The 72089-nt window shown below is 43.4% G+C and overlaps 1 protein-coding gene across 1 annotated transcript; it reads right to left on the bottom strand.

The window, feature by feature from the left end:
• Nucleotides 1-16589: 16589 nt before the first annotated feature.
• On the bottom strand, nucleotides 16590-46557 carry LOC126082723 (putative serine protease 47). Its single transcript, XM_049895583.1, has 6 exons — nucleotides 46353-46557; nucleotides 46029-46052; nucleotides 44673-44742; nucleotides 43004-43281; nucleotides 40276-40442; nucleotides 16590-17173 (listed from the first exon to the last, which is right to left on the bottom strand). Exons 1-6 carry the CDS (start codon nucleotides 46537-46539, stop codon nucleotides 16856-16858), a joined length of 1044 nt encoding a protein of 347 aa, XP_049751540.1. The 5' UTR covers nucleotides 46540-46557; the 3' UTR covers nucleotides 16590-16855.
• Between the last annotated feature and the right edge of the window lie 25532 nt (nucleotides 46558-72089).

Below are 72089 nucleotides of genomic sequence, written 5' to 3'. Positions count from 1 at the left end.
TTTTTCACCATTTTTGTCTGCTGTGTTGCTTCTACTCTTGGATAACTCTGAATATTAGAGATTTTAATTCCCTATCAGGTAGTTCTAGTTCCACTGGGAAGTCATCTGGTGTTTTATTTTGGACGCTACTGAAAACATCCTGTCCTTTTTTGCTTGTTTTGATATTGTCTGCTGTCTTCAGGACATTCAGTAGTTATTTTCTTTCTTTATTTATTGTAGATTTGTTTGTTTTTTCCTGTTTTTGGGTTATGTCTGAGCAGGCAGACTGTGCGTTCTTTGTTCTTTGTTCATCTGTGGGCACGATACTTTTCACCTCCTTGTCCAGTGGGCAGGATCAGTCACTAGGATGTGGTGCAGCAGGGCAGGTCCAGCTGAAGGGGACGGGCTAGGATGGGTTGTTTGTGGCACATACTAGAGCCAACAAGGTGGTTGGAGAATCAGTGCAGGGCAGGTTCCGGTGGTCTGTGCCTGTGCTGCTTGGGGGTGTGATTTTCAGTGCATGGTGCAGGGGGTAAGTTGTAATGTGTGGAGCTAAGATGGGTATGGGAAAGAAGAGAGAGAGGACAGAGAAATAGGAACCAAAAAAAAAGAAACGAACAAAAAGTGCTGCTAAGGGAACTTGCCATTGGAGTGGAGAGACGAGAAACCGAGAAATGGAGAAAAAGAAAAACAGAAAAGGAAAAAATAGTGAAATAAATAAAAATAAGAATAGAACAGCCCCCAGGAATCCCACCAGTGTTGCTACAAAGACTAGGGAGTGGCTCCCAGACCATGCAGTACAGCCTGGCTAGAAGAGGCTCCCAAGCCATGAAAAGAAAAAGAGGACAAACAAAACAAAACAAATCAAATACAACAACAACAAAAAAAACGGACCCTACTCTTTCCAGCTGGTTGAGTGACCTCAACCAGCTACTAAGTGGCAGAGGCCAAGCAGCAAGGGAGAGAAGGATGAGGGCTTGGAAAGCATATATCACTTGTTATCGGGTGCTCTGTCTCCTGCTGAGGGCTCCATGAAGCTGCTTTACTCCCTGTCAGCTGATCTTCAACAGGAGTCCAAGATGGCAAATCTGTGCTCTGTTAGCTGATAGGGGACCTCTGAATGAATATCTCCTTGCTCTCTGTTCTCTGTCAGTTTCTTATTTCATTCAGTGCTTGGCTGAGTTCCTTTTCTCTTCATTTGATGCTTGTCTCTGTTTTACTTAGTTTTTCAGCTCTGTGCTCTGGAGGGATGGCATGTTGCTTGTCTATAGCACCATGTTGGCTCTGCCTCTACTACTACTGTTGGCTGTCTAATTTTTAAAGTCCTCTACAAACAACCATTATCGTGAAGATGAAATAAAGCTAACTACCTCATTTTCTGAGCATGTGAAATTCTGACCTAGAGTGTTTTGTAAGCCTTTGCTACTTATGGGTTTTATAGCTATGCAGAGGAAAAAAAATTTCTTCCAAATATAAATAATTCATTCAAGCAGTGTAATTTAAAAGGAAAAATATATTGAAAGGGATAAGAAAAACCCCGGATATGTTGTTTAATACTAAAATCTCTCCCTCAGCTCACATAGTAGTGATGGTTCTCAGCAGTACAATTAAGAGATGCTGCACAACTGACTCGATGGCAGTGGGTTTGTTTTTTATTTGGGTGGCACAACTGACACAGAGAGAGAGACAATAGATGTTGCATGGGAATACCTTGCCTACTGATGTTTTCAAGTAAGTGGAAAACAGGTACCTGTCATGCTCCCCCAGTGCCTTGAACCTATCCACATCAATGAATCCCATCTGCAAAGCCTTTCCCTGGGTATGCTGAATTCCTGTGGCTACAGTCAGAAGTGGCCATGGAGTGTCATAGGTCCAAATGAAGTGCCCTGTGGCATCAACCATGTGGCCAGATCTCTCCTTTCGACTCAGTACGTATGACCTGGTCCATCAGAATCTCCTTAGCCCCACCGACCTTGCCTTCACCTGGCCTACTGACCCTCACCCAGACCTCTGTGTTGATACAGAATAATGTCCACCAGGGCTCACTTGTCACTATCTGGGATGAAGCATTGGGGCTATTGCCTGGGGCATAAGACAGCCAAGGTCAGCTTAAGCCTCGATATATAGAGACCTATGACACTGCTATCAGTGCTAAATGGTGACATCCACACTTAGATTGCCGCTGGAGGCAGAATCAGAATGACGGCAGGAGAAATGTAGCTAGAGCGCACATACTTACACAGCCACAGGCCAAAGGCCAGTGATGGTACCAGATGTAATGGATTCCAGCAGTTAGCCAGTTGAGGGCCCAAGGCTCCCTCCCGTATATGAGAAATAGGTAATCCATATCCCCACATCCACAAACCACTGGCCTCCCAGAGCCCTTAATTCCAGGATTTGGGCCTTGGCCTCTGAGACCTGACACATATGCAGTGTGTCACCAGAGGCCTGGAACAGCAGATGGCAAAAATCTGAAAATGGCTGCTTCACTTGACTTTGCCGGCACTGTCTGTGGCTGAGTGGCATGCTGTGGTTCCTAGTTGGATAAGTCGTTCATGGAGAAAGTTAGATTTTACATGTGCAGGCAAGGTGTGTGCTGACAAGATGACATGGTGGAGACCAGATTGGGATCTGCAGACCCAGGAGAGGCCTCTTGCCAGTATGTGTGAATGTTTTGTGCCCAGTCAACCTGGTGGGATTTTTTGATACAATCTGTCAGTGGAAGTAGTCACTGGAGGGGCTTGCCTCTGCCCATGAGCTCCACCTGGCCAGGGTACACAGCTGGTGTAGCTCCCTCATCAATCACCAGTCTCCAAGAACATCCAGATGGACTACTTGCTATTCTCTGCCCACGGGCAACCAATACAGCCAGAGGCTTTTCCTCTTTCATCTCTAATCTCTCCCTCCAGCTCTCGTAGTAGTGAGGGTACTTGGGACTACAAATAAGAGATCCCCTAACAGCGATGCATACAGAGTGAGACAGTAGTTGTTGAGTTGGGATATCTTGCCTACTGATGTATTCAAGTAAGTGGGAAACTTGCTCTACCAGTGCCTTGAACCTGTCCACATCAGGGACTCCCATATGCAAAGCCTTTCCTGGGTGTGCTGAATTCGGGTGGCCACAGCCAGAAGTGACCACAGAGTGTCATAGGCCAAAATTAAGGATCCTGTGGAATTGGCCAGGTGGGCCAGATCTCCCCTATTGTCTCTTTAATTATGACCCTGCTCATCAGGATCTCCACCCACTGCTTCCGGAGGCTGTCTCCTTGGTAACAGTAAAGAAGCCTTAGCCCCACCTACTTGAGATTCGCTTGGCCTACTGGGCCTGCTGACCCTCACCCAGACCTCTGTGTTGATAGAGAATAATGTATGCCAGGGACCAAGTGTCATCACCTGGGATGAAGCATTGGGACCCTTGCCTGGGGCAGAAGACAGCCAATCGGTCAGCTTAAGCCTGGATATATAGAGACCTGTGACACTGCTGTCAGTGCTAAATGGTGACCTCTACACACAGAGCACCACTGGAAGCGGAATAAGAGTGATGGAAGGAGAAATGTAGCTAGAGTGCGCACACTCAGGGAGCTATGGACAATGACAGCGGAGGGTGGAGGACATTGTGTAGTCCAAGAGCAAGCCAATCTAAGGACCATTGCTTTCTCCTGTACTTGACGAAGAGGTAATCCATATCCCCACGTCCGTAAACAATTGCCCTCCCGAGGCCCTTGATTCCAGGATTTCGGCTTTGTCTCCTGACACCTGACGCAAATGCAATGTGCAGCCGGAGGCTGTGGAAGAGCAGAAGGCAAAAAGATGAGAATGCATGTTATAGTGATTTTGCCTCTACTTCCTTTGGCTGAGTGGCGTGCTGTGTTTCCTTGTAGGATAAGACATTCACGGAGAAAGGCAGATTTTATATGTGCAGGCAAAGTATACGCTAAGATGACATGATGGAGACCAGATTGGGATCTCCAGACCCAGGAGAGGCCTCTGTAGGTATGTGTGAATGTTTTCTACCCCGTCAACTTGGCTAGGTTTTTCAGTACAATGTATCAGCAAAAGAAGGAGTTGCCCAAGGGGCTTCCAACTGCCGACAAGCTCAACCTGGTGGTGGTCTGCCCATGGTGTAACTCCCCCATTAACCACCAGTCTCTGAGGCCATCCAGATAGACTCCTGCTGTTCTCAGCCCATGGGCAACCAATACAGCCAGAGGCCTTCCCCCTTACATCTTTAGGCTCTGGCTCCCACTCTGGTAGCTGTGATGTCTCTCAGGGGCACAATTAAGAAATTTCACGGTTGGGACGCATACAGACAGAGACAGAGTCAATGGATACTGAGTGGGGATGCCTTACCTACAGATAGCCTCAAGTAACTGGGAAACAGGTACTTGGCCCGCTCAACCAGTGCATTCAACGTGTCCACATCAGGACCTCCCAGGTTTGAAGAGTTTCCCTCAGTGTGCTCAATTCCTGTGGCCACCTCCAGAAGAGGCCGCTGAGTGTCACAGGTTAAAATGAATGGCTCTGTAGAATGGGCCAGGTGGGCGAGACCTCCTATTGGCTTGGTATTTGTGACCTGACCCTTCAGAATCTCCACCCACTGCTTCCAGAGGCTGTGGCCACAGTGATGGTAAACAAGCCTTAGCCCCGGGAACCTAGCCTACCTGGTCTGGTGACCCTCAACCAGACTTCTGTTTTCATAAGAATGATGTCCACCGGAGCCCAAGTGTCATCATTTCAGATGAAGAATAGGGGCCCTTGCCTGGGGCAGTAGACACAGCCAAGGTCAGCCTGACTAGATACCTAGTGACTTGTGACACTGCTGCCAGGGATAGATGGTGACTTCCACACTCACATAGCTGTTGGAGGCAGATTCAGAGTGACCGGAGGAGAAATGTAGCTAGAGAGCACACATTCAGGGAGGCAGGGGCCAAAGACCACGGATGGTACCAGACAACGTGGAGCCCAAGAGCCACCCAGACTAGGGCACAAGGCTCCCTCCTGTACCTGGAAAACAGTTGCCCACATCCGCAAACCACTGGACTCCTGGAGACCTGGCTTCTAGGATCTCAGCCTTGTCTAGGATCTCAGCCTTGTCTTCTGAGACCTGATACATATGCAGTGTGCAGCGGAGACTGTGGAACAACAGATGGCAAAAAGATGATAATGGATGTTTCAGTGACTTTGCCTCTACTGCCTTTGGCTGAGTGGCATGCTGTGTTTCCTTGTAGAAAAAGGAATTCATGGAGAAAGGCAGATTTTATGTGCACAGGCAAGGTATGTAGTGATGAGATAACAAGACGGAGACCAGATTTGGATGTCCGGACCCAGGAGCGGCCTCAGGCAGGTATGTGTGTGTTTTCTGCCCAGTCCACTTGGCGGGGTTTCTTGAAACAATGTATAAGCGGAAGAAGTAGTACAGAGGAGCTTCCATCTGGCGACAAGCTCAACGTGACCAGGGTCTGCCCGTGGTGTAGCTCCACCATTAACCCCAGTGTCTAAGGCCATCCAGATAGACTACCTCCCATTCTCCACCCATGGGCAACCAGTACAGCCAGAGGCCTTCCCCCTTACATCTCTAGGCTGTCTCTCCAACTCTGGTATCTGTGATGTTTCTCAGGCACACAATTAAGAATTTTACAGTAGAGGTGCATACAGAGAGAGATGGGCAGAGTCAATGGATGCTGAGTAGGGATGCCATGCCTACTGATGTCCTCAAGTAACTGGAAAACAGATACCTGGTCTGCTCACCCAGTGCCTTCAACCTGTCTACATCAGGGGTCCCCATCAGACATGATTCTCCATTGGTGTGCTCATTACTGTAGACACCTCCAGAAGAGGCCGCTGAGTGTCATAGGTAAAAATAAAAAGCTCTGTAGAATGCGAAAGTTGGGCCAGACCTCCTATTGGGTGAGTATTTCTGAACTGACCCCTCAGAATCTCTACCTACTGCTTCTAGAGCCTGTCACCATAGTGATGGTAAACAACCCTTAGCTCCACCCACCTGACATTCATCTGGCCTACCTGGTCTGAACCTTGCCAAGACCTCTGAGTTGATAAGCAATAATGTCCGCCAGGGTCCACGTGTCCTCGTCAGGGACTCAAAGCCTCAGGGCCATCAAGGGTCCCCTTCTATGAAGCCTGTCCCTGAGTGTGCTGAAGTCCTGTGGCCACAGCCAGAAGTGGCCCCTGAGTCTCATAGGTCACAAAGAAGGGCCCCTGGTCATTGGCCAGCTGGGCTTGATCTCTCCTATTGGCTCAGTACTTGTGACCTGGCCCCATCAGAAGCTCCACCCACTGCCTCCACTGCTGTCTCCAAGGTGGTGGTAAACAACCCTCAGCCCCACCCACCGGACATTCACCTGGCCTACCTGGTCTGCTGACCCTCACCCAGACCTCTGAGTTGATAAGGGATAATGTCTGCCGGGATCCACATGTCCTTGTTTGGGACTCGAAGCCTCAGGGCCTTTGCATGGGGCAGATGATGGCCATGGCCTGCCTGAGCCTTGGAATCTAGAGACCTGTGAAACCGCAGTCAGGTCTGAAACGACATAGCCAATGGAGGCAGAATCAGAGTGACAGAAGGAGAACACTAGCTGGAGTGCGCAAATTCATGGAGGCACGGGCCGAAGGCCAGGGTCCGGTCAGGCGTCAGGAAGCCCCAGGGACAGCCAGACTGGGGCCCAAGGCTCCCTCTGGCCAAAGGGACACTGGTCACCAGTGTCTTCATATCCACACTCCACAGGCCTCCCAGGCCCGTGGTTGCCAGGATTTCTGGCCCGGAGTCCAGGACCCCCTTTAAGAGCAATGTGCCATGGGAGGCTGTTGACCAGCAGTTGGAACAAATAGGCAAATAGATGGGGGTTTCACTTGATTAAGCCAGTCCCGTCTCTGGCTGAGTGGCACACTTTGCTTCCCAGTTGGATGCGGCGTTCATGCAGAAAGGCAGAGTGTATGGGTGCGGGCCAGTTGCCCGATGAGGAGATGAAATGGTGGAGGCCAGGCTGGATCTCTAGAACCATTAGAGGCCTCCGGCAGGTATCTGTGAATGTTTTCTGCCATCGGGAGGGTTTTCTGGATACAAAGTGTCAGCTGAAGGAGCAGTCAGTGGATGGCCTTCCCGTCCATACCCAAGCTCAGGCTGGCAAGGGTCCGGCCTTGTTAAGCTCCTTCATCAGGTGCCAGACGACAAAGACCCTGTGGATGGGCTATCTGCCACCCTCTGTCCTTGGGAAAAGAGCACCACCGGAGGCCTGCCCTCTTCCTTCTGTCCTGATACCTTAGTTGGGATGTTTCTCATTAGCACAATTAAGAGATGTCATACACCAACGTAGACAGAGACCGAGTGTGAGAATAGGTGCTGAGTGGGAATCCTTTGCCTGCTGATGTCCTCCAGTAAGTGGAAAAGAAGTACCGGCCTCCTCAGCCTTTTCCCTAAACCTCTGCCCATCATGGGTCCCCCTCTGGGAAGTCTTTCCTTGAGTATGCTGAAATCCTGTGTCCACACCCAGAAGTGGCCCCTGAGTCTCATAGGTCACAATGATGGGCCCCTAGTCATCCGCCAGCTGGGCCTGATCTTTCCTATTGGCTCAGTACTTGTGATCCAGCCCCATCAAAATCCCCACCCCCTACCTCCAGTACTGTCTCCAAGGTGATGGTAAACAACCCTTAACCCCACCTACCCTACATTCACCTCACCTACCTGGGTGGCTGACCCTCCCCCAGACCTCTGAGTTGATAAGGAATAATGTCCGCCACTGTCCGCCTGTTCTTGTTGGGGACTCGAAGCCTCAGGGCATTTGCATGGGGCAGAAGACATCAAAGGCCACCATGAGCCTGGGAATCTAGAGACCTGTGACACATGTCCACAATAACGTAGCCGATAGAGGCAAAATCGGAATGATGAGAGGCAAACCCTAGCTGAAGTAAATGTTGGGTGGGCAGGGTTAAGGATTGTTTATCATTACCATGGAGACAGCCTCCTGAGGCAGTGGATGTAGCCTTTGATGGGGCCAGACCACAAGTACCAAGCCATTGGGATAGATCTGGCCCAGCTGGCTGATGACCTGGGGGCCCTTCATTGTGACCTAGGTGACTCAGGGGCCACTTCTGGGTGCGGCCACAGGAATTCAGCACACCCAGGGAAAGGCTTGAGATACAGAGTTTCAAGGCACTTACTTGAGGACATCAGGATGCAAGTTATGCCCATTCAGCCCCTATTGTCTCTCTTGGTCTCTGTCAGCTGTGCAACATCTTTGAATTGTGCCAATGAGAAACATCAAAACTAAGGCATCAAGAGAGAGAGCCTGTTGAAGGAGGAGTGTAGGCCTTGGGGAATATTGGTTTCCCAAGGGCAGAGAATGGAAGGTAGCCCATCCACAGGGTCTTCAGCATCTGGCACCTGATGAGGAAGCTTTACACGTCCAGAACCTGGGCAGGTTGAGCTTCTGTGTTGATGGGAGACCATCCACTGACTGATCCTTCACGTGACACTTTGTATCCTGAAAACCTACCCAATGGACTAGGCAGAAGCCATTCATGCATACCTGCTAGAGGCTTCTCTTGGGTCTAGAGATTCAACCTGGTCTCCACCATTTCATCTTCTCAGTGCACCCACACGCTCTGCCTCTCTGCATGAATGCCACATCCAACTGGGACATGAAGGGTGCCACTCGGCCAAAGTTGGGACTGGCATAATCAAGTGAGAACCTGGCTTCTTTTCCTATTTTTGCCGTCCGCTGGTCCTTAACCTCCCCCGGCACACTGCTTTTGCATGGGGTCCTGGACACCAGGGCCGGATATCCTGGCAGCCAGGGCCCCTGGAGGCCTACGGAATGTGGATGTGAGTTCACTGGTGACCAGTGTTCCTGGTGCTGGAGGGAGGCTTGGTCCCCAGTCTGGCAGGCCCTGGGGCTTCACGACGCCTGTCCCCGACCCTGGCCATTGGCCCGCTCCTCTGTGAATGTGTGCACTCTCTGACTACGTTTCTCCTCCCATTTCTCTGATTCCGCCTCCATTGGTTTTGTGACTGCTTCTTCAGCTGAAACTTTTTATCCAGAAAACCCTCCCAAGGGACTAGGCAGAAAACTTTCACACATACCTGTCAGAGGCTCCTCCTTTGCCTGGTCTCCAACATTTCATCTTCTCAGCGTGCACATCGCTCGCACCCACACGCTCTGCCTTTCTACATGAATGCCACATCCAACTAGGTGGCAAAGCATGCCCTCATCCAAAGAGGGTAAGGGCATAATAGAGTGAAACCCTCATTTATTTGCCTGTAATTTTGCCATCTGATGGTCCACAGCCTCCTGTGGCACACTGCTTTAGCGTGGGGTTCTGGACCCCGGGGCTGGAAATCCTGCCAGCCAGGGCCCCTGGAGTCTTGTGGAATCTGGATGTGAGGACACTTGTGACCAGTTTTGAAGATAGAGGAGGGGACCTTGGTCCCAAATCTGGCTGGCCTTGGGGCTTCACGATGCCTGTCCCTGACATGGGGTATTGCCCTATGCCTCCATGAATGTGTGTACTCCAGTTATGTTTCTCCTACCACCACTCTGGTTCCACCTCCATGGGCTGTGTGAGTGTGGAACTGATAGCCATGTCACAGGTCTCTAGATTTCCAGGCTCAGGCTGTCCTTGGCTGTCTTCTGCCCCAGTCAGTGGCCCTGAAGATTCAAGTCTCTGGTGAGGACATGTGGACCCTAGTAGACTTTATTCCTCCTCAACTCAGAGGTCTGGGAGAGGGAAAGCAGTCCTGGTAAAAAAAAAAAAAAAAAATTTTTTTTTTTTTTAGTAGGCAAAAGATTTTCGTGTAGGTGGGGCTAAGGGTTGCTTACCATCACCATGGAGACAGCCTCTAGAGGCAGGGGGCGGAACTTCTGATGGTGCCAAATCACAAGTAGTAAGCCAATAGGAGAGATCTGGCCCACCTGGCAGATGACCTGGTTCCCTTCATTTTGACTCATGAGACTCAGTAGCCACTGCTGGCTATGGCCACAGGAATTCAGCACACCCAGGGAGATGCTTTGCAGAGTGGGGTGCCTAATGGGCCAAGGTTCAAGGTACAAGGTGAGCAGGCCAGGTGCCTGTTGTCCACTTACTTGAGGACATCAGTAGGCAGGGTATCCCCACTCAGCACCTATTCTCTCTCTGGGACTCTGTGTCTGTGAAACATCTCTTAATTGTGTTACTGAGAAACATCACAACTAAGGCAACAGGACAGAGAGTCTAGAGACGGAAGAGGGTAGGCTTCTGGCTGTATTATTTGCCCAAGGGCAGAGGATGGCAGGTAGCCCATCCGCGGGGTCTTCAGTATCTGGTGCCTGGTGAGGGAGCTTACCATGCCTGGACCCTGGCCAGGTTGAGCCTGTGTACAGATGTTAGGCCGTCCACTGACTGCTCCTTCAGCTGATACTTTGCATCCTCAAAACCCTCTAAAGGAACTAGGCTGAAAACATTCACACTTCACTCCAAGAAGCCTCTCCTGGGTCTAGAGACCCAACCTGGACTCCACCATTTCATCTTCTCGGCAGGCACCTGGCCTGCACCCACAGACCCTGACTATCTACATGAATGCCACATCCAACTAGGACACAAAATGTTCCACTCAGCCAGAGACGGCAGCAGCATAATCAAGGGAAAGCCCCATTTTTCTGCCTATTTTTGCCATCTGCTGGTTACTGCCCTCCATGGCACACTACCTATGTGTCAGGTCTCAGAAAAAAAAAAAAAAAGCTAAGGCCAAAATCCTGGAAGCCAAGGCCCCAGGAGGCCAGTGGTTTGTGAATGTGGGGATATGGACTACCTATTTGTCGTATACAGAAGGGAGCCCTGACCCCTAGCCTGGCTGGCTCTTGAACTCCATGACGTCTGGAACCATCCCTGGCCTTTGCCACGTGGCTTCTTCAGTGTGTGCACTCTAGCTGTATTTCTCCTGCCATTACTCTGATTCCACCTCCAGTGGCTATCTGACTTGGAAGTCTCCATTTACCACTTATAGCAATATCACAGGTCTCTACATACCAAGGCTCAGGCTGACCTTGGCTGTCATCTGTGCCAGGCAATGGCCCCAATGGTTCATGCCAGATGATGACGCATGGGCCCCGGAGGACAATATTCTCTATCAACACAGAGGTCCGGGTAAGGGTCAGCAGGCCAGGTAGGCCAGATGAATGTCAGATGGGCAGGGTTAAGGCTTGTTTACTGTTACCGTGGAGATATACTCTGGAAATGGTGGGCGGAGATTCTGGTGGGCCGGGTTATAAGTACTGAGCCAATAGGAGAGATCTGGCCCACCTGGCAGATTCCACAGGGCCCTTCATTTTGACGCTCAGTGGCCGCTTCTGGCTACGACCACGCGAATTCAGCACATCCAGGGAAAGGTTTTGCAGATGGGGGTCCCTGATGTGGACAGGTTCAAGACGCTGGGAGAGAGGGTCAGTTACCAGTTTTCTACTTACTTGAAGACATCAGTAGGCAAGGTATCACCACTCAACAACTATTGTTTCTCTTTGTCTTTCTCTGTATGCGTCAGTTGTGCAGCGTCTCTTAAGTGTACTCCTGAGAAACGTCATAAGTACAGGAGCGGAAGGGACAGTCTAGACATGAAAGGGGGAAAGCCTCTTGCTGTATTGGTCGCTCATGGGCAGAGATTCCAAGTAGTCCATTTGGATGACCTTAGAGACTGGTGATTGATGGGGGGGGGGGTCTACACCAGGGGTAAACCCTGGCCAGATGGAGCTTGTGGGATGACAGGAGCCCCTCTGGTGAATACTACTTCTGCCAATAGATTGTATTGAAAAACTCAGCCAACTAGAATGGGCAGAAAACATTCACACATACCTGAGAGAGGCCTCTTCTTGATCTGGAGATCCCAAAATGTTCTCCACCAAGTCAACATGTCAGCACACAACTTACCTGCATACATAAAATCTGCCTTTCTCCATGAAGGCCTTATCCAACCAGAAACCACAGCTTGCCACTCAGCCAAAGGCGGTCCAAGCGAAGTCAAGTGAAACATCTGTTTTCACATTTTTACTGTCTGCTTGTCCGAGGCCTCTGGTTGCACACTGCATATGGGTCAGGCTTCAGAAGCCAAGGCTGAAATTCTGGAAGCCAGAGCTCTGGGTGCCCAGTGGATTGTGAATGTGAGGATATGGATTAGGGCTTAGGGCCTTTGCCTGGGGCAGAAGACAGCCGAGGTCAGCCTGAGCCTAGATACCTAGTGACCTGTGACACTACTGCCAGTGACAGATGTTGATTTCCACACTCATGTGTATGCTGATGGCAGATTCAGGGTGATTGGAGGAGAAATGTAGCTAGAGGGCACACATTCATGGGGGCATGGGTCAAAGGCCATCATGGAGCTCAAGTGGGAGCCAGCATAGGGCCCAGGGCTCCCTCCCGTATGTGGCAAACAGGTCATCCATATCCCCACACCCACAGACACTGAACTACTGGGGCCCTGGCTGCCAGGATTTCGACCTTGTCTTCGGAGACCTGATGCATATGCAATGTGGCACTGGAGGCTGTGGACCAGCAGAAGGCAGAATTTTGAAAATGGTAGTTTCAGTTGACTTTGCCTGTACTCTGCTTTGGCTGAGTGGCATGCTGTGTTTCTTAGCATGAGAACACATTCATGGAGAAAGGAGGATTTGATGTGTGCAGGCAAGATGTGTGCTGAGAAAATGACAAGTTGGAGACCAGGGTGGATCTTCAGACCCAGGATAGGCCTCTGGCAGGTATGTGTCAATGTTTTCTGCCCATTCCCCATGGCTGGGTTTTTCCATACAATGTATCAGGGGAATTAGGAGTCTCCCGAGAGGCTTCCATCTGCCCCACAAGTTTCACCTGGCCAGGGTCTGCCGGTGGTGTAGCTCCCCCATCAATCACTAATATCTAGACCTTCCAGATGGACTACCTGCTCTTCTCTGGCCATGGGCAACCAGTACAGCCAGAGGCCTTACCCCTTCCATCTCCAGGCTCTCTCTCAGGCACTCCGAGTTGTGATGTGAATCAGGGGTAAAATGAAGGGATTTCGCAAAATGAATACTTACAGAGAGAAAAAGAGACAAGAGCTGCTGATGTGGGAGGCTTTGCCACATCATGATGTGGGAAACAGGTACCTGGCCTGCCCTCCCAATGCCCGGAACCTGTCCACATCAGGGGTTCCCATCTGCCTGTGTAGCCTTTCCCAGGGTGTGCTGAAATCCTGTGGCCTCAGGCAGAGGTGGCCACTAAGTGTCATAGGTCACAATGGAGGGCCCTGTGTCATCTGCCAGGCAGGCCAGATCTCTCCCAATGGCTTAGTACTTGTGACCCGGCCCATCAGAAGCTCCGCCCAGTCTTGTGGTGGCTGTCTCCATGGTGATGGTAAACAAGCCTTAGCCCCGCCCACCCAGAGTTCACCTGGACTACCTGGCCTGCTGACCCTCACCCAGACCTCTGTGTTGATCAAAATGAATGTCCGCCAGGGCCCAGGTGTCACCATCTGGGATCAAGGATTCGGGCCCTTGCCTGGAGCAGAAGACAGCCAAGGTTAGCTTGTGCCAAGGTCTCTAGTGACTTGTCACACTGCTGCCAGTGATGGTGACTTCCACACTCACATATCCCCGGTGGCAGAATGATAGTGACGGGAGGAGAAATATCCCTAGAGAGCACACATTCATGGAGGCACCAGCCAAAGGCCAGTGACAGTACTGGACATCGTGGAGCCAAATGGTGAGCCAGTCTAGGGCCCAAGACTCCCTCCTGTGTGTAGCAAACAGGTCATCCATGTCCCCACATCCAGAAACCACTGGACTGCTGGGGCCCTGGCTGCCAGGATTTCAGCCTTGTCTTCGGAGGCCAGCCACATATGCAGTGGACCACTGGAGGCAGGGGACCTGTAGACAGCAAAACTTTGAAAATGGCAGTGTCACTTCATCTGGGCAGTACTGCCTTTGGCTTAGAGGCATACTTTTTTGCCTAGTAGGGTAAAGCATTCTCGGAGAAAGGCAGAATTATGTGTGCAGGCAAGGTGTGTGCTGAGAAGGTGACGAGGCTGAGACTGGCTTGGGATCTTTAGTCTCAGGGGAGGCCCCTGGCAGGTCTGGTTCAATGTTATCTGCCCATTCCACTTGGCGGGGTTTTTCTCCACACAGAGCATCAGCGGCATTAGTAATCGATGGAGAGGCTTGCATCTGCCCACAGGCTCCACCTGCCCAGGGTCTGCCCATGGTGTGTTTCCCATGTCAATCAATACTATCTAAGACCATCCAGATAGACTACATGCTATTCCAAGCCCATGGGGGAACTGGAATAGTCAGAAGCCTTCCCCCATTCATCTGTAGGCTCTCTCTCAGGCAGTCGTACTTGTGATATTTCTCAGGGTAGAATGAAGAGATGTCTCAGAATGAACACATTCAGAGAGGGACAACAGATAAGAGTAAGGATGCCTTGCCTACTGATATCCTCACGTAAGTGGAAAACAGGTACCTGGCCTGCTCTCCCAGTATCTGGAACCGTCCACATCAGGTGTTGCCACCTGTGAAGATATTCCCTGGGTGTGCTCAATTTCTGTGGCCAAAGCCAGAAGAGGCTGTTGAGTGTCAATGGACAAAATGGAGGACTCTGTGGAACTGGCCAGTTAGGCTGGACCTCTCCTATTGGGTCAGTGTTTGTGACTCGTTGCATCAGAAGTTCCACCCAGTCTTCCAGTCTTCTCACAAGATGGCTATGCTTTGTGCACCTGAACAAAAGACACACCACTGATAACAAGGTGGCAAATCCAGCTGCACCTGAACAAAGACCCCTTCGTACCCTCTTTCTCTTTCCCATGCAATCCAACACATATGGCCCTCTGATTTATACTACATAAATCTCAGGCCTGAGTCCTCCTTTGTTTCCTTGCTCATGATGGATTGAGTGGGGTGCATGGAGGCGACTAAATATTCCACCCTTGGACATGAACCTTTCGGGGGAAACTGGCTCAAGATAAACCCTAGTCTGTTTATCATCCTCTTGATTACTGTGTAAGTAATTAAAGGTCTGTGACCACATCAGTGAGTAGTATAATTATTTGTTCTTATTCACAGAGCCCTGCACTGCCTGATTTATTTCACTTGGTACATTACAGAATTCACTACACTGGCATAGCCAGCCTGAGCCTACCACAGTTTGGAGGAGAATAGTAGTTCTAGGGTCAGTGGAGTATCTAATACTCCAAACTGAACTGCCTGAGCCTCCCTGACCTTGTGGGAAACACATGTGAACCACATGCTTTCACTAACCAACTAACATCTCAGGGGCCTGAACAACCTGCTATAAAATGTCATAACAGAATTATTCCCATAGTCAGGGGAGGGAATGCTTCTTTTCTCCCTTGCAGAGACTGCCAAATTGTTACGGCCAGGTGCTAGTGGTGGACATGCAACTAGGCATAGCGAATCCTCCCTGGCAGAGACCCAGTCAGAGAGAAGGTCAGAAGCTGTGACTTCTAGAAATGTCATACAGGTGTAGACACATGTAAGGCACTACCTTGGGGCCTCACAAAATTATTTTTGGGAGTTCTTTCCCCAAAAGAAGGTTTTAGTCAGTGAGACTTTCGTGTTAATGTGCATGCTATTTCATTTGTGCCCACTTGCTGCTTAGAGTCCAGGACATTTGGGCAATATCAGGACTGGAATGAATTTGTATGAGCCCTTTGAATGACACCTAGTACATACTGGATGTTCAATAAATGGGAGCTCCCCATTTTATCATGAGACCTGGGTGGGTTTCAATTCTGAGACATTCCTGGAGTCTTACTACATAAGGACTGTAAGTCTGAGACAGATTTGCAGGAAGAGTGACCAAGAACACTGCTTAGAGAGTTATTGCTAGACCAATAAGTCTTAGGTCAGAAAAGCAGAAAAGCAACACCAAACTCAAACAGCTGGAGGTGTGTGGACAGCACAAGTCAGGCTTGGCTTGGGGCCTCAAGCAAGAAGAAACAAGTTCATGTGCGTTGGGGAAGGAGGCAAGGGTGGACAGTGGTCTGGCTTCTGCAGACTTGGGGAGAGTGGGTCCTGTGGGGGCAAGTGAAGAAGGTGCTGAGAGTCCACTTCAGGAGCAGTGCTCTGAGTACTCCTAGTCTAAACTTTGGGTTTCAGCCTTATATCAGGACCATGCTCTGTCTGCCTCCAACCCACTTTCCCCAGCCCCACCCATATCTGAGAGCCCTCTATGCATGCAGGCCTAGAACCCCCCACCTTCCTCATCCACTGGCCTGGTGTTTTGTTCCCCAATTCAGCAAATGTCCCAAGCTTCTGGAACTTCCCCTTCCTCCATCTCAACTGCTCAGTCATTCCTTGTCCAAACCTGACATGTTGGCTTCTCTGCTTTGGTGAAGCCCTTGCTCCCATGCACTGTAGATACCTGGGAAAATGTCTGTCTTCCTCTGAAAAGTCACGTGCTCCCTGCATCTGTGTCTGCAGACCTCTAGCTCTCTGTAGAGAGGAGATCAGGTAGGTCCAGCGGGCTAGCTCCCTCAGTGTCTCTTTAGTCTGCCTCTGCCTGCTCCATCCTAGAAGCCAAGTGGTTGAGAGTCTCCCTGTGATTCCCATTCCCTTACACAGGGAATCAGACAGCTGGTATCCAAGGGAAGAGGGAGAGTGCACAAAGGAGCAGAGGGACAATGTAGATTGGAAGAGGGCTGCAAAAAGGCACAGAAGGAGGAGTAGGATGGGCCTTTTATTTGCTTTTGTTTCATTTTTTTCAGGTTTGGTTTGGGGAGTGGCAGGTGAGGGACAAGAAAACCAAGGAGAAGGAACATTTAGAGAGACTATGTGGAAAGGCAATGGAAGGTTCTTGCATGGAGATTGGGGTCTGGAGTAGATAGAAGGCTTAAGGAGTAGAGGGGTTACCACAGAGTCTGCCACAGGACCTTGAAGATAAATAGCAACAAGAGCAAGTGCTGTAGAGGCACAAGGTCTCTGCAGGGCCTGGGCAAGCAGGCAGATGCTAGAAGCCAGTGTGGAATTTGGGTCTGAGTAGGAGCAGAAGTAGGATCAGGAAAAGGTGTGACCCTTTTGATTCCATCAATCCAGTTGGCAAAGTAGGTGACCCTGGTGAAGACGCTGGGGTAGATGGGATGCTGGCAGTCCAAACCCCAACTGGCCAATCCCACCAGAACCCAGGTACTGATGAGCTGACAGACGAGGGGTCCCCCGGAATCACCCTGAAGAAAAAGAAAGAAGTTAGCATTGGGGATGGAGCTAGGGGTGTTACATATGATGGTTCTGAGACTATCAGGTGGCAAAGTAAGGGAACACGTGTGTCTTCATCAGATTCACATGAGTGACACTTTTTAAAAGTCCACACACTGTGGTTCCACCTGGATACCTATTGAATTAAAATCTCATAGGTGGGGCTGGAAAAGAGTTTCCAAAAGCTCCTGAGCTGCTCCTCAAGGTTGGTAGTCACAGATATAGATATATACCTGAAAGATATAGCTGTAGATATATATCTCAAAGATACAGATATAGATCAAGGGGCCAAGATGGATGACTAGGTAGACGCTACCTCGAATCCCTCTTGCAACAAAGACTCGGAAAAACAAGTGAATCGATCACATACATGTCAATCTACGAACCCTGAACAACAAACACAGATTTAAAGAGATGACCTGAGTGACAGAGACGGGGAACGAACAACTACGGGGAAGCAGAGACTGTTTTTGGAGCCTGGAGCCAGCGTCCCAGTCAGGTAACCTTGGCGCCGGGCTTAGGACTGGAGGCAGGGGAGCTGAACACAACATCCTGTGATGGCGCAAACACGGGGCGCAGCCCTGCCCCCGTGAACTGACCTCAGGAGGGGGCCCAGCCGGTCAGCGCGGGCGGCGTGGCAACACGGCTGCTGGGAGAAGTCGCCGGGAGGCAGCGACTGGTTTTGGAGCCAGGAGTGCAGCGTCCCAGCCAGGGAACCTTGACGCTGGGCTTTGGACTGGGCACAGGGGAGCTGAGCTCAGCATCCTGTCACAGCGCAAACACGGGGCGCTGACCTGCCCCACTGAACTGACCCCGGGAGGGGGCCCAGCCGGTCTTCCTGGGCGGCCCGGCGACACGGCTGGCGGGAGGAGAAGTCCCCGGGAGGCAGCGACTGTTTTTGGAGATGGGAGTGCAGTGTCCCAGCTGGGAAAACTTGATGGTGGGCTTTGGACTGGCAGCTGAGGAACTGACCACGGCTTCTGCGGGCCTGATCCTCGGGGGCAATCTCTACCCAGCCAGCACACATAGGCGACACACCCCTCGGGAATCTCAGATGAAATAGTCATCCCAAGAAAGATAAGTAACTTTGTCTATATTCTGGGGTGCTATTCTCACCTGTTTTTCTGAACCCTCCCCTCCCCTTCCCAGGCGGCTTTATTAACATTGGAATTTCCTGAGCCAGAGGGAGAACTGCTCCCCGGTTTTCTTCTCCCTTTTTTTTTGGTCTTTTCCTAACCCATTCTTCCGGCCTGAGAGAAGCAACCACAAAAAACCCAGGGACCAAAAATCCTTCCCTAATTGGACTAAAAACACAGAACCAGCTCCAGCCAAGCATATGTGATCCATATCTCGGGCTTTCATTCCTACAGGGAACAAGGTGGCTATTATAATGCAAAGGCATCTCTGATAGGGATCTGACTGCATTTTTTTTTTAGCGGATTTACTGGAAAAACAAGTTTCCCAGGTCTGATATCTCTGCGTATTCAACAGAGCCCTCACTGACCCACAACAGGGAACTGAGGACTGAAGCTCCCCCAGACCACCGAGCCTCCTGCCTTAGGGGCCTAAGGAGGGTGACACCTACCAATCTGTAGAGGTACTTGCATTGGGGGCCTAAGGTACAGCTCCAGAGCCCGCCCACCAGGTGCTTTAGGAATAGAGACACACCTACCCCACTGACACTTGGGGGAAGCCTGTCAGCATCCTGCCCCCCCTGGAGTAAGAACCCCAGCTGCTACTAGAATCTGGTGCACGCAACTATCACCACTACTTCTCAAGGTGGATAGGTGTTAGGGTGCAGCACACACTTGATGACCCAAAATCAGATTCTACTCAAGAATAGTGAGTGGACTCAGGCATATATATCTGGTAACAGCCCAAACCAGCTGGTAATAGGTCATAAGTAAGTCAAGGGCTACAACAATCAAGACAGCACAATCTAGTAGCCCCTCCACGTATATTGAAAGAAAACAAAACAAGATAAGACTCAGTGAGCAAATATAGAATAAATCACTACAATATCTTAGTGATGGCTCAGAGACAGCAGTTGATATCAAACCACACAAAGAAACAGACCATGACAGCTTCTACAACCCCCCAAACAAAAGAATAAAAATCTTTCCCAAATGAAGATACAATCCTGGAATTATCAGGTGCAGAATATAAAAAACTAATTTACAGAATGCTTCAAGACATCAGGGATGACCTCAGAATGAAATAAGGCAAACTGCAGAAAAAGCCAAGGAACACACTGATAAAACTGTTGAAGAACTCAAAAAGATTATTCAAGAACATAGTGGAAAAATTAATAAGTTGCAAGAATCCATAGAGAGACAGCATTCAGAAATCCAAAAGATTAACAATAAAATTATAGAATTAGACAATGCAATAGGAAGTCAGAGGAGCAGACTTGAGCAATTAGAATGTGGACTGGGACATCTGGAGGACCAGGGAATCAACACCAACATAGCTGAAAAAAAATCAGATAAAAGAATTAAAAAAAATGAAGAAACCCTAAGAATCATGTGGGACTCTATCAAGAAGGATAACTTGCGTGTGATTGGAGTCCCAGAACAGGGAGAGAGGACAGAAAACACAGAGAGAATAGTTGAAGATCTGCTGACAGAAAACTTCCCTGACATCATGAAAGACGAAAGAATATCTATCCAAGATGCTCATCGAACCCCATTTAAGATTGAACCAAAAAGAAAAACACCAAGACATATTATCATCAAACTTGCCAAAACCAAAGATAAACAGAAAATTTTAAAAGCAGCCAGGGAGAAAAGAAAGGTCTCCTTCAAGGGAGAATCAATAAGAATAAGTTCAGACTACTCAGCAGAAACCATGCAGGCAAGAAGGCAATGGGATGACATATACAGAGCACTGAAGGAGAAAAACTGCCAGCCAAGGATCATATATCCAGCAAAACTCTCTCTGAAATATGAAGGTGAAATTAAGATATTTACAGATAAACACAAGCCTAGAGAATTTGCAAAAACCAAACCAAAGCTACAAGAAATACTAAAGGAAATTGTTTGGTCAGAAAACCAATAATATCAGATACCAGCACAACACAAGGTCACAGAACAGAACATACTGATATCAACTCAAATAGGGAAATCACAAAAACAAATTAAGATTAATTAAAAAATAAAAAAAAATGCTCAAAACAGGAAATCATTGAAGTCAATATGTAAAAGATCACAATAATCAAAAAGAGGGACTAAATACAGGTGGCATAGAACTGCCATATGGAGAGGGATACAAGGCGATATAAGACAATACAAGTTAGGTTTTTACTTAGAAAAATAGGGGTAAATATTAAGGTAACCACAAAGAGGTATAACAATTCCATAACTCAAAATAAAAACCAAGAAAAACATAATGACTCAGCAAACATAAAGTCAAATACTATGAAAATGAGGAACACACAATTTACAAAGAAAAACGTCTCAGCACAAAACAGTAAGTGGAAAAATGAAATTGTCAACAACACACATAAAAAGGCATCAAAATGACAACACTAAACACTTATCTATAATTACGCTGAATGTAAATGGACTAAATGCACCAATAAAGAGACAGAGAGTCTCAGACTGGATAAAGAAACATGATCCGTCTATATGCAGCCTACAAGAGACACACCTTAGACTTAGAGACACAAACAAACTAAAACTCAAAGGATGGAAAAAAATATATCAAGCAAACAAAAATCAAAAAAGAGCAGGAGTAGCAATATCAATTTCTGACAAAATAGACTTTAAACTTAAATCCACCACAAAGGATAAAGAAGGACACTACATAATGATAAAAGGGACAATTGACCAGGAAAATATAACCATATTAAATATTTATGCACCCAAGGACAGGGCTGCAAGATACATAAATCAATTTTTAACAGAACTGAAAAGTGAGATAGACACCTCCACAATTATAGTAGGAGACTTCAACACACCACTTTCGGAGAAGGACAGGACATCCAGTGAGAAGCTCAATAGAGACACGGAAGACCTAATTACAACAATCAACCAACTTGACCTCATTGATTTATACAGAACACTCCACCCAACTGCTGCAAAGTATACTTTTTTTTCTAGCGCACATGGAACATTCTCTAGAATAGACCACATATTAGGTCACAAAACAAACCTTTACAGAATCCAAAACATCGAAATATTACAAAGCATCTTCTCAGACCACAAGGCCATAAAAGTGGAAATCAATAACAGAAAGATTAGGGAAAAGAAATCAAATACTTGGAAACTCAACAATACCCTCCTGAAAAAAGACTGGGTTATAGAAGACATTAAGGAGGGAATAAGGAAATTCATAGAATGCAACGAGAATGAAAATACTTCCTATCAAAACCTCTGGGACAGAGCAAAAGCACTGCTCAGAGGCCAATTTATATTGATAAATGCACACATACAAAAAGAAGAAAGAGCCAAAATCAGAGAACTGTCCCTACAACTTGAACAAATAGAAAGTGAGCAACAAAAGAACCCATCAGGCACCAGAAGAAAACAAATAATAAAAATTAGAGCTGAACTAAATGAATTAGAGAGCAGAAAAAACAATTGAAAGAATTCACAAAGCCAAAAGCTGGTTCTTCGAAAAAATTAACAAAATTGATAAACCATCGGCCAGACTGACTAAAGAAATACAGGAAAGGAAACAAATAACCCAAATAAGAAAGGAGATGGGCCACATCACAACAGAACCAAATGAAATTAAAAGAATCATATCAGGTTATTACGAAAAATTGTACTCTAACAAATTTGCAAACCTAGAAGAAATGGATGAATTCCTGGAAAAACACTACCTACCTAAACTAACACAATCAGAAGTAGAACAACTAAATAGACCCATAACAAAAAAAGAGATTGAAACGGTAATCAAAAAACTCCCAACAAGAAAAAGCCTTGGCCCGGATGGCTTCACTGCAGAGTTCTACCAAACTTTCAGAGAAGAGTTAACACCACTACTACTAAAGGTATTTCAAAGCATAGAAAATGACGGAATACTACCTAACTCATTCTATGAAGCCACCATCTCCCTGATACCAAAACCACGTAAAGACGTCACAAAAAAAGAAAATTACAGACCTATATCCTTCATGAACATAGATGCAAAAATCCTCAACAAAATTCTAGCCCATAGAATTCAACAACATATCAAAAAATTAATCCATCATGACCAAGTGGGATTTATACCAGGTATGCAGGGCTGGTTTAATATTAGAAAAACCATTAATGTAATCCACCATATAAATAAAACAAAAGACAAAAACCACATGATCTTATCATTTGATGCAGAAAAGGCATTTGACAAAGTCCAACACTCATTTATGATAAAAACTCTCACCAAAATAGGAATTGAAGGAAAATTCCTCAACATAATAAAGGGCATCTATACAAAGCCAACGGCCAACATCACTCTAAATGGAGAGAGCCTGAAAGCATTTCCCTTGAGAACGGGAACCAGACAAGGATGCCCTTTATCACCGCTCTTATTCAACATTGTACTAGAGGTCCTAGCCAGAGCAATTAGGCTAGACAAAGAAATAAAGGGCATCCAGATTGGCAAGGAAGAAGTAAAATTATCTCTATTTGCAGATGACATGATCTTATACACATAAAACCCTAAGGAATCCTCCAGAAAACTACTGAAAGTAATAGAAGAGTTTGGCAGAGTCTCAGGTTATAAGATAAAAATCCCAAAATCAATTGGATTCCTCTACATCAACAAAAAGAACATCGAATAGGAAATAACCAAATCAATACCATTCACAATAGCCACCAAGAAGATAAAATACTTAGGAATAAATCTTACCAAAGATGTAAAAGACCTATACAAAGAAAACTACAAAGCAGTACTACAAGAAATTAAAAAGGACATACTTAAGTGGAAAAACATACCTTGCTCATAGATAGGAAGACTTAACATAGTAAAAATGTCTATTCTACCAAAAGCCATCTATACATACAAGGCCCTTCGGATCCAAATTCCAATGTCATTTTTTAAAGTGATAGAGAAAGAAATCACCAACTTCATATGGAAGGGAAAGAAGCCTCAGATAAGCAAAGCATTACTGAAAAAGAAGAAAGTGGGAGGCCTTACTCTACCTGATTTCAGAACCTATTATACAGCCCCAGTAGTCAAAACAGCCTGGTACTGGTACAACAACAGGCACATAGACCAATGGAACAGAATTGAGAACCCAGATATAAATCCATCCACATACGAGCAGCTGATATTTGACAAAGGACCAGTGTCAGTTAATTGGGGAAAAGATAGTCTTTTTAACAAATGGTGCTGGTATAACTGGATATCCATTTGCAAAAAAATGAAACAGGACCCATACCTCACACCATGCACAAAAACTAACTGCAAGTGGATCAAAGACCTAAACATAAAGACTAAAACGATAAAGATCAAGGAAGAAAAAATAGGAATAACGTTAGGAGCCCTAATACAAGGCATAAACAGAATACAAAACATTACCAAAAATGACGAAGAGAAACCAGATAACTGGGAGCTCCTAAAAATCAAACACCTCTGCTCATCTAAAGACTTCACCAAAACAGTAAAAAGACCACCTACAGACTGGGAAAGAATTTTCAGCTATGACATCTCCGACCAGAGGCTGATCTCTAAAATCTATATGATTCTGTCAAAACTCAACCACAAAAAGACAAACAACCCAATCAAGAAGTGGGCAAAGGATATGAACACACACTTCACTAAAGAAGATACTCAGGCAGCTAACAGATACATGAGAAAATGCTCTCGATCATTAGCCATTAGAGAAATGCAAATTAAAACTACGATGAGATTCCATCTCACTCCAACAAGGCTGGCATTAATCCAAAAAACACAAAATAATAAATGTTGGAGAGGCTGTGGAGAGATTGGAACTCTTATACACTGCTGGTGGGAATGTAAAATGGTACAGCCACTTTGGAAATCTATCTGGCGTTATCTTAAACAGTTAGAAATAGAACTACCATACAACCCAGAAATCCCACTCCTCGGAATATACCCTAAAGATACAAGAGCCTTCACACAAACAGATATATGCACACCCATGTTTATTGCAGCTCTGTTTACAATAGCAAAAAGCTGGAAGCAACCAAGGTGTCCATCAACGGATGAATGGATAAATAAATTGTGGTATATTCACACAATGGAATACTACACATCGATAAAGAACAGTGACGAATCTGTGAAACGTTTTATAACATGGACGAACCTGGAAGGCATTATGCTGAGCGAAATGAGTCAGAGGCAAAAGGACAAATATTGTATAAGACCACTATTATAAGATCTTGAGAAAAGGTATAAACTGAGAAGAACACATACTTTTCTGGTTACGAGTGGGGGAGGGAGGGAGGGTGCGAGAGAGTTTTTTACTGATTAATTAGTAGACAAGAACTGCTTTAGGTGAAGGGAAGGACTATACTCAATATGTGGAAGGTCAGCTCAACTGGACTGGACCAAAAGCAAAGAAGTTTCCGGGATAAACTGAATGCTTCAAAGGTCAGCGGAGCAAGGGTGGGGGTTTGGGGACCATGGTTTAAGGGGACTTCTAAGTCAATTGGCAAAATTATTCTATTATGAAAACATTCTGCATCCCACTTTGAAATGTGGCGTCTGGGGTCTTAAATGCTAACAAGCGGCCATCTAAGATGCAGCAATTGGTCTCAACCCACCTGGATCAAAGGAGAATGAAGAACACCAAGGTCACACGATAACGAAGAGCCCAAGAGACAGAAAGGGCCACATGAACCAGGGACTTAAAACATCATCCTGTGACCAGAAGAACTAGATGGTGCCCGGCCACAACCGATGACTGCCCTGACAGGGAGCACAACAGAGAACCCCTGAGGGAGCAGGAGATCAGTGGGATGCAGACCCCAAATTCTCACAAAAAGACCATACTTAATGGTCTGACTGAGACTAGAGGAATCCCAGTGGTCATGGTCCCCACACCTTCTGTTGGCACAGGACAGGAACCATTCCCGAAGACAACTCATCAGACCTGAAAGGGACTGGACAGTGAGTAGGAGAGAGATGCTGATGAAGAGTGAGCTACTTGTATCAGGTGGACACTTGAGACTGTGTTGGCATCTCCTGTCTGGAGGGGGGATGGGAGGGTAGAGACAGTTGGAAGCTGGGAAAATTGTCACGAATGGAGAGACTGGAAGGGCTGACTCATTAGGGGGAGAGCAAGTGGGAGTATGGAGTAAGGTGTATATAAACTTATATGTGGCAGTTTGACTTGATTTGTAAACGTTCACTTGAAGCTCAATAAAAGTTAATAAAAAAAAAGTAAATTGGATAGGGGGAAAATAAATAAACCTTAACTGGGTCCTGGTTTGGAAAAGCTAGCTACAAATTATATTTTTGAAGATAACTAAGGAAATTTTAATAAGGACCAGATGTCAATTAAAAACCAAAAACCAAAAAAAAAAAAGATACAGATATATATCTGAAAGGTATATATCGAAGATATAGATATATATCTCTAAGATATATAGATAGATATCTCTAAGATATATAGATAGATATCTCTAAGATATATAGATAGATATCTCTAAGATATATAGACAGATATCTCTAAGATATATAGATAGATATCTCTAAGATATATAGACAGATATCTCTAAGATATATAGATAGATATCTCTAAGATACATAGATATCTCTAAGATACATAGATATCCCTAAGACATATAGATATCTCTAAGATATATGTATGTGTGTGTGTGTATATATATATATGAACATGTTGCTGTGGATTGAATCGTGACCCCAAAAAGGCAATTTGAAGTCCTAATCTCCAGTATCTGTGAATATGACCTTATTTGGAAATAGGGTTTTTGCTGATATGATCAAGTTAAGGTTAACTTTCTAAAAGCATGAGTTAAAGTGAGGTGATCAGTCAGGATGCAACTACAGTAGAAAAGGTGAGAGGTTTTTCACGCTGACTGGGGTAGAGTAGTGACAAATAGTCAGGTTTGTGATAATATTTTAAAGGAGGAGCTAACAGGAATTGTGGAATCTGACTCTTCCTGACCAACCAGAGAAAAGCTACAGAGAGAAAAGGGAAAAGACCTGAGAACTGAGCTCTGTATTTAGAAACTGGGAGGGGAGGAGGAACCAGTAACAGTCCAAGAGAAGCAGTGGGTGACAGGTTGGAAGTTCAGGAAGCCCTGGAGCCCAGGAAATGAGATATATAATGCTGCTGATATTTAAAAAAAGAGGAAGACTCAGGCCTCATTGTTGACACTGGGAAAACAGAGGTTGTTTTGGGACGTTGGCAAGTGTTTTTGGTGTCACGATGGGAACAAAGCCTGCCTAAAGTGGGTTAAAGAGAAGGAAGTCAGTAAGTGAGACAATGTGCAGTCAACTCTTATGAGGAGTTTTTTGGGAAAAGAGGCAGAGAAATTGAGCAGTACCTGGAGGGAAATCGGTACTCTGTGTGTCTGCATGGGAGATATGAGATGGAAAGACAGATGACACAGGAGGGAAAAAAAAAGCCTCTGGGGGACCCAGTGCGCAAGCAGAGGGGTTGGTTTGGGATGGGGCAGCAGGGGTCAGGAGAGTCAGGGCACAGATGCAGGAGGTAGGTAGGTGCAGGGCTGGGAAGATGAGTGAGCTCTAGTCTGGTTTTCTCAGTGAAATAAGAAGCAAAGTCACCAGCTGCGAGAGAGGAGGTGGGGTGCTAGATGGGCAAAGTAGAGGCTTGAAGGACAGAGAAAAAGTGACATGGTGCAATAGGCTGAATAATGGTCCCCCAAAGGTGGATCAAGAGGCAGTTGTTCAAACAGAGCAAGGGGATACTATGTGGTTCAAGATTGGAAAAAGTGTGCAATAGGGTTGTATCCTTTATTTATTCAATTTGTAGCCAAACAAGTAATCTGAGAAGTCAAACTATATGAGGATTGAAGGGAGACTCATTAACAACCTGCAATATGCAAATGACACATCCTTGCTTGCCAAAAATGAAGATGACTTGAAGCACTTACTGATGAAAGCACAAGACCACAGCCTTCAGTATGGATTATACCTGAATGTAAATAAAATGAATTTTCTCACAAATGGACCAATAATCAACATCATGATCAACAGAGGAAAATTTGAAGTTGTCAAAGGTTTCATTTTACTTGGATAAACAATCAATGCCCATGGAAGCAGCAGTCAAGAAATCAAACAACATATTGCATTAGGCAAATCTGCTGCAAAAAACCTTAAAGTTCTAAAAAGCAAAGATGTCACTTTGACGACTAACGTGCTCCTGACTCAATCTACCTAATATGCATGCAAAAGCTGGACAATGAAAACAGAAGACAGAAAAAGAATTGATGCGTTTGAATTTTTTAATTGTGGTGTTGGTGAAGAATATCAAATATACTACACAGACGGACAGAGAAAACTGTGCTCATGAGGAACCTGTACATAGATGAAGAGGCAGCCATTGAAACAGAACAAGGGGTTACTGCGTGGTTTAAAACCAGAAAAGGCATGTGTCAGGGTTGTAGCCCTTCACCGTACTTATTCAATCTGTATGCTAAGCAAATTAATCTGAGAAGGTGGGCTATATGAAGAATGCGGCATCAGGATAGGAGGAAGACTCATTAACAACTACAATATGCAGATGACGTAACTTTGATTGCTGAAAGCAAAGAGGACTTGAAGCACTTACAGACGAAAATTAAAGACCACAGCCTTCAGCATGGATTACACCTCAACATAAAGAAAACAAAACTCCTCACAACTGGACCAATAAGCAACATCATAATAAGTAGAATAAAGATTGAAGTTATCAAGGATTTCATTTTACTTGGATCCACAATCAATGCCCATGGAAGCAACAGTCAAGAAATCAAACAATGTATTGCAATGGGCAAATCTGCTGCAAAAAAAACCTCTTTAAAGTATTGAAAAGCAAAGATGTCACTTTGAGGACTAAGTTGCACCTGACCCAAGCCATGATATTTCCAGTCGCCTCATATGCACGCAAAAGCTGGACAATAAACAAGGAAAGTGGAGGAAGAATTGACCCATTTTTTTATTGGCAAAGAATATTGAATGGGCTACCAGAAGAATGAACAAGCCTGTCTTGGAAGAAGTACAGCCAGAGTGCTCCTTGAAAGTGAGGATGTCGAGACTTCTGTCTCATGTTCTTTGGACATGTTATCAGGAGGGACCAGTCCCTGGAGAAAGACATCATGCCTGGTAAGGAAGAGGGTCAGTGAAAAAGAGGAAACCCACTTTGACTGACACAGGGGCAGCAACAATGGGCTTAAACATAACAATGATTATGAGGATGATGCAGGACAGGGCAGTGTTTTGTTCTGTGGTACACAAGGTCACTATGACTGGGAACCTACTCAACAGCACCTAACAACCACAAAAACATGGACTAGCAGAAAAAGAATGAACAAATCAGTCTTAGAAGAAATACAACTGGAATGCTCCTTAGAAGGGTGAAGACTTCTTGCTTACTTTGGACATATCATCAGGAATGATCGATCATTAGAAAAGGACATTGGTAAAATAGAGGGTCAGCAAAAATAAGGAAAACCCTCAATGAGACGGATTGACACAATAGCCTCAACGACGAACTCAAACATATCCAAGATCATGGAGATGGGGCAGAACTAGGCAACGTTTCTTTCTGTTGTACATAAGGTCTCCATGAGTTGGAGCCAACTCAAGAGCAACTAACAACAATAACAACAAAGATGTCTACACCCTAGTTCCCTAAACCTGTGAATATGTTACCTTATGTGGTAAAATGGACTTTACAGACGTGATTAAATTAAGAATCTCGGCATGGATACAGTATCCTGGATTATGAGCCCAGTGTAATCACAAGGATCCTTATAAGGGAAAGGGAGGGTCAAGGATCACGGAAGATGGAATGATGAAAGCAGGGGTTGGAGTGATGTTATTGCTAGCTTGGAAGATGGAAGAGGGCCAGAAGCCAATGAATGCAGGCCACCTCTAGAAGTCGAAAAGGCAAGGAAATAGGTTCTCCTCTAGACCTTCCAGAAGGAACACAGCCCTGCTGAAGCATTTTAGACTTCAGACCTGCAGAACTGTAAGAGAATAAATTTCTGTGGTCTTAAGTCACTGACTAAGGAGCCCTGGTGGCACAGTAGTTAAAGTGTTTGGCTGCTAAATGAAAGGTCAGAGGTTCAAACTCACCAGCTGCACTGCAGCAGAAAGATGCGGCAATCTGCTTCCATAAAGATTTAGGGCTTTGGAAACCCTACAGAGAAGTTCTGCTCTGTCCTAGAGGATTGCTATGAATCGGAAATCAACTCAACAGCAATGGTTGGTTGGGTTAAGCCACTGAGTATGTGGTAATTTGTTACAGTAGTAATAGGAAGGTAATACACGTGGCCTTCTTGGAGGGTAGAAATGTGCCATCGCTGCCTCAGCTCTTCCCCTTGCCTGGAGTGTACCCTCCCTGAAGTGTGCCCTAGCTTATTCAAGACCAGGGAGAAGGCCTGATCCTTTGAGATAGCGGTTCCTGAGCACTTCAGACCTCGGTGATTCATGCTGGATTCTGGGTCAGTCCAGGGTAGATAAAAAGGGTTCCAATAGCCTCCTAACACCTTAGGAACTCTTGGATGGCAGAGAAAGCTCTCAGAAAATGTACCTCCAACTCCAGTGCAAAGTGATCCCTGGTTTGCACTACTGTAGAGATAGAGGGAAATCACGCATGCATGTGTGCGTGTGTGTGCTGCGTGGGGCAGGGGTGGTGGTGGCAAATTCTGCCTGTGGGTGAGAGGATGGGTCTAAGACAGACCTTAAAAAAAATATATATTGAGGTAGACGGGACAGATAAGGCAAGATTAATGAAAGCCAGTGCTTATTGACAAACAAACCTTGTTAAGTCAATTCCGTTCTGCCCCACAGGATTTCCAAGGAGCAGCTGGTGGATTCCAACTACTGACCTTTTGTTTAGCAGCCTGAGCTCTTAACCACTGCACCAGCAGGGCCCCTTATAAGCACCTACAAAATCCCAGGCACCGTGCTAAATTTTCTAAAGAATTGTATCATTTTATTTCCACAACCGACCTTATGTAACCCCATTTCACAGGTCAGGAAAGTTTGGCAAGTTCATAGAGCTAGTACACAACTGAGTTAAGATTTAAACCAGGTGTGTCCTACTCCATAGTCTGAGTGCTGAATCATCCTTGCAATCCTGTCTCTCCTCAGAGTATTTCTAAGGGCCCTGTGGGGAGGGTACTCAAGGGGAGACAAAAGAGTGCTACAGTGGAGACCAAAGCAGGTGCTTCATCAAAAGATGAATCTGGTTGGAATCTCATGGACAGGCCATGTGACTGAAAGGCTTAGGAAGGAAGGAAGTAGGAGAGAAGGAGATGGAGGAATCCATCTGCTCTGATCTCCAGGTGTCAAGCTCACTGTTGTCCTCTGACTGGGGATGGAACTAGAGGAAGGGCATATTTTAAGGGCATTATGGAATGTCCATCAGGCCAACAGACAAAGGGTACTGGCACTGAGACTCTACAGGCATGGCCTCTGCAGGAGGAGGCAGGTGAATAACAAGGGTAGAAGGGAAGTCTAGAATGCAGTCTGGCCTGGGCACTCAGTAGTTGAGCCCCCATCAGGCCCTAACACTCTGTAGACCCCTTGTTTCACCTCTGAGTGCAGCTGACTCTGTGAGGAAGACCTAGAAAGAAGAAATGATGGGTGTAATGGTGGCAACAAAGAAACCAGGATCTATGGTCCTATCAGGAGGACAGGTGGGGAGAGCTTCCTTCCTCTAGCTTACCCATCTCACTGGACAATAATAAAAACAGCCACTGTCAGTGAGCCCTTCCCATGGGCCAGGCTCTTATCATTCCACCCATAGGGCTGCCATAGCATATTACTACGAACTTGTAGCTTAAAACAACAGAAATTTATTCTTTCACAGTTCTGGAAGCCAGAAGTCTGAAATCAAGGTTTTCTCAGGGTCATGCTCCCTCCCTCCTTTACAAGAGAATCCTTTCCTCCTCCAGCTTCTGGTGCCCTCAGGCATTTTGTGGCGTATGGTAGCATAATTCCAACTCTGCCTCTGTCTTCACATGGCCTTCTTTCCTGTGTGTGTCGTCTCTGTCCTCTCCTCTTATAAGAACATCATTCATTGAGTTTAGGGACTGTCTTAACCTAGGATGACTTTATCTGGAGGCCTTTAACTAACTATATCTACAAAGACCCCTATTTCCAAGTAAAGTCACATTCTGATGTTTTGGTGGATATGAATTTTTGGCGGACATTACTCAACACCATCCTTTCAACAGCCCCATGAAGTGGTCTCAGAATTCCAAGTTTATGCATGAGAAAATAGGCTCAGAAGGTGAAGAGGTTGTTCAAGGTCACAAAGCAAGAACACACAACAGAGATCTGGATCCTGATATCTCTAACTCCAGAGCCCTAATACTTCCCTCTCCACTTCACACTGTTTTCTGTGCAGAAGCTTGGCCCATGATGTCATTTGGGGAGATAGATTGGCCGTGCAGAAAATGTTGTGGAGGCAGGGTCAGATTGGAGTCAGAACACGTTGGCCCCAGTTGTGCTGCTTTGCTTTAGGCTAGACACTTCCCTTCTGTGGGCCTCAGTTTCCCCATCAATATAATGGGATGTTATAGAAAGCGGGAAGGGATCTTCACAGTCCATATATCTAACAATAAACTCATACCCAAAATATATAAAACATTCTAACATGAAAAAAGACAGATAGCCAAACAAAAAAAATGGGAAGGAAAAAAAACTTGAATGAAAACTTCACAGTAGAGGATATTCAAGGACAACAAACATATGAAAATGCATTTAACTTTATTTTTATTGTAGTTGCTGTTGAGTTGATTCTGTTAGTCATTAGGAAAATGAAAATTAAAACCACAATATCAGTACACACCAAGCAAAATGGTTAAAATGAGAAAAGATGGAAAGTATCAAGTGTTGAGATATAAACTCTCATCCACTGTTGGAAGGACTATAAACTAGTATAACCACTTTGGAAAACTGTTAAGATCTAATAAAGCTGAACATATGCATATCTTTTTTTTTTTTTTGGTGAAATATACACAGCAAAAATGCACTTCCATTCCACAGTTTCTAGATATAATGATCAGTGACACTGGCTATGTTCTTCACATTATATCAACAGTCTCATTATTTCTGTTTTAGTTTTTCACTTCCATTTAATCTCCCACCCACCCCTTTTCATCTATGCCTTAAAATACCTGTTGATACTTTGGAGATTATATATATATATATTTTCCCCCCATAGTCTTGGGGAATCCTCCATTTTCAAAAGGTCCAGTAAGTCTGGATACTCCAACAATTTGAAGTTCTACAGAACAGAGAAAAGTGAACAAAGCCAAATAGAATTGTGGGATTCAAATAAGAAATCAAACAGGATTTTTGGAATTTCAGAACAACAGGATAGTAAAAAACACATAGAAATTATTTTCCAACAGATAATCACAGAGAATTTCCCAGACCCGAATAAGAAACGAACCAGCAAATCCGGAAAGCTAGACAAACCCCAAGCAGAAGGGATAAAAAGAGGGCTATGTCATGACACACAGTAATACTTGGAAAAACAAAGACAAGAGAATTCTGAAGGCAGCAAGAGAAAAGCACAATATGACCTATGAATGGTCCTACATAAGAATCAGTGGAGATTTCTCCTCAGAAGCCCTGGAGGAAGATGAGGAGGCAGGGAAACTACAGTAATGGGAAAGAAACTTAACGCATTGTGATAAATGTAACTAAAGTCACTGAACAATTTGTGTGGAGATTGTCAAAAGCTTGCTGTGCAAACTTTCACCAAAAGCTCTGTAAAATATTATTTAAAAATAAAGAGAACGTTGACACATTGTGAAAAATGTAAAAAAAAAAAAAAAAACCTTGGAGGCCAGAAGACAATGCAGCAACATATATAAAATATTGAAGGAAAACAATTATCAACCAAGAACTCTTTACTCAGCAAAGTTGTCATTCAAAAATGAGGGAGAAATCAAGACATTCCCAAATAAATAGAAACTCTGGGAATTTGTTACTACCAGATCTGCTCTGCAGATATTACTTAAGAGAGTTCTTCAGATGGAAAGGAAAGTACACTAGACAAATATTCAAATATGCACATGGGAAAGGGGAAAAAAGAGAAATCTCCAATAAAGGTAACAGCATGGGCAAACACAAGGGGCAAGTATACAGTATTTTCAGGGAGAAAACAATAGTTCAACAAGTAATACAACTTCAACTGCACAAGAAATAAATTAAAAACCTGTCAGATACAGTATCTATAATGATTTAACTGGAGACTCAACAACAGAAAGTGAGGAGGGAGGAGCAAAACAGGAATAGAGTTTCAATGCGTTAGTGTTGTATGTTACTTGTTATTTGTATGTCAAATTTTTGCAGGAAGCTGAAATAAGTTGTGGCAATTTTAAAGTTGTCCAATGTAATACCTGTGATAACCACTAAGAAAATACTCAGAGCAAATACACAGAAGGGAAAAAGGAAGAAATCAAAAAGATTCAACACAAAAAAAGCAGCTAAACACACACACACAGATGTAGACATACAAAACCGGAAATATAGAAATAATGGGACAAAGAAGATATAAGACAAACACAAAACAATCAGCAAAATGAATGAAGTAGGTACTTTGTTTTCAGTAATTACCTTAAATGTAAATGGTCTAAACTCCCCATTCAAAAGACATATAGCAACAGAATGGATTAAAAAAAAAAAAAAAGATCTATTGTTATGTTTTTTTTTTCTTATGTAGTCTACAAGAGACACACCTTAGACACAAGATACAATCAGACTGAAAGTAAAAGGTTGGAAAAGAATATTCCATGTAACTACCCACTGCCATTGAGTTGATTCCAACTCAAAGCAACCCTAGAGGACAGAGTAGAACTGCCCCATAGGGTTTCCAAGGAGTGCCTGGTGGATTCAAACTGCCAGTCTTTTGGTTAGCAGCTGTAGCTCTTAACCACTATGACACCAGGGTTTCCTCCATGCAACTAATAACGGAAAAATAGCAGAGGTGGCCATATTGATATCAGATGAAATAGATGTTAAGTCAGAATCTATTATCAGAGATAAAGAAGGACATTACATAATAAAGAGTTAATTCATCAAGAAGACTTAAGAATTATAAATATATATGCACCTAATATCAGTGATCCAAAATATATGAAATACTGACTGATAGGACAGGAGTAATAACTCCACAATAAGAGTTGAGGACTTCAATACACCACTTACAATTCTGGACAGAACATCTAAAAAGGAGATCAGTAAGGACACAGAGGACTTAAATAATACCATAAGCCAACTATACTACTAGACCAATTAGACTAATGGACATATATAGAATACTCCACCCATCTTCAGAGCAATACACATTTTTCTCCTGTGCACATGGATCATTTTCCAGAATAGACCATTAAACAAGTTTCAACAAATTTTAAAAGACAGAAATTATACAAAGTATCTTCTCTGATCACAAAGGAATAATATTAGAAAACACAAAAATTTGCGGAAATTAAACAACACACAATAACTATTGAGTCAAGGGAAGAAATCAAGAGTGAAATTAAAATACCTGGATATAAACGAAAATATAAACACATCATACCAAAGCTTATGGGATGCAGTGAAGGCAGTCCTCAGAAGAAAATTTATAGCAATAAACACCTAAATTAAAAAAGAAGAAAGATATCAAATAGTATAACTCTACTGCTTGAGACATAAGAAAAAGAAGAGCAAACTAAACAAAAAGCAACTAGAATAAAATAAATAAAGGTCAGAGCTGAAATAGATGAAATAGAGAACAGGAAAACAGCAGAGAGAATCAATAAATTCAGAAGCTGGTTCTTTGAAAAGATCAATAAAATTTATGAATGCTTGCTGGGGTGACAACAAAACAAAGAGAAGAAGCAAATAACCAAAGTAAGAAATGAAAGTGGAAACATTACAACTGACGCAAAAGAAGTAAAAAGGATTATAACAGAACATTATGAACAACTGTACTCCAACAAAATTGATAACTGATGCAATGAGCTAAACTTAGCTAAACTGACTCAGAAGAAAGTAGTAACTCTTAGCAGACCCATAACAAGCAAAGAGGCTGAATCAGTAATAAAAAGCCTCCCAACTGGCTTCACTGGGGAATTTTTTTTTTTAACATTTTATTTATTGTACTTTAGGTGAAGGTTTACAGAACAAACTACTTTCTAATTAAACAGTACACATTTTGTTTTATGACATTGGTTAACAACAACCCTACAACCTGTCAACACTCTCCCTTCTTGATCTTAGGTTCCCTATTACCAGCTTTCTTGTACCCCCCTGCCTTCTAGTCCTTGCCCCTGGGCTGATGTACCCCTTTAGTCTTGTTTTGTTTTATGGGTCTGCCTAATCTTCGGCTGAAGGGTGAACCTTGGGAGCGACTTCATTACTGAGCTAAAAGGGTGTCCGAGGGCCATGCTCTCAGGGTTTCTCCAGTCTCTGTCAAGCCAGTAAGTCTGGTCTTTTGTGAGTTAGAATTTTGTTCTACGTTTTTCTCCAGGTCTTTCCAGGACCCTCTACTGTGATCCCTGTTAGAGCAGTCAATGGTGGTAGCTGGGCAAAATCTAGCTGTACTGGACTCAGTCTGGTGGAGGCCATGGTAGATGTGGTCCATTAGTCCTTTAGACTAATCTTTCCCTTGTATCTTTAATTTTCTTCATTCTTCCTTGCTCCTGAAGGGGTGAGACCAGTGGAGTATCTTAGATGGCCGCTTACAGGCTTTTAAGACCCCAGAAGGTACTCACCAAAGTAGAATGTAGACCACTTTTTTTATAAACTATGTCATGCCATCTGAGCTAGATGTTCCCCAAGACCATGGTCCCCACAGCCCTTAGCCCAGCAATTTGGCCCCTCAGGGAGTTTGGATGTGTCTATGGAGCTTCCATGACCTTGACTTGTACAAGTTTTTGCTAGCTTCTTCACGGGGGAATTGTACTGAACATTTAGAGAACTGACACCAATCCTGTTCAAACTCTTCCAAAAAGTATAAAGCCAGCGTTACTCTGGTACCAGTGTCAGACAAAGAAACCACAAGAAAAGAAAACTACAGACCAATATCCCTTATGAATATACATGCCAAAATCCTCAACAAAATACTAGCATACAGAATCCAACAGCATATTAAAAGAATTACACATCATGACCAAATGGGATTTATTCCAGGAATGTAACGATGGCTCAACATTAGAAAATCAGTCAGTGTTATAATACACCACATTAACAGAACGAAGGAAAAGAGCCACGTGATCAGCTCAATCAACACAGAGAAGGTATTCAATAAAATTCAGCACCCTTTTACGATAAAAATTTTTAACAAGATTGAAATAAAATGGAAGTTCCTCAACATGATTAAAGGCATTTATGAAAAACCAACAGCCAACATTATAATCAATGGAGAAAGATTGAGAACTTTGCCCTTATAAACGAGAACTAGACAAGGATGCCTACTCTCACCACTCCTATTCGGTGTTGTACTGGAAGCTCTAGCCAGAGCAGTACTGCAAGAAAAAGAAAGAAAATGTGTCCAAATTGGAAAGGAAGAAGTAAAACTATCTCTATTCGCAGATGACACGGTCCTATATATAGAAAATCCCAAAGAATCTACTAATAAGCTTCTAGAACTAACAGAGGAATTTAGCAAAGTTGCAGGATGCAAGCTCAACACACAAAAATCAGTTGGGTTTCTAAACACCAGCAAAGAGAAATCTGAAAAGAAGATTAAGTAAACAACTCCATTTACAATAACATCTAAGAAAATGAATATCTAGGAATAAATTTACACAGCAATGTGAAAAACTTATACAATGAAAATCATAAAACACTGCTGAAAGCAAAAAAATCAAACCCTTTGGCACTGAGTCGATTCAGACTCATAGTGACCCTAAAGGACAGGGTACAACTGCCCCATAGGGTTTCCAAGGAGCACCTGGTGGATTCAGACTGCTGGACCTTTTGATTAGCAGCTGTAGCTCTTAACCATTATGCCACGAGGGTTTCTGAAAGAGACTCCAGAAGACCTAAACAGATGGAAAGGTGTTCCATGCTCAATACTATCCAAAGCCATTTACAGATAAAATTGAGGATTAGTTTTTTCTATTTCTGTAAAGAATGTTGTTGGAATTTTGACTGGAATTAAGTTGTATCTGTAGATTGCTTTGGGCAGTACTGACATCTTGACTATATTAATTCTTCCAATCCATAAGCACGGAACATCTTCTCCTGTGATCTTGTATGCTTTATAATTTTTTTTTTAATGTGGGCCATTTTAATATCTTACTATGATGATCTGGAACTCAGAATTTTATGTATTTCCAAAGAATTATTTTCAGGATTTCTTTTTACTCGGGTCCACAATCAATGCCATGGAAGCAGCAGTCAAGAAATATGATGACATATTGTGTTGGGTAAATCTGCTGCAAAAGACCTCTTCAAAGTGTTGAAAAGCAAGGATGTCACTTTGAGGACTAAGGTGAGCCTGACCCAAGTCATGGTATTTTCAGTTGCCTCATATGCATGCAAAAGCTAGACAATGAATAAGGAAGAAGAAAGAAGAGTCGATGCCTTTGAATTACAGTGTTGGCAAAGAATACTGACTATATATACCGTGGAAGAATGAACAAATCCATCTTGGAAGAAGTATAGCCAGAATGCTCCTTAGAAGCAAGGATGGCTAGACTTCATCTCATATACTTTGGACATGTCATCAGGAGGGACCAATCCCAGGAGAAGGACATCATGCATGGTAAAGTGGAGGGTCAGCAAAAAAGAGGAAGATACTCAATGAGATGGATCAACACAGTGGCTGCAACAATGGGCTCAAGCATAGCAGATCGTGAGGATGACCCAGGACTGGGCAGTGTTTTGTGTATGAGTTGGAACTGACTGGAGAGCACCTACCAACAACATTTTTATACTTTAATTCCACTTTCTTCTGCTAAGTTCCATTAGGGGCATTCTGGCCCTTCCAGCATTGATTCAGCCTTTCTGTGAGGGGGTCTGAGGTTACTTTCGTTGTTGTTCTTAATACAGGGTTCTATCCAGGCTCTCCAGGTTTAAGGTGTTTTGTAAAATTCTAAGTTTCTGGATGCTGACTCTGGGTGGTTTTCCCTAAGCTAGCTGATGTTACTGGGGTGTGAAGTTCCTTCTGAGGTCTATAGGTGGGGCGTATCTATCCCAAGCAGACTGCAACACTGGGAAAAGGATTTCCTCACATCTTTTTTTTTTTTTTATCTGTGGGGCTGGGGCATGGCTTTCCTTATGTAGCTGGATGCATAGGTGCTGCACTTTTCCACTGGCTAAAGGTAGAAGGGGTGGGACATGGCTTTCCTGAAGTGGGGAGGAGGTGGGGTTAGTGCTTTAGAGCTTTGGGTTCTTTCTGCTTGGGCAATCCTGAGCAGGCTCTCCCTCAGTGCCTGGTTGTTAGGTTGTTAGGTAGGAATCCAGTTGGTTCCTGCTGGGTTGCCTGTTTGATGTGCTTTTCTTGTCCTGGCAGGTGGATGGGTCCCGTGGCTCTTCTGTGGGTCTTGGGTCTTGGTGTCCTTCCACCTCTGATCTCTGTGACTCAATAGCACTCACCCACAGCATTTCAGCTTCCCTGTGAGCTCCCCAACTGTTGCACCTGTGCTTCCTTGCTCCCTCCTTGAGTTCCCACACCCAATTTGCACCACTTTAATGGGACTGCACTTTCCTTAGTTTATCAGATTTCAAATCCATGTTGTGCTGATATGCTACTAACTCTCAGTTCTACTCCAACAGAGAAGGCACCCCAACCCTTTTGCTGGACCTTTCTGAGGCTATTCACCTAGTATCTCTGAGCCAGTCTGTGTCCTCGGTGTGGATGGTGTCCTCGGTTCTTTGTTCAAAGGTATTGCCTGTCCATGTCCAAAATGGCTGCAGTGAGCTGAACTGGCAGGTAGGGTAGGCAAATCTCAGTCTTTCTGCTGTTCCTGCTCTCTCTCTGTCTTGATTTGGGACTTACCTTAGTTCCTTAACTGCTATCCAGAGCTCTGAAATCTCTATCTGTACTAATTTTTATTTGTTGTTCACTGGCTTAGTTTTAGGGGCATGTAGGGGAGTGACTCCTTATGCCACCGTCTTGCCCCCCCCTTCCATACACATACCTTTTAATTCAGTAAATTCTACTCATAGATTTCTATGAAAGAGAAGTGGATTCATTTCTGTCCCAAAGACATGTATAAAAATGTTCATAGCACTGCTGCTCATAATACCTCCAACCTGGAAATGACCCAAATACCCATAGGCAGTAGACTTGATAATAGAATTCAATTCACACAATAGAAAACTATAGAGCAATGAGAATAAACAAACTATAAGTAGGTGTGTAACAGTATGGATAAATCTCACAAATACAATGTGAAGAGAGATCAGACATGAAAGACTGCCCACTGTAAATTCTATTTATAGAAAATTCAGAATCTAATCCCATGTGTTGTGCTCCTTGGAAACTCTATGGGGCCATTCTACTCTGTCCTGTAGGGTCGCTATGAGTCAGAATCGACTCGACGGCACTGGGACTGGGTAATCCCATGTGTTAAAAATGAAGGTAGTGGTTTTCCTTGGGCATTAGGGACAGGAAGTAGACACGAGGGTAGCTTCTGGGCTGCTGGTAAGGCAGTATGTGAAAATTCATCTACACACTCATGAATTACATACTCTTGTATTTGTATTTATGTTATCTTTCAGTACAAAGTTTAAAAATATACAACAAAAAAATACTGTTTGAGTGTCCTGCCAGCTGATGCTCTGTTGCTTGAAAGGGCTTGGAAAACAGCTAGTCTGGGGAAAACTACTGAGAGATGGAGTCTTGGGAAGACACACAGAGCAATCCCAGGAAGTCCCAGGTATTTCTACAAAGAACAGAGGCAACACAACCTTCTCCAGGGGAAACTGGGGCCCTGATAACAGGCAGAGGAAGAAGAGAAGTGATCTTACTTACTCGACAAATGGCCTTTCCTGTTGAGAAGTCCCCAGCACACAACATCTCCTCATGCAGAGAGTAGATCTTGCTTCCAGCTGTCCTTTGTCCATATAAGAGATTACAGAATTTGTTCTCAATGAGGTCCACCTTGCCCTCCTGGAGACGGAAGGGTGGAAGCAGCTGCACTGTGAGGATGACGTAGAGATCAGTGAAGTGGAATGTAGCCTAGCAAAGGAATCCCAGGCTATTCTGAACCCCCACTCTGCCTTCCTGCTCGCTAGTGTCCTCCTAGTACTCTCTCACAAACATGGGGTTTTGTCAGCACAGCTCGTCTTTCAACACTGCTTACCATGTCTTCTACTCATTCTGATAAGCCCCTTTCCTGTTTCTCAAACTTTTCCACAAACTTATTGTAATCCCTCCACCTATCTCATAGCAATAGACCACACTGTTACTATTCCTCGTACACACACACACACACACACACACACACACAAAGAGACAAGTCCCACCAACACACAGTCCATTTACTGGGGCCTAGCAACCATTCACCAACCCACCTACTGTTTCATGAACTGTACAATCCATTATCTATTCGTCTATCACTAACCATTCTCCCATTTCTCTATCTTTCTTCTATACTTCTTCTTCCATCTACCCACTTCCCTCAAAATTCTATTCATTCACTCATTCTTCCATTTGCCCATTCACCCTTTCATTCCTGTCTCCATCCATTCCTCTGTCATCCATCCACCCCACTTCCCCTCCATCTATTATTGACACATCCACCAACTTCATCTGTCTTCCCACCATCTCTCCGCCCACCCATCCCTCCACGCACCTATCCTTCTATCCACAAACTCATCAATATCCACCCATCCTCTGACATCCACCCACTCATCCACTCACTCATCTATTCATCTGTCCTTTTTTAGGTATCTTCTAGACAACAGTGATATAGTGGGAAACATTTTTAGTTGGCAGAAACAGTAAGTGAAATAAAATTATTTTAGATCTAGTAAAGGCACGAGGGAAATAAAACAGGGAGATGTGATAGTTGGGGTTGCCTATTTTAGCTCACATAATCAAGTAAAACTTCCCAGAGGAGCTATCTAAGCTTTGTTGTGTCAAGAAGAACTAGTCAGGCAACTATTCAGGGAGAAAGCTTGCTAGGCAGGAAGAGCAGAAGTAAAGGCCCTGAGGCAGCAATAGCCTTAGCATATTAAAGGAACAGGAAGGAAGTGCTTGTGGCTAGGATGGAGTATATAAGGGTTACAGTAGGAGAAGGCAGAGAGGAAGAAGTGAGCCAATATGCAGGGCTGTATGCTAAAGTAGGGAGTTTGGATTTCATACTAAGCACAAATGAGAAGAACCTGGAGGGCACTGAATGGAGACGTGGCATGACTGGTATTTTAAAATTAACACTCTGACAACTGTTCAAAAACTAAAGTGGAGGCGCACGACGGTGGAAGCTGGGAGATTAGTTAGGAGGCTACACGCAAGAAATGATAATCTATAGAACAGGGAGGTAGCAGTGGAGTAGCTACAAGGCGCCAGGCCCTGTGGTGGAGGTTGGGATATTGAAACAACTAAGACATGGTCCACGCCCTCAAGGAGTGACCAGTCTCTGTATGTGTCTGTATTCATGCGAAGACAAGTGAGCAAACAAATACTCAAAAAAAAGAGCCAAAATGAGAAGTAAGGGTACAGGAGACAGATGGGTGGCTGTTTCTGTTCCCAACTCTGAGCCTTGATATATATATATACACTTTCCGTTCCTGCTTCCTTCCTCAGTGCACACTAGAGTGTCCTTACTCAGTGAGGAGCAGTGCCTTCATGGAGGCATGTTTGGAAATGCTGGGATGCTGGTTGTCATAATGACTAGGGAGTGTCCCTGGCATCTAGTGGGCAAAGGCCAAGGATGCTAACAGTTCCACCTGATAAAGACATGTTATGGCCAAAATGCTGGTAGCACATCTGTTGAGAAGCACTGTAGCAAATTATGACCCTACAAATAATTCCAAATATATATTTTTTCCTTAATATTACACCCTAAGCATTTCCTCAAAGTATAAACATGCCTTTTTTAAAAAAATAAAACACCTTATGCATAAGCCTTTGTGTACATTTCCTGTCTTTAAAAATAATACTTTTTCAACTGTTATTTTGTTGACCCTAATAAGTCTATGAAGTATACAGTTGACCTGGGCTAAGAGAAGAGCAAAAAAACTTTTACAGAGGTAAACACTATTAAGTCATAGTCATTCTAACTTGACCATGAAAAGGCTTTATAGCCAAGGTAGGGAGTTTGGAGTCAGAAGCCATAAATGTGTTTTCTTGTATACCTCCCAAGCACCTTCTATGGCACCGAAAAATCAAGATGTTTGGTGGTGGCCTGCAATGGCCCAGGCCCCAAGCTTGAATTTTGGAGTTGAACCAAGTGATCTCAGATTCATGGCTAATTAAAATCTTACAGAAAGAACCACAAAAATTCAACCCCAAATTCTTGATTCCAAAAGCAAAATATTCCCAGACTTTTAGAATCTTGGGCTCTAGTTCCATTTTTAGAACTAGAAGGGCCCCGATATGGTCTTCTCAGCTTACAAGTTATGGAAATGAGGCACAGCCCTGGGCCTCTTTGCCTGAAGACCTCTCAGACTGAGCCATACCTTCCTTTTCCCCTCCTTGTCTGTCTCTCTTCCCTCATCCTCCCTCTTCTGTCCCCTTCTCCACCATGTGCTCTCACTGTTCTCGGTGAGCATTCCCCAGCCAGTTATCCAACAGGATGTGTAACTGGGCAGCAGTATATCAGGGTTTGGGAGGCAGGCAGGGATGATGTGCGAAGTGAAGTTCACAGGCAGGTACAGTTGCAACATGACAATGTCACTCCCAAAGGGGTGAAACTTCTCAAAATCTGGGTGGATGATAATCCTATTCACAGGCATCTTCCGGGTGTGCTGAGTTTCTTCGTACAGTTGTGTATTTCCCAACAGAACCTGGTAATCCTCTGGGGCATGGGATTTGCTGGAGGAGAAAGGGCCTATTATCATCCATTATCTCTGAGTAGGGGGCAAGCACTCTCTCCTTGCATCCTCCTTTAACTGTCCACACCCCTCTGGGTCCCCCCACCCCACCATGATTACAGACAGCTTTTGTCTCCCCCTTTCTAATAGTAGCCCTTCTCCCTTGAAGCTGATTGATAGTCTACTCACAACTTCAGGACACATGACTTCCCCATCATGTCCTAGAATCTGAAGAGCAGAGAATCTAGTGCTGTGCTTGGTGGGGTCACCAAATTGAGCACTTTTATTTCACACAAGAGAAGATCTGGCTCAATGCTAACTCTAACCTGAACCTTCTGAAGGTTCCTCATGACCCACCTCCTGGACTGTCCACCTTTCCTGCCTTTCTCCTTTTTTTAGACATCCTACTTCCCAAGGGTTGCTTCTCCACATGGTTGCAAGCACTCATAGATTTGTTAAATAAACAAATGAGAGCATGAAACCGAATCTCTTCTTGTTCCATGAACATGCGTGATGAATCTTCCAAACTTCATGACTTTGTTCACATGGCTCATCCACGTGAAGGCCCTCCCCGACTACACATGTCCAAATCTTCCCTTCAGACAAGTCCCTCCAACTCCACGCCCTCTTCTGGCAGCTCCCTTCAACCCCCAGACTGAAGCATAGCATCTTCTGACTTCTCTCACCTGGGGTATTCACCTTCCTTTAATAAAGCTTGTTATCTGGCTAAATCATTCTCACCCTTTACCCTCAGTTCAGACATCCCCTCTTATTCACTTTAGGCTTTCTCTCCTTCTTCACCCTTATTAAGCTTGTGCCTAATAAGCAGGATGGCAAAACATCTCAAGTCGGGATCTCCCATCATCTATGACATAGAGGGTCTCACATGGAGTGTGGCACAGAGTAGAGGCTAACAGGACCCAGGTGGGGTCTCAAAGCCAGTCAGTGCTTGAGCTCCAACTCCATGACGTGGGCTGTGCTGTTCCCCTACTCACTCTGGATCTCTCCAAGTCTGTTAAGAAGATGGGCACAGAGCCAGGCCCAGGAAAGGCCTTACGAGTTAGACTCCTGACTGTCTAGTTCATGTCTCCAAGGTCAGGGAGCCCCACACTTTCCCACCCATGTAGGCTGGCCTGTGGGGTCATGGGGACTGCAGCTCTTCCTGGGAATATAGTGTTACAAAGTGCTGCTGGTTGTACACGCAGAGTCCTAGGTCAGTGCCTAGAGATTCCGACTCAACAGGAGTGTATGGGAAATCCACAGAGAATGCCTGGTCTACAGGTGGCAAAAAGCTTGTCCACATCACATCGTGGCCAAGACAAACACTGCCAATGCTCTAAAGGCAAGTTTGTGTTGGGGAAGACAGACACAGGGGATCTGCCGTGAGCGAACCCTGGGCCACAGACAAGAGATGCTTGACTCCAGCACAGAGGAACAGGAGATTCCCTGGAGGAGGCACTGCCTGAAATGAGAGCAAAGGATAAGAAGGATTTAGGCAGATGCAGGAGAGTTAAGTGGGGAGGGAGTCCAAGTGGAGGGGAATGCCAGGTCAAAGGCAGGAACAGTACCATGTGTTTGGTGGCGGCAGACTGTCCCACAGCAAAGCTGGGAGGAGAAAGACTTGGGACATCCTTTACCCATTTCTTTCCTCTTCCCCTTGCATCTTCCTCCCCCACCCATCCCCTCTGCTTGGGGCACCAAGGAAGAAAGACTCACTTGAGAAAGCAGTGAGCTGCTGAAACTACCCACTGGGTGTCAATGAGGACTGCGCCGCAGAAGTGCCAGCCCTGGTAGAGCAGGCTGGCCTGCCATGGCCATTGGCCAGCCACCACGTCCTGGCCACCAAAGACCTTTCCCACCACCTTGGGCTTTCCGCACACTGTGAAGACACCACCACCACCCCACCTATGTTAGAGTCGCCTGTGGTACCCCAGAATGTCACTACCAGTGAGGTGCCTCCCTCTATCAAGGGAAACTCAGGCCAAGAGGGCTGTCTTGGCCTCTGCCTTCAATGGCTGCCTCTGAGGACCAGGCCACTAAGCACAACAAAGCCCTGTGGGAATGATAGCCCAGGGGTCTGGTGGGGGTGGGTGACCGAGGGAGCTCAAGGCTGCATTTCTGGGAAAGACAGCACCATCCCTGGGCCAAGCCCTGTGATAGGCACACCACGGACCTTATTTCCCTCAGCTAGCACACCTCTATACCTATTTGCAGGTGAGAGTCTTAGAGGTTACATTACTAGCTGAATGTCATGGCTTTTAAGTGGCTTTGCCCCCTCTACCTCACCCCAATAACCAGGGGAGAGACATCACAGGCAGAAGTTGGAGTTTGAAAACCAAAACTTTCTGTGATGCTTATGTGACCTGAGGTAAGCCACTTCCCCTCTTTGGATTCAATTCTCCATTTCTAAAGAAGAGGATGTGGGGCCCATGATGACAACCTGGCTTCTAAGACTCACCCCTAGGAGAGACTGAAGGGAAGTGATGTGAAGTCATGTGTTCAGGCCCCATGAAAAGGGAGAGTCCTAGTCCCTGTTCTGTGCCCCTCACCCCCAAGCAAGGTGAAATGAGACGTCTGGAGCCCCACCCAACTCAGGGTCCCCTCACTTCAACAGTCCTGGTACCTTCTCTCTTCACCCAGTCTTGAAGACACCCTTGCCATCTGCCCACCTTCCATGGCTCCCACACCTGGGCTCTGGGGAGAATTCCCACCCAAGAAAGACCCCAGTGAGTGAGGAGCTAGACCCACCTTGGTCGATGTCTCTGAGACCACCTGGTTGGGAGGAGAGTGTGGAGAGGTGAGACTTAGGTGACTTCCTGGTCCCAGGGCACCTGCCTGCCCCACACTTCCCCATCTTCTCTGGCTGTTACCTATAGGCTGATCCCAGCCCTATGCACCTCGGTTTCAGGCCCCATGAGGTTTTCCTTTCAGCTCCTGTTGCAAATCCCTCGATCACCCTGGGCATGGCCATTGGTCACCTGAACCTCCTCCCCTGACTCCTCCACTTCTGGGGTCAGTAGTGCCGGCCCTCCAGCCCCTTCTCCCCGGTAAGGCTTTGTCCTCCTCACTCACCTGGAGCCTGGGAGGGGGCGAGGAGAAGGCGCTCTTTGACAGGAGGGGCGGCAGACGGAGCCTCTCCCGGCCACAAGGCGGCCTCGGTCAGAGGCAGCAGCAGCTGCAGCAGCAGCTGTACCTGGCGCAGCCAGAACAGGGTGCGCGGACTGTTTCGATCAGGCCGAGCCGCCTCAGCACCCATCATCACTGCCCAGGTCCAATAGCCCCCGTGGACCAACAGAGGAAGGAACCCCAGAGCCTGACCCCCGACCCCGCCCTGACCCCGCCCCCTGGTCCCGCCCTGCTCCCGCGCCCCGACCACACCCTGAGCCAGGCACCTGACCCTGCCTTTGCCTTAATCCCTGGCCCCACCCCCAGCCAGCCGGACCCTGCCCCAAACTGGGCACCCGAAGGAACCCGAGCTCAGCTCCTAATCGCATTCTGAGGCCAGGCGCCTGATCCCGCCCCCAACGCTAGGAAAAAAAAAAAAAAAGGTAGTGCTGGTGTAATAAATAGACGACATAGAAAAATGGGACAGGGTATTTTTTCTTCGTCACTAGATTGTAAACACCAGACCACAGGGAAATTATTTTATTCACTTTAGTGTCTAGGTGGAAAAGAGTAAAGGCAATAGCAATTAGTATAAAAATAGCAATTAGTATTAAAAAATTAGTATACACTAATATATCAATTTAATAATTGCCTGTTACCATAGAGTCGCTTCTGACTCATAGTGACTGTATAGGACAGAGTAGAACTGTCCCATAGGATTTCCAAGGGTGTAAATCTTTAAGGAAGTGCCTGTCACATCTTTCTCCCGAAGAGACAAGCAAGGAGACAGACCGGGCTGTGTGCCATCCAAGACTGCCTCTCAGGCAGCTTGTTGAGGCTGGTTTATATAGGCAGGATCAGTTTCAAAATAGAAAATGAGCAGGCGCAGGCGCTGAGCATTTCAGAATGAGTAAGCATTTTCTAATGTCCAGGTTTGATCCCCGGAGCAGGAGGAACTAAGTCATTTTTTTTATTAGCATGTCAGCTCTCTACCCAGGGGTGGAGAATTTAAACTTAAATTTAAATTGCTTAAAGCAGTTAATGAGCTAACGGTTATCTGGAATGCCGGGATGGGGGGCAGGACCTGTTTCAGCTGATTCCAGCTAGCCAGTGGCTCTTTCTCTTTAAGGAGGTTCTAAGGAGGAAAAGAAAGAAATCTAGGAAATGGGCTGGGTGGGGTGAACAAAGCTGGGGTCAAAATAATGAGGACTATATTAAATATAGTAAGATTGAGATATCTATGAAATATCTAGTTGAATTTCCCCAAGAGGCATTTAGAAATATCTATTTGGAATTTGGGCAAAAGGATTTCAATTAGAGATGTAGATTGGGGGAATTTAAGGGTTTAGGTGAGAGTTGAGGCCATAGGAATGGATAATATCATCAAAAGAAGGCATGTATTGCAAAATTGTATTGACATATCACACTGGGAAAATCTGCTGCAAAAGACCTCTTTAAAGTATTGAAAAACAAAGATATGACTTTGAGGACTAAGGTGCACCTGACCCAAACCATGACATTTTCAGTCACCTCATATGCATGTGAAAGCTGGTCAATGAATATGGAAAACCGAAGAAGAATTGATGCCTCTGAATCATGGTGTTAGTGAAGAACACTGAATATTCCACGGACTGCCAGAAGAATGAACAAATTTGTCTTGGAAAAAGTACAGCCAGAGTGCTCCTTTGAAGCAAGGGTGGCTAGACTTCTTCTCACCTACTTTGGACATGTTATCAAGAGGAACCAGTTCCTGGAGAAAGACATCATGCTTGGTAAAGTCAACGGCCAGCAAAAAAGAAGAAGACTGTCAACGAGATGGATGACACAGTGGCTGCAACAGTGGGCTCAAGCATAGCAAAGATTGTGAGGATTGTTCAGAAGAGGGCAGTATTTTGTTGTGTTGTACATAGGGTCGCTATGAGTTGAAGTTGACTCGAAGGCACCTAACAACAACACTCCAAAATTAAAGCCCAAAGAATATAGAGGAGTCAAATAAGCCACGGAATTAGGAAACTGTGTAAGATTTCTTATTAACTCAATAAAACCACTTTATTGAGATATAACTTACATATCACAAATTCGCTCGTTGTAATTGTACACGTCAATGATCTTTAATGTATTTATAGAATTGTGCCTCTCCGAATTAGTAGTTAATCCCTGCTTCCACATTCAGCCCTAGGCAACCAGTGATCTGCTTTATGCACCGACATGCGCATTCGTTGCACATTTCATGTAAAAGCGTCTAGCTTCTTCCACTTAGCGTAATGTTTTTGAAGTTCCCATGTCATAGCATGTATCGTTGGTTTTGTTCCTTTTTATTCCATTTTATGGTGTACATTCATTTATCAGTTGACAGACCTTTGGATTGCTTGAAGACTTTGGCTATTATGAACAATGTTGTTGTGAATATTCATGTGCAGTTCTTCATGGGAACATATGTTTTAGTTTCTCTCTGGTGGAGTCATAAAAGTGAAACTTCTGGGTTGTATGGTAAATTTGTATTTAAAGTTTTAAGAAACTGCCAGATTACGGAAGGTTCTACTTTTCCACATTCTTACCAACACTTGGTATTGTCTGTCTTATTATAGCCATTTTTTGGGGGCGTGAAGTGATATCTCATTGTTGTTTTAATTTGCGTTTCCTAATGACTAATGATGTTGAACATGTTATTCTGAGATTAATTGTCATTTATATAACTTTTTTAGTAAACTGTCTATTCAAATCATTTGCCCATTTCAAAAACATGAGTTATTTGTCTTTTTATTGAGTTGTAAAAGTTCTTCATATGTTGCAGATGCAAGTTCTTTACTAGTACATGATTTGCAAATATTTCCTCTAAGTCCTTGGCTTGTCTTTTCATCCCTTTAAGAGTGACTTTTGAAGAGTGAAAGTTTTTACTTTTGATGAAATACAAATTGATTTTTTTTTCCTTTTTTACTTTTCATGTATCACTATGAGTCAGAATTGACTCGATGGTAATGGATTTGGTGTTTTGTTTTTTTTCGATTAGGAGGTTGTGAAGATTTTCTCCTGTGGTTTTTTTTTTTTTTTTGAAGAAGTTATAAGATTTAGGCTTATAATCAATTTTTAGTTAATTTTTATATAGTGTGATGTAAGTTTTTGATTTGTTTCTTGTTTTTTTTTTTGCTTCTTGCTAGCAGATATCCATTTGTCCCATCACCATTTGTTGGAGGAAAAAGAAATTGGCCATTCCCCCCATTGAATTGTCTTGGGACCTGTTATGACTAGAATTGTATCCCCCCACAATATGTGTAGGAATCCTGACCCATGTACCTGTGGATGTAATTCCATTTGGGAATAGTTTTTTTTGTTATACTAATGAAACCATATCAAATAGGGTGTGTCCTAAATCTGTCAAAGAAAAAAAAAAATTAGTAACAGACATCTTACTTTGATTTTAAAAGTTTTTCTTACAAACCAAAAATTAACCATAAAAATCCTGACCCAAACTGCAAAAGCATTGATTGTTTCCTGCTCCAGAAGCTACCCTATAGCATTATAAATTTATCTCTTCCTGCTAGAAAAGGGTAGTCAATAACAAAACCATTACCTCATGATTTACCAAAAAAGACTCTGAGCTTTTTTAATTTAAATTTCAAGAGGTCTTATGGCTGCAGGTGGGTGGAGGGCCAAATTTTCAGCAGTTACCTTTTTATCTTAGAAGTGAGGATGTCAAGACTGTCTCACTTACTTTGGACATATTATCAGAAGGGAACAATCCCTGGAGAAGGACATCATACTTGGTAGAGTATCGGTGAAAAAGATGAAGACCCTTGTCTTAGTCATCTAGTGCTGCTGTAACAGAAATACCACAAGTGGATGGCTTTAACAAACAGAAGTTTATTCTCTCACAGTCTAGTAGGCTAGAAGCCGAAATTCAGGGCGTGAGCTACAGGGGAAGGCTTTCTCTGTTGACTCTGGAGGAACATCCTTGTCATCAATCTTCCCCTGGACTAGGAACCTCTCTGCCCAGGAACCCCAGGTCCAAAGGACTTGCTCTGCTTCTGGAGCTGCTTTCTTGGTGGCATGAGGTCCCCCTGTCTCTCTGTGCACTTATCTCTTTTATATCTCAAAAAGGATTGCTCAAGACACAATCCAATCTTGTATATTGAGTCTTGCCTCATTAACATAACTACCACCTACTTATGCCACCTCAATAACATCATAGAGATAGAATTTACAACATATAGGAAAATCACATCAGATGACAAAATGGTGGACAATCACATAAGCATCATCGCCTAGCCAAATTGATCGACATATTTTTGGGAGATACAGTTCAATCCATGACAACCTTCAATGAGATGGATTGACCCAGTGGTTTTAACAGTCATAGCAGAGTAGAAAGCCCAGGCTTCCATTTAATTGTTACTATGTATGAAGTCTAAAATGTTATCCTGAATGTCAATTTAGCAGCGAAACTGGTTTCCGCCAATTTCCTCTCATTTTGGGCAGCAGTTAAGGAGAGGGGAACCAGGATCTTAATGTAAACTATGGGGTGTGTCAAGCAAAGGAACCAGGGTTTTAATGTAAAGCTATCAGGTGTGCCAAGCAAGCTGCTTGAGGCAGTGGAATTTTACTCAGCCTGGGGTTGAATCTGTATGCTGAGCAAATAATCCAAGAAGCTGAACTATATGAAGAAGAACGGGCATCAGGATTGGAGGAAGACTCATTAACAACCTGCATTATACAGATGACACAACCTTGCTTGCTGAAAGTGAAGAGGACTTGAAGCACTCATTGATAAAGATAAAAGACCACAGACTTCATTATGGATTACACCTCAACATAAAGAAAACAAAAATCTTCACAACTGCACCAATAAACCACATCATGATAAATGGAGAAAAGGTCGGAGTGGTCAAGGATTTCATTTTACTCGGATCCACAGTCAGTACCCATCTTGGAAGCAGTAGTCAAGAAATCAAAAGACGCATTGTATTGGGCACATCTGCTGCAAAGGACCTCTTAAAAGTGTTGAAAAACGAAGATGTCACCTTGAAGACTAAGGCATCCCTGACCCAAGCAATGGTATTTTCAATCGCATCATATGCATGTGAAAGCTAGACAATGAATAAGGAAGACCAAAGAAGAATTGACGCCTTTGAATTGTGGTGTTGGTAAAGAATATTGAATATACCATGGACTGCCAAAAGAATGAACAAATCTGTCTTGGAAGAAGTACAACCAGAATGCTCCCAAGAAGCAAGGATGGCGAGACTTCTTTTTTTTTTCTTTTCTTTTTTTTAATAACTTTTATTATGCTTCAAGTGAACCTTTACAAATCCAATCAGTCTGTCACATATAAGTTTACATACATCTAACTCCCTACTCCCAATTGCTCTCCCCCTCTTGAGTCAGCCCTTTCAGTCTCTCCTTTCTTGACAATTTTGCCTGCTTCCCTCTCTCTCTATCTTCCCATCCCCCCTCCAGACAAGAGTTGCCAACACAATCTCAAGTGTCCACCTGATATAATTAGCTCACTCTTCATCAGCGTCTCTCTCCCCCCCGCTGACCAGTCCCTTTCATGTCTGATGAGTTGTCTTCGGGGATGGTTCCTGTCCTGTGTCAACAGAAGGTCTGGGGAGCATGGCCGCCGGGATTCCTCCAGTCTCAGTCAGACCATTAAGTTTGGTCTTTTTATGAGAATTTGGGGTCTGTATCCCACTGATCTCCTGCTCCCTCAGGGGTCCTCTGCTGTGCTCCCTGTCAGGGCAGTCATCGATTGTGGCCGGGCACCAACTAGTTCTTCTGGTCTCAGGATGATGTAGGTCTCTGGTTCATGTGGCCCTTTCTGTCTCTTGGGCTCTTAGTTGTCGTGTGGCCTTGGTGTTCTTCATTTTCCTTTGCTCCAGGTGGGTTGAGACCAATTGATGCATCTTAGATGGCCGCTTGTTAGCATTTAAGACCCCAGACGCCACATTTCAAAGTGGGATGCAGAATGATTTCATAATAGAATTATTTTGCCAATTGACTTAGAAGTCCCCGCAAACCATGTTCCCCAGACCCCCGCGCTTGCTCCGCTGACCTTTGAAGCATTCATTTTATCCCGGAAACTTCTTTGCTTTTGGTCCAGTCCAATTGAGGTGACCTTCCATGTATTGAGTGTTGTCTTTCCCTTCACCTAAAGCAGTTCTTATCTACTGATTAATCAATAAAAAACCCTCTCCCACCCTCCCTCCCTCCCCCCCTCGTAACCACAAAAGTATGTGTTCTTCTCAGGTTTACTATTTCTCAAGATCTTATAATAGTGGTCTTATACCATATTTGTCCTTTTGCCTCTGACTCATCTCGCTCAGCATAATGCCTTCCAGGTTCCTCCATGTTATGAAATGTTTCAGAGATTCGTCACTGTTCTTTATCGATGCGTAGTATTCCATTGTGTGAATATACCACAATTTATTTACCCATTCATCTGTTGATGGACACCTTGGTTGCTTCCAAATTTTTGCTATTGTAAACAGAGCTGCAATAAACATGGGTGTGCATATATCTGTTTGTGTGAAGGCTCTTGTATCTCTAGGGTATATTCCGAGGAGTGGGATTTCTGGGTTGTATGGTAGTTCTATTTCTAACTGTTTAAGATAACGCCAGATAGATTTCCAAAGTGGTTGTACCATTTTACATTCTCACCAGCAGTGTATGAGAGTTCCAATCTCTCCGCAGCCTCTCCAACATTTATTATTTTGTGTTTTTTGGATTAATGCCAGCCTTGCTGGGGTGAGATGGAATCTCATCGTAGTTTTAATTTGCATTTCTCTAATGGCTAATGATCGAGAGCATTTTCTCATGTATCTGTTGGCTGCCTGAATATCTTCTTTAGTGAAATGTGTGTTCATATCCTTTGCCCACTTCTTGATTGGGTTGTTTGTCTTTTTGTGGTTGAGTTTTGACAGAATCATGTAGATTTTAGAGATCAGGCGCTGGTCGGAGATGTCATAGCTGAAAATTCTTTCCCAATCTGTAGGTGGTCTTTTTACTCTTTTGGAGAAGTCTTTAGATGAGCATAGGTGTTTGATTTTTAGGAGCTCCCAGTTATTGGGTTTCTCTTCATCATTTTTGGTAATGTTTTGTATTCTGTTTATACCTTGTATTAGGGCTCCTAGGGTTGTCCCAATTTTTTCTTCCATGATCTTTATCGTTTTAGTCTTTATGTTTAGGTCTTTGATCCACTTGGAGTTAGTTTTTGTGCATGGTGTGAGGTATGGGTCCTGTTTCATTTTTTTGCAAATGGATATCCAGTTATGCCAGCACCATTTGTTAAAAAGGCTATCTTTTCCCCAGTTAATTGACACTGGTCCTTTGTCAAATACCAGCTGCTCATACGTGGATGGATCTATGTCTGGGTTCTCAATTCTGTTCCATTGGTCTATGTGTCTGTTGTTGTACCAATACCAGGCTGTTTTGACTACTGTGGCTGTATAATAGGTTCTGAAGTCAGGTAAGGTGAGGCCTCCCACTTTCTTCTTCTTTTTCAGTAGTGCTTTGCTTATCCGGGGCTCTTTCCCTTCCATATGAAATTGGTGATTTGTTTCTCTATCCCCTTAAAATATGACATTGGAATTTGGATCGGAAGTGCGTTAAATGTATAGATGGCTTTTGGTAGAATAGACATTTTTACTATGTTGTCTTCCTATCCATGAGCAGGGTATGTTTTTCCACTTAAGCATGTCCTTTTGAATTTCTTGTAGTAGAGCTTTGTAGTTTTCTTTGTATAGGTCTTTTACATCCTTGGTAAGATTTATTCCTAAGTATCTTATCTTCTTGGGGGCTACTGTGAATGGTATTGATTTGGTTATTTCCTCTTCGGTGTTCTTTTTGTTGATGTAGAGGAATCCAAGTGATTTTTGTATGTTTATTTTATAACCTGAGACTCTGCCACACTCTTCTATTAGTTTCAGTAGTTTTCTGGAGGATTCCTTAGGGTTTTCTGTGTATATAATCATGTCATCTGCAAATAGTGATAACTTTACTTCTTCCTTGCCAATCCGGATACCCTTTATTTCTTTGTCTAGCCTAATTGCCCTGGCTAAGACTTCCAAAACGATGTTGAATAAGAGCGGTGATAAAGAGCATCCTTGTCTGGATCCCGTTCTCAAGGGAAATGCTTTCAGGTTCTCTCCATTTAGAGTGATACTGGCTGTTGGCTTTGCATAGATGCCCTTTATTATTTTGAGGAATTTTCCTTCAATTCCTATTTTGGTAAGAGTTTTTATCATGAATGGGTGTTGGACTTTGTCAAATGCCTTTTCTGCATCAATTGATAAGATCATGTGGTTTTTGTCTTTTGTTTTATTTGTGTGATGGATTACATTAATGGTTTTTCTGATATTAAACCAGCCTTGCATACCTGGTATAAATCCCACTTGATCAGGGTGAATTATTTTTTTGATGTGTTGTTGGATTCTATTGGCTAGAATTTTGTTGAGGATTTTTGCATCAATGTTCATGAGGGATATAGGTCTATAATTTTCTTTTTTTGTAATGTCTTTACCTGGTTTTGGTATCAGGGAGATGGTGGCTTCATAGAATGAGTTGGGTAGTATTCCGTCATTTTCTATGCTTTGGAATACCTTTAGTAGTAGTGGTGTTAACTCTTCTCTGAAAGTTTGGTAGAACTCTGCAGTGAAGCCGTCCGGGCCAGGGCTTTTTTTTTTTTTTTGGAACTTTTTTGATTACTGCTGCAATCTCTTTTTTTGTTATGGGTCTATTTAGTTGTTCTACTTCTGATTGTGTTAGTTTAGGTAGGTAGTGTTTTTCCAGGAATTCATCCATTTCTTCTAGGTTTGCAAATTTGTTAGAGTACAATTTTTCATAATAATCTGAAATGATTCTTTTAATTTCATTTGGTTCTGTTGTGATGTGGTCCTTCTCATTTCTTATTCGGGTTATTTGTTTCCTTTCCTGTATTTCTTTAGTCAATCTAGCCAATGGTTTATCAATTTTGTTAATTTTTTCAAAGAACCAGCTTTTGGCTTTGTTAATTCTTTCGATTGTTTTTCTGTTCTCTAATTCATTTAGTTCAGCTCTAATTTTTATTATTTGTTTTCTTCTGGTGCCTGATGGATTCTTTTGTTGCTCAGTTTCTATTTGTTCAAGTTGTCGGGACAGTTCTCTGATTTTGGCTCTTTCTTCTTTTTGTATGTGTGCATTTATTGATATAAATTGGCCTCTGACCACTGCTTTTGCTGTGTCCCAGAGGTTTTGATAGGAAGTATTTTCATTCTCGTTGCTTTCTATGAATTTCCTTATTCCCTCCTTGATGTCTTCTATAACCCAGTCTTTTTTCAGGAGGGTATTGTTCATTTTCCAAGTATTTGATTTCTTTTCCCTGGTTTTTCTGTTATTGATCTCTAGTTTTATTGCCTTGTGGTCTGAGAAGATGCTTTGTAATATTTCAATGTTTTGGACTCTGCAAAGGTTTGTTTTATGACCTAATATGTGGTCTATTCTAGAGAATGTTCCATGTGCGCTAGAAAAAAAAGTATATTTTGCAGCAGTTGGGTGGAGAGTTCTGTATAAGTCAATGAGGTCAAGTTGGTTGATTGTTGTAATTAGATCTTCCGTGTCTCTGTTGAGCTTCTTACTGGATGTCCTGTCCTTCTCCGAAAGTGGTGTGTTGAAGTCTCCTACTATAATTGTGGAGGTATCTATCTCGCTTTTCAATTCTGTTAAAATTTGATTTATGTATCTTGCAGCCCTGTCATTGGGTGCATAAATATTTAATATGGTTATGTCTTCCTGATCAATTGTCCCTTTTATCATTATATAGTGTCCTTCTTTATCCTTTGTGGTGGATTTAAGTCTAAAGTCTATTTTGTCAGAAATTAATATTGCTACTCCTCTTCTTTTTTGCTTATTGTTTGCTTGATATACTTTTTTCCATCCTTTGAGTTTTAGTTTGTTTGTGTCTCTAAGTCTAAGGTGTGTCTCTTGGAGGCAGCATATAGATGGATCGTGTTTCTTTATCCAGTCTGTGACTCTCTGTCTCTTTATTGGTGCATTTAGTCCATTTACATTCAGGGTAATTATAGATAAATAAGTTTTTAGTGCTGTCATTTTGATGCCTTTTTATGTGTGTTGTTGACAATTTCATTTTTCCACATACTTTTTTGTGCTGAGGCGTTTTTCTTAGTAAATTGTGAGATCCTCATTTTCATAGTGCTTGACTTTATGTTAGTTGAGTCGTTACGTTTTTCTTGGTTTTTATCTTGAGTTATAGAGTTGTTATACCTTTTTGTGGTTACCTTATTATTTACCCCTATTTTTCTAAGTAAAAACCTAACTTGTATTGTTCTATATCGCCTTGTATCACTCTCCATATGGCAGTTCAATGCCTCCTGTATTTAGTCCCTCTTTTTGATTATTGTGATCTTTTACCTATTGACTTCCATGATTCCCTGTTATGTGTATTTTTTTTTAATTAATCTTAATTTGTTTGTTTTTGTGATTTCCCTATTTGAGTTGATTTCAGGACGTTCTGTTTTGTGACCTTGTGTTGTGCTGATATCTGATATTATTGGTTCTCTGACCAAACAATATCCTTTAGTATTTCTTGTAGCTTTGGTTTGGTTTTTGCAAATTCTCTAAACTTGTGTTTGTCTGTAAATATCTTAATTTCACCTTCATATTTCAGAGAGAGTTTTGCTGGATATATGATCCTTGGCTGGCAGTTTTTCTCCTTCAGTGTTCTGTATATGTCGTCCCATTCCCTTCTTGCCTGCATGGTTTCTGCTGAGTAGTCAGAACATATTCTTATTGATTCTCCCTTGAAGGAAACCTTTCTTTTCTCCCTGGCTGCTTTTAAAATTTTCTGTTTATCTTTGGTTTTGGTGAGTTTGATGATAATATGTCTTGGTGTTTTTCTTTTTGTATCAATCTTAAATGGGGTTCGATGAGCATCTTGGATAGATATCCTTTCGTCTTTCATGATGTCAGGGAAGTTTTCTGTCAGGAGTTCTTCAACTATTTTCTCTGTGTTTTCTGTCCCCCCTCCCTGTTCTGGGACGCCAATCACCCGCAGGTTATCCTTCTTGATAGAGTCCCACATAATTCTTAGGGTTTCTTCATTTTTTTAAATTCTTTTATCTGATTTTTTTTCAGCTATGTTGATGTTGATTCCCTGGTCCTCCAGATGTCCCAGTCTGCATTCTAATTGCTCGAGTCTGCTCCTCTGACTTCCTATTGCGTTGTCTAATTCTGTAATTTTATTGTTAATCTTTTGGATTTCTACATGTTGTCCCTCTATGGATTCTTGCAACTTATTAATTTTTCCACTATGTTCTTGAATAATCTTTTTGAGTTCTTCAACAGTTTTATCAGTGTGTTCCTTGGCTTTTTCTGCAGTTATCCTAATTTCATTTGTGATATCATTAAGCATTCTGTAAATTAGTTTTTTATATTCTGTATCTGATAATTCCAAGATTGTATCTTCATTTGGGAAAGATTTTGATTCTTTTGTTTGGGGGGTTGGAGAAGCTGTCATGGTCTGCTTCTTTAAGTGGTTTGATATGGATTGTTGTCTCCGAGCCATCACTGGGAAACTAGTTTTTCCAGAAAATCCGCTAAAAAAAAAATGCAGTCAGATCCCTATCAGAGTTCTCCCTCTGGCTCAGGCTATTCAGATGTTAATGAAGCCGCCTGGGGAGGGTGGGGGAGGGAACAGAGAGATAGGAGAGTAGCACCTCAGAATATAGCCAGAGTTGCTTGTCTTGCTTGGAATGACTATTATATCTGAGGTTCCCGCGGGCGCGTCGCCTATGTGTGCTGGCTGTGTGGAGATTGCCCCCGGGGGGTCTGGCCCGCTGGAGTCACGGTCAGATCCTCCGCTTCCAGCCCCACGCCCAGCGTCAAGGCTCCCCTACTGGGACGGTGCACTCTCGACTCCAAAATCAGTCGCTGCCTCCCGGGGACTTCTCGTCCCTCCAGCCGCGTGGCCGTGCCGCTCCCGAGAACAAGTTGGGCCTCCTCCCGGGGTTAGTTCAGATGGGTGGAGCAGCTCCCCGTGCTTGTGCCGTGACCGAGTGTCCCGGCTGGGACGCTGTTCTCCCCGCTCCAATACCAGTCGCTGCCTCCCAGGGACTTCTCCTACCGGCTGAGTCCCACGCTGCCTGCGTGACCCGGCTGGTCCCCTTCCCGGGGTTAGTTCAGGGGGGTGGAGCAACTCTCCGTGTTTATGCCCTATCTGCGTCCAGTCCAAATCCCTGCGGGACGGTTCCCCGGCTCGGACGCTGCTCTTTCTGCTCCAAGACCAGTCACTGCCTCCCGGGGACTTCTCCTACCGGCTGCATCCCACGCCGCCCGTGGAACCGGCTGGTCCCCCTCCTGGGGTTAGTTCAGGGGGTGGAGCAGCTCTCTGTGCTTGTGCCATACCTGACTGGTACGCAGGCTCCAGGCTCTGGAAACAATCGCTGCTTCCCCGTATTAGTTCGTTCTCCGTCTCTAAATCTGTGTTTGTTGTTCAGGGTTTGTAGATTGTTATGTATGTGATCGATTCACTTGTTTTTCCGTGTCTTTGTTGTAAGAGGGATCCGAGGTAGCGTCTGCCTAGTCCGCCATCTTGGCTCCGCCCCCTCGAGACTGCTTCTTACTTTGGACATGTTGTCAGGAGGGATCAGTCCCTGGGGAAGGGCATCATGCTTGGTAAAGTACAGGGTCAGTGGAAAAGAGGGAGACCCTCAGCGGGGTGGATTGACACAGTGGCTGCAACAATGGGCTCAAGCATAACAACAATTATAAGGATGGCACAGGACTGGGCAGTGTTTCCTTCTGTGGTAAATAGGGTTGCTATAAGTCAGAGCCGACTTGATAGCACTTAACAACGACAACACCAGGGTTGAGTCAGAACCAACTCGACAGCAACGGGTTTGGTTTGTTTTTTTGAGGGACCTCTGTCTTAAATGGGCTCACACAAAGCAACAATTGCAAGGATGGCAAAAGACCTGACAGGGTTTCCTTCTGTTGTACATAGGGTCATTATGAATGGGAACCCACTGAGTGACATCTCACAACAACACTTTTTAAATATTAACTCAGTAACCATTAAGTACTTGGTCATCATGAAAACTTGTATTTAAAGCTTTAGTGAAATTCCCATTTCTGTTTTCCTTCATGCATGGGAAACTCTTGGCCCAACAGTTTGCAAATTGTTTATTAAATTATGAAATAACCAAATATATTATTGTTTTGAGCTAATTCAAAGGTTTATTTTTAACAATTATAACTAGACTTCTTATCACATGTCTGTCGGTTTGTCCTTTATCATGTTGCTGCAATGTTGGAAGCTATGCCACCGTATTTCAAATAGCAGCAGGGTCACCCGTGGTGGACAGGTTTCAGTGGAGCTTCCAGACTAAGACAGACTAGGAAGAAGGACCTGGCTGTCTATGTCCGAAAAAACTGGCCAGTTTTAATAAAAGACAGAACATTGTCTGATATAGTACCAGAAGGTGACCCCGCAGGTTGGAAGGCATTCAAAATATGACTGGAGAAGAGCTGCCTCCTCAGGGTAAAGTATACCTTAAAGACGTGGATGGAGCAAAGCTTTTGGGACCTGATGTGGCACGGTTCAAAGTGAGAAGAAACAGCTGCAAAAGTCCATAAATAATCAGAACATGGAATGTACAAAGTACAAATCTAGGAAAATTGAAATTCATCAAACATGAAATGGAATGCATAAACATCAATAGCCTAGGCATTAGTGAGCTGATATGGACTGGCATTGGCCATTTGGAATCAGAAAATCATATGGCCTACTATGCTGGTGATGACAGCTTGAAGAGGAATGGCATCACGTTCATGGTCAAACAACATTTCAAGAGCTATCCTGAAGTAGAACACTGTCAGTGATAGGATAATATCCATATGCTTACAAGGAAGACCAGTTAATACGATTATTCAAATTTATGCACAAACCACTAATACCAAGGATGAGGAAATTGAAGACTTTTACCAACTTCCACAGTCTGAATTTGATCAAACCTGCAATCAAGATGCATTGATAATTACTGGTGATTGGAATACAAAAGCTAGAAACAAAGAAAGAGAGAACAGTGGTTGAAAAATATTGCTTTGGAGATAGAAACGCCAGAGATCAAATGATAAAATTTTGCAATACCAATGACTTCACTGCAAATACTTTTTTTTCAAGAACATAAATTGCGACTATACACACAGTCCTCACTGAAAGGAAAACACAGGAATTAAATCAACTACCTTTGTGGAAAGAGATGATGGAAAGGTCAATATCATCAGTAAGAACAAGGTCAGGGTCTGACTGGAGGACAGGCCATCAACTACTCATATGCAAATGTAAATTGAAGCTGAAGAAAATTAAAACAAGTCCATGAGAACCAAAATACCACCTCGTGTATATCCCACCTGAATTTGGAGACCATCTCAAGAAAAGATTTGATGCATTAAACACAAATGACCAAAGACCAGACAAGTTGTGGAATGACATCAAGGACATCATATGTGAAGAAAGCAAAAGGTCATTAAAAAGACTGGAAAGAAAGAAAAGACCAAAATGGATGTCAGAAGAGACTCTGAAACTTGCTCTTGAAAGTACAGTAGCTAAAGCAAATGGAATAAATGATGAAATAAGAGAGCTGAACAGAAAATTTCATAGAGTGGTTCAAGTATTATAATGAAATGTTCAAAGACTTGGAGTTAGAAAATCGAAAAGGAAGAACACTCGACATTTCTAAAGCCTAAAGAACTGAAGAAAAAATTCAAGACTTGAGTTGAAAATTCGAAAGATTCTATGGGCAAAATATTGAACAACGCAAGAAGCATCAAAAGAATATGGAAGGAATACACATAGTCGCTGTAACAAAAAGAAATGGTCAATTGAAGGAAAATTCCTCAACATAATAAAGAGCATCTATACAAAGCCAACAGCCAACATCACTCTAAATGGAGAGAGCCTGAATGCATTTCCCTTGAGAACAGGAACCAAACAAGGTTACCCTTTATCACCGCTCTTATTCAACATTGTGCTAGAGGTCCTAGCCAGAGCAATTAGGCTAGACAAAGAAATAAAGGGCATCCGGATTGGCAAGGAGGAAGTCAAATTATCTCTATTTGCAGAGGACATAATCTTATACACAGAAAACCCTAAGGAATCCTCCAGAAAACTACTGAAACTAATAGAAGAGTTTGGCAGAGTCTCAGGTTATAAGATAAACATCTAAAAATCACTTGGGTTCCTCTACATCAACAAAAAGAACATCGAAGAGGAAATCACCAAATCCATACCATTCACAGTAGCTCCCAAGAAGATAAAATACTTAGGAATAAATCTTACCAAAGATGTAAAAGACCTATACAAAGAAAACTACAAAGTACTAGTGCAAGAAACTAAAAAGGACCTACATAAGTGGAAAAACATACCTTGCTTATGGATAGGAAGACTTAACATAGTAAAAATATCTATTCTACCAAAAGCCATCTATACATACAATGCCCTTCTGGTCCAAATTCCAATGGCATTTTTTAATGTGATGGAGAAACAAATCACCAACTTCATATGGAAGGGAAAGAAGCCCCGGATAAGTAAAGCATTACTGAAAAAGAAGAAGAAAGTGGGAGGCCTCACTCTACCTGATTTCAGAACCTATTATACAGCCACAGTAGTCAAAACAGCCTTGTGCTGGTACAACAACAGACACATAGACCAATGGAACAGAATTGAGAACCCAGATATAAATCCATCCACATATGAGCAGCTAATATTTGACAAAGGCCCAGTATCAGTTAACTGGGGAAAAGATAGTCTTTTTAACAAATGGTGCTGGCATAACTAGATATCCATTTGCAAAAAAATGAAACAGGACCCATACCTCACACCACGCACAAAAACTAACTGCAAGTGGATCAAAGACCTAAACATAAAGACTAAAATGATAAAGATCAAGGAAGAAAAAATAGGGACAACCTTAGGAGCCCTAATACAAGGCATAAACAGAGTACAAAACATTACCAAAAATGATGAAGAGAAATCAGATAACTGGGAGCTCCTAAAAATCAAACACTTATGTTCATCTAAAGACTTCACCAAAAGAGTAAAAAGACCACCTACAGATTGGGAAAGAATTTCCAGCTATGACATCTCCGACCAGCACCTGATCTCTAAAATCTATATGATTCTGTTAAAACTCAACCACAAAAAGACAAACAACCCAATCAAAAAGTGGGCAAAGGATATGAACACGCACTTCACTAAAGAGAAGTAGTATAAACTGAGAAGAACACATACTTTTGTGGTTACGAGGGGGGAAGGAAGGAAGAGTGGGAGAGGGTTATTTACTGATTAGTTAGTAGATAAGAACTACTTTAGGTGAAGGGAAGGACTATACTCAATATGTGGAAGGTCAGCTCAACTGGACTGGACCAAAAGCAAAGAAGTTTCCAGGATAAACTGAATGCTTCAACTGTCAGTGGAGCAAGGGCAGGGGTTTGGGGACTGTGACTTAAGGGGACTTCTAAGTCAATTGGCAAAATAATTCTATTATGAAAACATTCTGCATCCCACTTTGAAATGTGGCGTCTGGGGTCTTAAATGCTAACAAGCGGCCATCTAAGATGCATCAATTGGTCTCAACCCACCTGGATCAAAAGAGAATGAAGAACACCAAGGTCACACGATAACGAAGAGCCCAAGAGACAGAAAGGTCCACATGAACCAGAGACTTACATCATCCTGTGACCAGAAGAACTAGATGGTGCCCGGCCACAACCGATGACTGCCCTGACAGGGAGCACAACAGAGAACCCCTGAGGGAGCAGGAGAACAGTGGCATGCAGACCCCAAATTCTCATAAAAAGACCAGACTTAATGGTCTGACTGAGACTAGAGGGATCCTGGCAGTCATGGTCCCCAAACCTTCTGTTGGCACAGGACAGGAACCATTCCCGAAGACAACTCATCAGACATGGAAGGGACTGGACAATGGGTTGGAGAGAGATGCTGACAAAGAGTGAGCTGCTTGTATCAGGTGCACACTTGAGACTGTGTTGGCACCTCCTGTCTGGAGGGGAGATACGAGGGTAGAGAGGGTTAGAAACTGGCAAAATCGTCACGAAAGGAGAGACTGGAAGGAGGGAGCAGGCTGACTCATTAGGAGGAGAGTAAGTGGGAATATGGAGCAAGGTGTGTATATAAGCTTATATGTGACAGACTGACTTGATTTGTAAACTTTCACTTAAAGCACAATAAAAATTATTAAAAAAGAATTGGTCAACATTCAGCCATTTCGGGAGGTAGCATATGATCAAGAAAGGATGGTATTGAAGGAAGAAATCCAAGCTGCACTGAAGGGCATGGTGGAAAACAAGGCTGCAGAAATTGACAGAATACCAGTTGAAATGTTTGAACAAACAGATGAAGCACTGGAGGTGCTCACTTATCTATGCCAAGAAATTTGGAAGACAGCTACCTGGCCAAATGACTGGAAGAGATCCATATTGTGCCCTTTCCAAAGAAAGGTGATCCAACAGAATCCAGAAATTATCAAACAATATCACAAATATCACACTCTGTAAGATTTTGCTGAAGATCATTCAAAAACGCGTTGCAGCAGCACATTGACAGGCAAATGCCAGAAATTCGAGCTGAATTCAGAAGAGGACATAGAGCAAGGGATATCACTGATGATCTCAAGTGGATCTTGGCTGAAAGTAGAGATCACCAGAAAGAAGTTTACCTGTGTTTTACCGACTATGCAAAGACATTCAACTGTGTGGCTCATAACAAATTACAGAAACCTTGGGAAAAATGGGAATTCCAGAACACTCAATTGTGCTGATGTGGAACCTGTACATAGACTAAAAGGCAGTCATTTGAACAGCACAAGAGGATACTGCATGGTTTAGAATCAGGAAAGGCACGTGTCAGGGTTGTATTCTTTCACCACACTTATTCCATCCGTATGCAGAGCAAATAACCCAAGAAGATGGATTATATGAAGAAGGACATGGCATCAGGACTGGTGGAAGACTCATATGCAATATGCAGATGGCACAACCTTTCTTGCTGAAATCGAAGAGGACCTGAAGCACAACTGGACCAATAAGCAACATCATGATAAATGGTAAAAAGATTGAAGTTTTCAAAGATTTCATTTTACTTCAATCCACAGTCAACACCCATGGAGGCAGCAGTCAAGAAAAGAAACAACACATTGCATTGGGCAAATCTGCTGCAAAAGATTTTTAAAATGTTAAAAAACAAGGATGTCACTTGGAGGGCTAAGGAGTCCCTGACCCAAGCCATGGTATTTTTAATCACCTCATATGCATGAGAAAGCTGGACAATGAATAAAGAAAACTGAAGAAGAATTGGTGCCTTTGAATGACGGTGTTGGTTAAGAATATTGAACATACATGGACTGCCGTAAGAATGAACAAGTCTGTCTTGGAAGAAGCATAGCCAGAGTGCTCCCTGGAAATGAGGATGGGATGACTTAGTCTCACTTACTTTGGACATGTTATCAGGAGGGAGCAGTCCTTGGAGAAGTCCCTCATGCCTGATAAGGTAGAGAATCAGCAAAAGTGAGGAAGACCCTCAACGAGATGAATTGACACAGTGGCTGAAACAATGGGCTCAAACAAAGCAAGGATTATGAGGATGAAGCAAGACTGGGCAGTGCTTCGTTTTGTTGTACATAGGGTCGCTATGAGTAGAAACCAACTGGACGACACCTAATGACAACAACTAGCCTACATTGAGTCTTTGTTTTTTCCTTTTTTTTAAGAATCAGAATGGTCTCTGTATATGAGTATAGAATGACTGCTCAGAATTAAAGTTATGTTTCAATTTCTTTGAGTTTTGACTATTTTTTCACAAACATAATCACTTCTGTGTTCAAAAAAGAGCAAATTAGACACAGACAAGCAAGGAAACATGGGGAAAGATAGAAGCTGGGGCTACTTTGAAATATAATCTCATTGGCTTCTATCATCATTTTTCCTTATAAGAGTCAGCTATTAATTGGGTTGTTGTTCTTTGTATATGATGAGTCTTTTTTTGATCTTGCTGCTTTTGAGATTTTCCCTTTGTCTTCCAACATGTTACTTTGATGCTTCCAGATACAGATTTCTTTGTTTTATCCTACTTGGAGTTTGTTGAGCTTCTCAAATTTTTAGATTCATATTTTTCATCAAGTTTGGAAAGTTTTTTGGCCATTGTTTCTTCAAATATTTTTCTGACCCTTTTTCTCTCTCCTTTCCTCAGGTACTCCCATTACACATATGTTAGTATGCTTGATGGTGTCCCACAAGTAATCTGAGGCTCTGTTTATTTCTCTTCATTCTTTTTTCTTTCTATTGATCAGATTGGATAATTTCTATTTATCTATCTTCAAGTTTATTTATTCTTTCTTCTGCCATCTTGAATCTTCTGTTGTATCCCTCTAATGAGTTTTTCATTTTCATTTGTATAGTTTTAAACTGAAGAATTTCTACATGGTTCTTGTTTTTTATAATTTCTATCTCTTCATTAATATTTTATGTTTGATGAGTCATCACCATCATACATTCCTTTCATTCTTAAAACATGATTTCCTTTAGTTTGTTGGACATGTTTGTGATAGAAACTTCGAAGTTTTTGTCTATCTGAGCCCCATATAGTTTCTATTTTGAGAGTTTTACTTTCCTTTCTCTTAATTTTTTTTGTTGAAAACCAGACATTTAAGGTAAAAAAAAAAAAACTGCAGCAATTCTGGATTCTTATTTGCCCCTCCCCCAGCTCCAGAATGGTTAATGTTCCAGATTTTTAGTAACTATGGGGTCCCTCTTTCCCTTGTGACATGAAGTCACTGATATCTCTTTTCAGCTTTTTTTTTTCTTAATTCTTATTTTTATGTGTTGTCCTGTCTTTTTAAGGGCTGTGCTTATGTCAGCATAGTTTAGTGGAAAGCTGATGATTGGTCAGAGGTTTCACTCAAAGACATGTTGCTTTCTTCTTTTCAGAGGTAGCTGTGTGTGTGTTGGATAACTCATCAAAATTCAGGCAGCTTCACAACATATCAAAACTTATAGTATGCAGCAAAGACATGCTCAAAAGCAAACTTATACCAATAAATGCCTACATAAAAAGAAGAAAAATCTCAAATTAACAGCCTCACTTGACAACTTCAGGAGAGAAAAGCATCAGCAACAAAGAAGCAGCAGTAGAACCAGGAAACCAGTGAGAGGCAACACTGAAGTGACCTATGGAGCAAGAGAGCTGAGTGTCTTTGTGCAGGAAGCTTCCTGGAAGAGTGGGGTGCCTCCAAGCACTTATCAGCGGAGCTAAAGAGTTTTGGAACACTTGCCAGAGCAGAGCAGACTCAGGCAATGAGGCCTGAGGGGCTGAGAGTCCAAGGAACCAGGAAGCAGAAGCTGAAGAGACAAGGAACAGAAGAAGCAGAGCTGCCTCAGTCTCAAAGGGTGGAGTAACCACTCAGGTAGACTAGGAGAATAGGGCCATCCAAGTCCTAGGGAGCAAAGTTGCCATACCATTGGGCCTGGAAGCTGGAGCTGAAGCCCAGGGCTGAGGGCTTCCACCCAGAACTCAGAGAGTGTGTCTAATACCTAGAGTCTGGAGGGAAGTGTCATTGCCTAAATGGTCTCAGAGAACAGAGGATTATTTTCAAGGCTTGAGGGCTAATGTAGCTAATGTAATGTGTTCTGCTGTCTTGCATGGTGCCTGTTATCCCTTCTTTCCCTCCAATTTCTCCTATTCATAGTGGAAATGTCTAGCTTATGTCTGTTCCACCATTTTTCTCTGGAAGCAGATAACTTGTATTCTAGATTTCACAGATGAAGAGGAATTTTTGAATTTTGGACTTACGGTTGAATTAAGACTTTTGCTATGCTGAGGTGAAGGTGTTTCTTATGGCAATGACATGAATTCTGGGAGGGGGGTCAAAGGGTAGAATGTCATGGATTGAATTGTGTCCCCCCCCCAAAAAATGTTTGTCAACTTGGCGAGGCCATAATTCTCAGTATCATGTGATTGTCCACCATTTTGTCATCTGACGTGATTTTCCTGTGTGTTGTAAATCTACAATGTTAATGAGGTAGGACTCAGTCTACAAGATTGGGTTGTGTCTTAAGCCAACCTCTTTTGAGACATAGGAGAGAGAAGCAAGCAGAGAGACATGGGGACCTCATAACACCAAGAAAGCAACACTGGAAGCAGAGCATGACTTCAGACCCAAGGTTCCTGCTCTGCCTGAGAGTCTTCTAAACCAGGGTAAGATTGATGACAGGGACTTTCCTCTACAGCCGATGGAGAGAGAAGGCATCCCATGGAGCTGGAACCCTGAACTTGGACTTCTATCCTACTAGACTGTCAGAGAATAAATCTCTGTTTGTTAAAGTCATCCACTTGTGGTATTTCTGTTATAGCAGCATTAGATAACTAAGACATTGGTTCTTTCAAAAGATCAATAAAATTGACAAACCTTTAGCTAGACTGACAGGGAAAAGATGCAAATAACCAAAATAAAAAAATGAAAGAGGGGAATTTACAACTGACCTGATAAAAACAAAAAGAATTATGACAGAATATTATGAACAATTGTATGGCAACAAGCTGGATAACCTAGATGAAGTGGACAAATTCTTAGATGCACACAACCTACCCAAACTGACTCAAGAGGAAATAGAAAGTCTCAATAGACCCATAAAAAGTGAAGAGATCAAATCGGTGATTAAAAAGCTCCCAACAAAAAAAGTCCCGGACCAGATGGCTTCACTGGGGAATTCTAACAAACATTTAGAGAAAAACTGACACCAATACTGTTTAAACTCTTCCAAAAGATAGAGAAGGAAAGAATACTTCCTAATTAATTCTATGAAGCAAACATAACCCTGATACCAAAACCAGAAAAAGACACCACAAGAAAAGAAAACTACAGGCCAATATTTTTATGACTATAGATGCAAAAATCCTCAACAAAATACTAGTGAAGAGAATCCAACAGCATATTTAAAAAGTCATACACCATGACCAAGTGGTACTTTTTCCAGGAATGCAGGGATGGTTCAACATTAGAAAACCAATCACTGTAGTGCACCACATAATAGAACAACAGAAAAGAACCATATGATCATCTCTATGGATGTAGAAAAAGAATTTCATTAAATCCAACACCCTGAAAACCCTAAAGAAGATTGGAATAGAAGAGAAATTCCTAAATATGATTCAGGGCATATATGAAAAGCCAACAGCCAATCTTATACTTAACGGAGAAAGACTGAGAGCTTTCTCCTTAAAATCAGGAAAAAGGCCAGGGTGCTCAGTCTCACCACTTCTATTCAATATTGTATTAGAAGTCCTAGCAAGAGCAATAAGACTAGAGAAATAAAAGATATCCAGATTGGAAAAGAAGAAGTGAAATTATTTCTATTCATGGATGATATGATCCTAATATAGAAAAATCCCCAAAAGTCTACAAGAAAACATCTAGAGCTAATAGAAGAATTTAGCAAAGTTCTAGGGTACAAGGTCAACAAACAAAAATCAGTTAGGTTTCTATATACCAGCAATAAGAAATCTGAAAGGGAAATTAGGGAAACAATTCCATTTACAATAGCTTCTAAGAGAATAAAATGCCTAGGAATAAATCTAACCAGTGACTTGAAGGACTTATACAATGAAAACCATAAAACACTGATGGAAGAGATTAAAGAAGGCTTAAATAAGTAGAAAGATGTTCCATGTTCATGGATTGAAAGGCTTAATATTGTTAAGATGTTAATACCCAAAGTGATCTACAGATTCAGCGCAATCCAGATCAAAATTCCAACAGCCTTCTTTACAGAAATAGAAAAACCAATCCTCAACTTTATAGAGAATAGCAACAGGGCCTGAATAGCTGAAGTAATGTTGAAAGAGAAGAACAAAGTAGGAGGACCTATACTTCCTGGTTTTAAAACATGTTATACAACTACAGTAATCAAAACAGCCTGGTACTGGTATAACAATAGACACATACATCAATGAAATAGAATTGAGAGCCCAGAAAGAAACCCACATATCTATGGTCAACTGATTTTGCCAAGTCTGCTAAGACCATTCAATGGGGAAAGAGCCTCTTCAATAACTGGTGCTGGGAAAACTGGATTTCTATAAGCACAAAAATAAAATAGGATCTAAGTCACACACTATACACAAAAATGAGTTCAAAATGGGTTAAGGACCTAAATGTGCAAACTAAAACCCTAAAAGTCTTAGAAGAACAAGCAAGGGCAACACTTCAGACCTAGCTTTCAACAATGGATTTATCTAATGTAATAACAAAAGCATGAACAGAAAAAGACAAAATAAATCAATGGGACCTCATAAAAATTAAAAACTTTTGTTCAATAGATCGTACCAAAAAAGTGAAAAGACAAGCTACTGACTGGGAGAATATCTTTGGAAACCACATATCCAACAAGAATCTAATAACCAAAATATATATAAAACTTTGACAACTTAACGACAAAAAGACAACCCAATCACAACATGGGCAAACAACTCGAATAGACATTTCACCAAAGAGGACATTCAAATGGCCACCAAACACATGAAAAGATGCTCAGCATCATCAGCCATCAGAGAGATGCAAATCAAAATCACAGTGAGATAATGCTTAACTCCCACTAGGATGGCTAAGACAAAAAGATTAAGGAAAAAAGAAAGAAAACCAGGAAATAACAAATGTTGGAAAGGATGTGGGGAAATTTGAACACTTATCCATTGCTGGTGGGAATGCAAAATGGTACAGCCCTTCTGGAAAACAGTGTGGCACTTCCTCAAAAAATATAAATATAGAACTACCGTAACCCATTACTATCCAGTTGATTCTGACTCATAGTGACCCTATAGGACAGAATAGAACTACCCCATAGGGCTTCCAAAGAGAGGCTGGTAGATATGAACTGCCAGCCTTTTGGTTAGCAACCAATCACTTAACCACTGTGCCACCAGGGCCCCAGAACTAGCATATGACCCAGGAATTTCCCTTCTAAGTATACACCCAAAGGCTTGAAAGCAGAGACTCAAAAGAGATTTGTCCACCAATGTTCACTGTAGCACTAATCACAATAGCCAAATGTGTAAACAATCTAAATGCCCATCAAAAGACGAATAGATGAACAAAATGTGGTGCATAAATACAATGGAATACTACTCATTCAGTAGGAGAAATGAGATCTTGATACAAGCTACAGTATGGACAGAGCTTGATGACGTTATGCTGAGTGAAATAAGCCAATAACAAAAGAACAAATATTATATGACCTCACTTACCTGAAAAGACAAGAAAGGGCAAATGTAAAGAGACTAAAGTTTTTTAGTGGCTACCAGAGGTGGGAGGGAAGGAGCGAAAGGGGAGTGATGGAAAAATTGTATCGATTAAAGCTTGGGTTGCACAGCTGATTATTGTAATTGCTGTTAATAAGTTGTACACCTGTAAAAAGTTGAACTGGCAGAGGCGGGGCCAAGATGGCAGAGTAGTCAGGCACTTCTTTTGGTCCCTCTTACAACAAAGACCCCCCCCAAAACAGTGAGTCGATTATATATGGCAATCTAGGAGCCCTGAACATCAAAGACAAAGTTGAGGAGTTGGACAGAGCTGCAGGGGAAGGAAGTGACAGTTCAGAAACAGTGAGGATTTGCCAGACCTGACCTGGCTGGCACCCTGCAGGCTGGATCAGCCAGTGCACAGGCAGGCTGAGGCAAGCAGTAGCTCTCAGGATGCATTTTCCACACTGGGAGGAACTGAGCAGCAGAGAGTCTTCGCAAGCATGCAGAACCAGGAGAAAGCAGAATTGAATCTGCAGAAGTTAAGTGCAAGTGTCTAACCTACCACACGAGATAAAAAAAAAAAAAAAAAAAAAACCTTCCCCCCTCTGGGTAGTACCTCTCTCCCATTGATCCTCACCATCCCTGCTCTGCTCCAGTCCCCATCTGGCTTCATCAATCGCCATGCCCTCTGAGCCAGAAGTGGGACCTGTCACACATTCTGAGCCATTCAGCTTAGGAGAGGTAACGAATTAACACAGAGGAAAAAAAAAATCTGCCAGCTCTCCTAAGCTGGGAAATCAGGGCAGGCACAGCCCTTTGCCTAGGCACAGGCATAAGGGATCCACAGACTTTGAATGCCTTTCACCTCTGCCTAGACCTGTGTGGGCCCCTTCCAAAAGCACAGGCCCTCGTTAGCACAGTACAACAGGGTATATATGTGAAACCTATTTTCAACTGCAGCAGCTAAGGGGGAGTGGTAGATATGTGACATTTGACACTGCTCTGCCCATTAAGCAGGATCCTCACCTAGCCACATCAGGGGCCTGAGGACCAGTGGCTCTACCCCCTCCACCTAGCTACCTGCGACAGGGGTCCAAGAACAAGTGGTGTCTCCCAGTTCTTACAACCAACAGCACTGAGTGCCCAAACTCTGGCTGCAAAACCCACCCACCTACATGCTCTAGGGATATGCCTTCCACCCTGGCACTCAGGAGCAGCTGTCAGTGCCCTACCTTGCTCAGCACATAATCCTCTACTGCAGCCAGATACCTGGGCCTACTCCAATCACCTCTGCATAACCCTGCCCATCTAGGACTGTAAGTGAGAGCCTGCACCACATACGAGGTGACTGATGATGTGGACACCTGAGCTGAACCCACACAAGAAAAGTAAATGGACTCCTG

Source organism: Elephas maximus, chromosome 9 (assembly GCF_024166365.1).
Source record: "Elephas maximus indicus isolate mEleMax1 chromosome 9, mEleMax1 primary haplotype, whole genome shotgun sequence".
NCBI classification, from domain to species: Eukaryota; Metazoa; Chordata; class Mammalia; order Proboscidea; family Elephantidae; genus Elephas; species Elephas maximus.
The sequence above is the reverse complement of the archived record's forward strand: the minus strand, read 5'-3'. Positions and strand labels throughout refer to the sequence as shown.

What these genes read in the sequence shown, in the direction of transcription:
- LOC126082723 (XM_049895583.1), bottom strand. Translation starts at nt 46,539, where the DNA reads ATGATGGGTGCTGAGGCGGCTCGGCCTGATCGAAACAGTCCGCGCACC. An exon ending in CGCCCCCTCCCAGGCTCCAG is followed by an intron (nt 46,053 to 46,352) that starts GTGAGTGAGGAG and finishes CCTCCCAACCAG; the next exon opens with GTGGTCTCAGAGACATCGAC. An exon ending in TCTCTTGTCTGTGGCCCAGG is followed by an intron (nt 43,282 to 44,672) that starts GTTCGCTCACGG and finishes TTTCTCCTCCAG; the next exon opens with CAAATCCCATGCCCCAGAGG.